Source organism: Podarcis muralis, chromosome 11 (assembly GCF_964188315.1).
Source record: "Podarcis muralis chromosome 11, rPodMur119.hap1.1, whole genome shotgun sequence".
In the NCBI taxonomy this organism is placed as follows: Eukaryota; Metazoa; Chordata; class Lepidosauria; order Squamata; family Lacertidae; genus Podarcis; species Podarcis muralis.
Window position 1 is genome coordinate 37,439,253 of NC_135665.1, and position 61,782 is coordinate 37,501,034.

The 61,782-nt window shown below is 43.3% G+C and overlaps 3 protein-coding genes across 5 annotated transcripts; 2 read left to right on the top strand and 1 right to left on the bottom strand.

Annotated features, from left to right (window-relative positions):
* Positions 1-16,644: 16,644 nt before the first annotated feature.
* On the top strand, positions 16,645-36,618 carry HEXB (hexosaminidase subunit beta). The gene is made up of 14 exons (XM_028749324.2): positions 16,645-16,975; positions 20,910-21,061; positions 24,855-24,920; positions 25,509-25,555; positions 26,494-26,604; positions 27,815-27,916; positions 29,237-29,366; positions 30,570-30,750; positions 32,893-32,979; positions 33,229-33,301; positions 34,278-34,452; positions 35,041-35,131; positions 35,903-36,007; positions 36,133-36,618. Exons 1-14 carry the CDS (start codon positions 16,692-16,694, stop codon positions 36,194-36,196), a joined length of 1,668 nt encoding a protein of 555 aa, XP_028605157.2. The 5' UTR covers positions 16,645-16,691; the 3' UTR covers positions 36,197-36,618.
* GFM2 (GTP dependent ribosome recycling factor mitochondrial 2) lies at positions 27,978-54,918 on the bottom strand. Of its 3 annotated transcripts, XR_013394680.1 has the most exons (21): positions 54,481-54,918; positions 53,386-53,473; positions 52,890-52,935; positions 52,259-52,356; positions 51,317-51,442; positions 48,626-48,714; positions 47,785-47,873; positions 46,331-46,391; positions 46,001-46,186; positions 45,290-45,370; positions 43,912-44,060; positions 43,356-43,496; positions 43,166-43,265; positions 42,512-42,701; positions 41,611-41,687; positions 40,364-40,502; positions 40,079-40,264; positions 39,084-39,199; positions 38,084-38,266; positions 37,465-37,643; positions 27,978-28,264 (listed from the first exon to the last, which is right to left on the bottom strand). XR_013394680.1 is itself a non-coding variant. In XM_028748661.2 (20 exons), the coding sequence occupies exons 1-20, from the start codon at positions 54,541-54,543 to the stop codon at positions 37,518-37,520; spliced, it is 2,316 nt and encodes a 771-aa protein (XP_028604494.2). In that variant the 5' UTR covers positions 54,544-54,918; the 3' UTR covers positions 36,847-37,517. The 3 variants fall into 3 exon arrangements, 2 of the variants coding, with proteins under 2 accessions (XP_028604494.2, XP_028604493.2); XM_028748661.2 differs by lacking the exon at positions 27,978-28,264 and having other exon boundaries at positions 36,847-37,643; positions 54,499-54,918; XM_028748660.2 differs by lacking the exon at positions 27,978-28,264 and having other exon boundaries at positions 36,847-37,643; positions 54,481-54,917.
* A 186-nt stretch (positions 54,919-55,104) lies between these two features.
* On the top strand, positions 55,105-60,176 carry NSA2 (NSA2 ribosome biogenesis factor). The gene is made up of 6 exons (XM_028748859.2): positions 55,105-55,260; positions 56,657-56,844; positions 56,947-57,097; positions 58,193-58,372; positions 58,737-58,929; positions 59,915-60,176. The coding sequence occupies exons 1-6, from the start codon at positions 55,258-55,260 to the stop codon at positions 59,980-59,982; spliced, it is 783 nt and encodes a 260-aa protein (XP_028604692.1). The 5' UTR covers positions 55,105-55,257; the 3' UTR covers positions 59,983-60,176.
* The last annotated feature ends 1,606 nt before the right edge of the window (positions 60,177-61,782 follow it).

Sequence of the window (61,782 nt, forward strand, 5' to 3'; positions counted from 1 at the left end):
ACTGCAAAGAGAGAGAAAATGTGCAAATCTCCACGAGAGCCATAATCCGCAGATAATCTGAGACTGAGTGTCAGTGGCGTAGCGTGGGGGGTGCAGGGGGGGCCGGCCACACCGGACGCAACATCTGGGGTTAGGGCAAATCCACAGGTTAGGGGGCGCAAATCCACGGGTTAGGGGGCGCAAATTACTTGCCTTGCCCCGGGTGCTGACAACCCACGCTACGCCACTGCTGAGTGTTATTTCTACTAACACTGCTAAACTTCTAGTGTGCCTTGAAGGTCCAAGGCAGTAATGTTTCTGAATACCAATTGGTGGAACAGAAAGTGCTCTTCGTAGGTCCTGCTTGAGCTTTTCCCCACAACATCTGCAGGTGCTTCTCAGCTTAAGGATTTACTTTGGCAGTCTTTTTCAAGCGTTCTTGCAGCTCAATCCTTTTTTCGTTTTGCTTCCTTGGGGGAGATCTCCAGAGCAGCGCCAATATTTAGTGGCTCTAACTGGCTCCCAGCCTGCCCTGCCCAGCTGGTCAATCCCAGCTGCTTCCACACCACCTGTCTCCTGGCACTCTCTTCAACTTCTCTGTAGAGGCTGCCTCTGGGTGCAGGAGGAGGAGAGGTGCCCAGGCCCCAGCCAACACCCTTCCTGCTGCCCTTGGTCACTAGCTCAGCCGTGCCAGCCCCCAGGGCCATCCCCACCCAGAGTCTTGACTGATGCCACTGCCGATTCTGCTCCTGCTGCCGCTCAGTGCGGAGAAGGCAAGAGGCAAAGGAGGGGATTGACTTTTCATTATCTATAAATATTTATATCTGTTGTTGTTGTTGTTGTTTAGTCGTTTAGTTGTGTCCGACTCTTCGTGACCCCATGGACCAGAGCACGCCAGGCATTTCTGTCTTCCACTGCCCCCCTCAATTTGGTCAAACTCATTTATATCTACGCACTCTTAAAAAAAAAACCTCCAATTCCTGAGGAGGCATTTTCTGATTCACCTCAGGTGGCAAAATATCTTGGGCCGGCCCTGACTAGTCATGATGGTTTTATGCTACCTCCAGTGCCAAAGGCAATACAGTGGTACCTCAGGTTACATATGCTTCAGGTTACATACGCTTCAGGTTACAGACTCCGCTAACCCAGAAATAGTGCTTCAGGTTAAGAACTTTGCTTCAGGATGAGAACAGAAATTGTGCTCCGGCAGCACGGCAGCAGCAGGAGGCCCCATTAGCTAAAGTGGTGCCTTCAGGTTAAGAACAGACCTCCGGAACGAATTACGGTAAGTACTTAACCCGAGGTACCACTGTATAGCTTGACTACCAGTTTCTGTGGAGCACAAGTTGGGAGAGTGCTGTTACACTCATGATTTGCTTGTTGGCTTCCCATAGGCACCTGCTTGACCACTATGAGAACAGCATTCGATGGGCCTTTTGTCTGGTCCAGCAGAGCTCTTCTTGCGTTCTCATAGGAGCCTGCCCTATACAGCTCTACGTCTATATTGTCTACTCTTGACTGCCAGATGCTTTCAATGGTCTTGGACAAAGGTCTTTCCCAGCACTTCCTAGGTGATATCCTTTTAACCAGAGGTGCTAGGCTTTTGAACCCAATGTGCAATGCAGAATATAGCAGGAAAACTGAATGGGTAAGGAAAGAAGATACCCTACTGACCTTTAAAATGTTCTTGAAAACAGCAGTCAAAAGCTAAGGTAGGCTGAGTGGATTTAAACCAGCTCTTTAAGACCCATATGTTAAATTCACCCTTCAGAACCCCCAGCGGAGGTCTGTAAAAATGGATATTTTGCAGGTGGCTTTTGTGCAAAGTTATTATCTTAATGAGAAAATGGGAAAGGCTGAAGAATAAGCATAAAGAAGTAATTATTTCATAGGGCAGTAAATGTAACAGAACACAGGCCTACGCAGGATATAAACACAACTGTAAGATCAAAAGGATTCATGGATCACCTTCATTGGAATAGTCAGTGGAAATTTATAAGAAGCATTCCCCCTAGTTTGCCAGCTCCCCATAAGTGTACAGTTAAACTTCCATTCAAATTATACCTATTGTTTTCTAGCAGATACACTCACTTTTCAAAGATTTATGCGTGACATATTGACAGCCTCTAATCACTGTGATACAATTCCCATTGTGAGTTATTAAAATATACCTTACATTTTAAATGCAATAAAAGGTATGAGCGAACATGCCTCCTTTCTTCATAACACATAAATGCCACATCTGGACCATAAAATTGTGCATTATGGAGAGTTTGTATGGATGCCAGATACTCCAAACTTTGTGCTGTTTTCTCCATTTAGTCTAATTTTCCAGATGTGTTGTAACTTGCAGACACGAGTGTTGTTGAGCAGTTGATTGAAGTATATTTATTTGAAGAAGTGAGGGGTAGGATTAAGCTAAAGGAAACAGTTAACTGTTGTCTGATGGGGACCCTCATTTAATTCACTTGTAATTTTATTGATTGAAAAGTTGCTTTTAGCCTGCTCTACTGGCAAAATTTCCAGATGGCCTTGCAAGCAAAATGTATAACATAAACAGTGGCACACTTCCCTGCAATATCATCATTGCCTCGTATGGTCCTGCACAGCATTATATGTTGTGGTGCAGTGCTATATACCACACTGTAGCAGTCGCCCTCAAGAATCCTGTGTGCCAACTGAAATTAAGACCGTCACCTAGCATCTTGATATTTAGGTGATTACTAAAGATGTTACTTTGACCCAGCCATTGTAGAGCTTTTAGCTTATTGGCTCTGTCTCTTTTCTCTTTTACCTGATTTTATTTTGCTTTGGTACCACTTTGGTACTGTTTGTTAAGCAGGTTATAGATCTGTAAATAAACAGAAGTAAAATAAATGTAGGAGGGCCAGTCATTTGCCAACCCCATTCTAATCACAGCAAATGTTAGAATGTGTCCACAAGTGAGTGGTGGCTGGTGTCCATTGGTGGCTGGTGTAGGGTGGAAGGTAGGGAGACCATCAACAGGTAAGCCAGAGCCAATGGCAGGTAGAGCAGGTGAATCACGGGAAAAGAAGATTAAACAGTAAGTGTAACTGAGCTCTGGTGATTCTTTTGCTTCTTGAAAGTATTTATTTATTTATTTATTTATTTATTTATTTATTTATTTATTTATACCCTGCCCATATGGCTGGGTTTCCCCAACCACTCTGGGCAGCTCCCAACAGAATATTAAAAACACGATAAAACATCAAACATTAAAAACTTCCCTAAACAAGGCTGTCTTCAGATGTCTTCTAAAAGTCAGATACAGTGGTATCACAGGTTACAAACACCTCGGGTTACAAACACTTCGGGTTACAGACTCCGCTAACCCAGAAGTAGTACCTCGGGTTAAGAACTTTACCTCAGGATGAGAACAGAAATCATACGCTGATGGCACGGCGACAGTGGGAGGCCCCATTAGCTAAAGTGGTACCTCGTATTAGGAACGGTTTCAGGTTAAGAACGGACCTCCGGAACAAATTAAGTTCGTAACCAGAGGTACCACTGTAGTCGTTTATTTCCTTGACATCTGATGGGAGGGCATTCCACAGGGCGGGCACCACTACAGAGAAGGCCCTCTGCCTGGTTCCCTGTAACCTCACTTCTCACAGTGAGGGAACTGCCAGAGGAGGCCCTCAGAGCTGGACCTCAGTGTCCGGGCTTAACGATGGGGGTGGAGACGCTCCTTCAGGTATACTGGGCCAAGGCCATTAAAGGTCAGCACCAACACTTTGAATTGTGCTTGGAAATGTACTGGAAGCCAATGTAGGTCTCACCCAAGGTGTATTTTTGCCATTCTTGCTGTCTAGAGGTGAGCCTCAATGATCTATTTAACCGTTGAAGCAAACTATAAATGTGATACAATGCATATGCGTACTAAGCCACAGATAGGTAATGAGAAATTCAATATTAAATGCAAACTGAAATGAATTTCTCCCTCATCCCTACATATAAGCGTACCTCTGTGAAATATATGTTGGGTTGACGACCAAATTTACACACCCTTCTCTGTCTTTCTGACACACATCTCTCCTCCCACCTCTCTCTCTCTCTCTCTCTCTCTCTCTCTCTCTAAGAACCCCCTCTCTCTGGCACACCCTCTTCCTCTCCCTCCCTCCCTATTTGCTCTCTCCCACACCCCTCTCTCTCTGTTGCCCCCCTTTCTCTCCATTTCCAGCATACTCATTTCTTTCTCTGTCCATGCCCAGAGTATGATGTCTACGCTCTGCCTCCATGGTCAGAAGCAGTAATGCTTCTGAATACCAGTGGGTGGAAACCAGGGGATGGCAGAGAGTGTTGTTGTGCTCAGGTCTGCCTGCAGGTTTCCCACAGGCATTGGGGTGGCCCATGTCAGAACTGGACAAGATGGGCCACTGGCCAGAACCAGCAAGCTTTTCCTATGTTCTTCTCTTCTTCCCTCTCTGGCCAGCACCTTCCCCACTGCTGCACAGCTGCTGTTGCCATCACCAAGAAAGCAACCACCGCCATGGACCTACCCAAGGGGGGGACAGGGGGCAGCTGCCTCCCCCCCCCCAATCAAGTAAAACAATATAAATATTTAACTAACTGACCAGTCATGATGGTCCCTTAACAAAGTCCTGTCTCCCCTAACAAAAATCCTGGCTATGCCCATGACCACCACCCCTTCCATTTCCTGCCTGGGCAGCAAAACTAGTTGCAAGGTCCAGCCACATCCCTGCTGTCAAAGCATTCTGCTCTCCCTGCGATGCCTTTTGAAAGTTCTGCCTGACCTCCACTTCTCCACAGGTATGGTTCAGGATTGAAGAGGTTGGGTTATGAGAGACACCACAAGACACATGAAATCCATTCACCGGTCTTATCCTGTCCACCCTGGCTTTCTTAGAGGTGGAATAGAACAAAACATTCCTACAGCATCTGGAATGGTGATGGAAAGTGGACTGGACCACAAATGATATTTAATGGGGGAGCATGCTGGGCAAGGGCCTGGATCTATATTTAGATAGGTTGCACTGAGCAGCTTTGCAGCAGGCCTCCCAATCCAGCTAGCGTGCAGCGTGGGTCCCAAGCTCCTAACTTTCAAACCTGTGCCATCAGGGCAGCCTGCTAGAAGGGAGAGTTACTCACCTGTCATCTCCAGTGCCTCAAGAACATCATTACAGAGAGTGAAAGCTATACATAGCAGCCTTCCTCAACCAAGTTTTTTTTACTACAACACCCATCAGCCCCAGCCAGTGTGGCCAATAGGCAGGGGTGATGGGACTTGTAGTCCAAAAACTCTGGGAGTGCATCAGACAAAAAGACCTCTAGGATTGCACCTGATCCTTTTAAAGCTGCTAACTTTGGTGTGACTATTAAAACAATTCATCATTCAGGTACAGAACAAGTTCTTAAGAGTGCTAATCTCTATGTATTTACTCAACTGTTTCCTGGCTTATCTCTAAACTGCCAGCCTTGACAGGGACTTCACAGTATTTGATCTGAGCTCTGGATTCCATTGCTGAGTCATCACTTAAGTCCCTTATAGATTTTTACATGTTTCCTTGTGGGAGGTCAGGGCATTTGGTAGGAAGAAGGAAAGCCACCACAATTGTTGCTGGTTAAGCTGCTCCTTATATAACTTTTTACACATTGAATCCATAGTAACACAACCGACAGCCGATTGGACCCAATCCAAAATGTACAAGCAAAGGCTCATTTTCTACTTGTGCTGTGAAATAGAATTGTTATTGTTTTCCTTATCACCATCCTAGATCCCTACTATTTGGTCTGTATGTGTGTGTGTGTAATTCCTTCCTTTGCCCTTTGCAGATGCCTCTTTATTAGATATTTTGCAGCAAGTTAAAACAAATAAACAAAAACCCTACACATTTCCCCGTTTGTTTCCATAAAGTCAAGATTGTTTCCATGGGCGCAGCCATGGGGGGACAGGGAGGAGCAGCTGCCCCCCCCCCCCCGAAAAATCAATAAAAATACATAGCAAACAGGTTCTGCCCTCCCCCCCCAACAAAAGGCCTGCCCCCCTAACAAAAATCCTGGCTATGCCCATTCTTGTTTCCAACACTGTGACTTCCCAATCCCTGTTGTTAGAAATGCATGTCTCTAGCCTATGCATCCCCAAATGGGATGACTGGAAATTAAATTATATCAGGAGAACTGGTGGGTTTTTCTTCCAGATAGATGGAGGCAATCTGTCACCATTTTCAGCTCCTCTAGGATATTGCACGGATTGAGCCATACACTATGGCTACTTTGTTATGTTCTTGAAATTCAATGCAGATGCAAACCTGTTCCGACTGTGTCGCCAGTGTAGATTTTATGGCTGTTTTGCATTACCACAGCATGGCAAAGCAGATGGCTGGCTGCGACCACATAGTTGGGCATGGCCTGTTTGCAGAGAGCATGTGCTTTACATTGCTCCAGGAGATCTCTCTGCATATGGCAGCAAGAAGTCCCACTTGCAAGGAAAAGAAAGCATTGCCGTCGTGTTTGTGCACCTGTTCCTTATTTCAAGGAACGCTTCCTTATTTATGAACCTTATTTACTTGTGAGACGGGCCATAACTGCAAAAAGCCATTTTAATTCAGTACATCAACAGGCCAGTATATTTTAATAAAGTACTATTAATGTTCTGACTTGCACAATACATCAATTTCTTACATTCTCACCACGTGCTCCTTACCTTATTTCTTTCTGGGATTGCTCAGTCAGCAGAGCGTGAGACTCTCTTAATCTTTGCCCCCGCATTGGACAAAAAGTCTCCAGTTTTGAAGGGGTTTGGACTGGGTGACCCTCATAGTCGCTTCCCCCTCTACAGTTCTATTCTTCTTCTTTTCATTGATTTATTAAAAGATTTCCAAACCACATTTCAAGGCAACAACACTAGAAGAAGACAGCTAGACTATGCCACTGTTCATTTTGGTGGCTATCCATAAAAGTTACGTCCGTCCTCCACTGTCGAAGGCAGTGCTGAATACCGTCTGCTAGGATTCACAGGTGAGGAGACTGCTGTTGCACTCAGGTCCTGCTTGCAGACTTCCTATATAAGCATTTGATTGGCCATTGCAAAAACAGGATGCTAGATTAGATGGGCCTTTGGTCTGATCCAGCTGGGCTCTTCGTATGTCCACTGTGCCATGCGTGCTCATTGTCTTGCACTGTCCTATGCAAAATGAAGCTTCTTGGAGTCAATGTGCTGAGTGCTAGGCTGAAATGCTTGGTATCAGAGCCCAAAGTATCTACTCAGAGGAGAAGGTGGCTGACTCTGATTGCTGGGCTGTGGGAACCTGGAGCTGTGGGACAAGCCAGGAACCGAAGAACATATCGGAAGTCAGAACCAAAGACCAAGCAATGATACAGCATATATCATGGGTAGGCAAACTAAGGCCCGGGGCCAGATCCGGCCCAATCGCCTTCTAAATCCGGCCCGTGGACGGTCTGAAAATCAGCATGTTTTTACCTGAGTAGAATGTGTCCTTTTATTTAAAATGCATCTCTGAGTTATTTGTGGGGCATAGGAATTCGTTCATTCCCCCCCCAAAAAAAATATAGTCTGACCCCCCCCCCCCAAGGTCTGAAGAACAGTGGACCAGCCCCCTGCTGAAAAAGTTTGCTGACCCCTGGCATAGATCAAAACTTTGTTGCTCAGGCAAGGCTCAGTATGAACCAGGAAGACCTTTACTGTCCAGGAGCAGGCCTGGTGCAAGGCAGTCAGGCACCTGAGGCAAACCACAAAATGGTGGGTGGGTGGGTGGGTGCGCGCGCGCGCGCACTCACACACACACACACACACACACACAGAGAGAGAGAGAGAGAGCTAGCCTAGAGAAGAAGGGGTAAGTGAAGATCTATATCAGGAAGAAGGGAGAATAAAGATCTGCCTGAGGCAGTCTCCTCACTTTGCCTCATAGGTGGGCCGGCCTTGTCCTGGAGGATCCAATGGCCAACCTGGGTGGGCATGGGCATAGCCAGGATTTTTGTTAGGGGGAGCAGGACTTTTGTTTCACGGGGAGGCCTTTTGTTTGGGGGGGGCAAAACCTCAGTTAGCTTTGTATTTGTATCAAATTTTATTGTTTTAGGGGAGGAAGCTGCCCCTCCCTGCCCCTGCTTGGCTACACCCATGTGGGTGGGAGACATCAGTCCTTCACTATGAAACTGCTACCTGTAGTTCAGTTGTTCACCACATGGGGCAGCTATTCCCTGCTTCTGTCTATCCTGATAGTTATTAATTGCTCTGCCATGAGCACTCTTTTTTAAATATATACTGTACAGTGGTACCTCGGGTTGTTCTGGAGGCCCGTTCTTAACCTGAAACTGTTCTTAACCTGAGGTACCACTTTAGCTAATGGGGCTTCCCGCTGCCACTGTGCCGCCGCCATGCAATTTCTGTTCTCATCCTGAAGCAAAGTTTTTAACCCGAGGTACTACTTCTGGGTTAGCGGAATCTGTAACCTGAAGTGTCTGTAACCCGAGGTACCTCTGTAATACAAATATCAGGAAGTAAACATGGTGGGAGATATGAGTGAGGATGAGTGTGTCAACTCCACCCTTCTCCATTGACATTCTTCTCACACTCCAGCTTGTGTGAAGCACTCATGGAAATTCCCAGCACATTTTGGAACCCTTCCTGGTACCGTATTTGTAATGACTCCTTCCAATCAGTTCCCAGTGAACTTCCAGTGGAAGGATCTCTACACCTGGCATGACTAGACTTTTCCATCACTCATGCAGCAGCATTACCAGTTGTGCCAGAGAATGTATTTCAAAGGTAGACCTTTTGGGATATAAGCATGATGCTCTGTATCTCATTTTAACGCTGTAACACTGGGGTTTCTCAAGAATTATCCACCTCATCTTCTTTATCTTGAAACGGATGCAGCAAATTCAAATAGACAACTAATTGGCCATCATGCCCTTGACTTTCTGTTGTCAGATTGCTCAATTAGATGTGTAATAGTTTCATGTAATAGTGGCCTTAAAGAGTTTGGTCTTCTCAGTTTGAATGGGGCCTCTCCTAGTGGTTCTTGCCAGCTGAGCAAGGCTAACTTGTAGCCAAAGGAGCCGGATGGTCCTTAAGGTTTGGGATCTTTCCTTCAATCCAGTGAATATAAACATGATAAGAATTTGGGAAAGGAGAGGGAGACACTGTTTGCAAAGTGACAGGGACCTAGTTCTCAGGGCAAATGTGGTGTAGTGGTTAGAGTTTCAGGCTAGGACCCTGGAGATCAGGGTTCAAATCCCCACTTGGCCATGATGGTCATTGGGTAACTTTGAACTAGTCTTCAACTCTCAGCCTAACTTTCCTCACAGGTTTGTTGTGCAGGCCGTATGAGATGGGGAGAGCCACATACACCGCCTTGTGTCTGGGCAGGATCATGTCAGATTGCAGGTGAGGGTCTACTTGACTGAATGCTCCTCCTAGGGCAGGGACGGGGAACAGGTGTGACCTTCCGGATGTTAGGCTACAGCTCTCATCATCCCTGACTATTTTGCCACGACAGTCAGAAGGGACTCACCAGGTGACATTGAGCTGCTGTGCTAGCTTTCTAGAAAGTAAATGTCTCTTGCTTACCAAATGCGTGAGGGCTGATGTGACAGGGAGGTCAGCATGGGGACATATCACAATGAGCAGTGGATTGGCTCCACCGGTCTGTTTCCACCATGCTGCTCTCCCCAGCTCTCCCCTCCTGCCCAGTAGCACCAGCTCCACTGTACCCGGAAAGCCGCTTCTGAAGCCAACAACACCTGGAGGCACAATGGTACCTTAAAGTAAAGGTAAAGGGACCCCTGACCAGAGTCGTGACCGACTCTGGGGTTGCGGTGCTCATCTCGCTTTATTGGCCGAGGGAGCCGGCGTACAGCATGTGGCCAGCATGACTAAGCCGCTTCTGGCGAACCAGAGCAGCGCACGGAAACGCCGTTTACCTTCCTGCCGGAGCAGTACCTATTTATCTACTTGCACTTTGACGTGCTTTCGAACTGCTAGGTTGGCAGGAGCAGGGACCGAGCAACGGGAGCTCACCCCATCACAGGGATTCAAGCTGCCGACCTTCTGATCAGCAAGTCCTAGACTCTGTGGTTTAACCCACAGCGTCTGGCTAATTACAAAAGAGGACAGAGTCCTGGGTTTTTAATACTAACGTTGAAGAGGGCATTTCAGCAAGTGAGGGAATTTCACCAACTGAAATTCTTTATTTGTCACAACTTTTAAACCAGACTTTTTTTTGCAACCAGACACCCTATTTTACAAAGGGCTGCTGGTGTATGTGTACAGCAATTCAAGATTCCAGAAACATGTTTCCAAGATAGCCATAAGGCTGAGGGTGGAGAATGAGAGGCAGCTGATGAACAAATTTTTGTGCACCTAACCAACCCCTGATTGTTTCAGGGTTTGGCAGCCCCCCAAAAAGCTCATTCCACAGTTTATCCTACAGTAGTACCTTGGTTCTCAAACTTAACCCGTTCCAGAAGTCCATTCCAAAACCAAAGCATTCCGAAACCAAGGCACACTTTCCCATAGAAAGTAATGCAAAATGGATTTATCTGTTCCAGACTTTTAAAATCAACCCCTAAAACAGCAATTTAATATGAATTTTACTATCTAACGAGTCCTTTGATCCATAAAATGAAAGCAATAATCAATGTACTGTACTATAAAATAAATAAGGCAGTATTGTAGATTATAAAAATAAAAATAAAAAAAAATCTTACCTGCACTGATGATAGTCAGTTTGGATGGGGGGCTTTTATCCATTTCTGCAGTCACACAATCAATCAATCAGTAGCTAAACTGGGTTCCACACAGTCACAAAAACAAATTAACCAAAAAAGGCTCAAAAACAAAAAGGCAAAACAAATAGCAAAAACAAAAGCGCCAAACTCAATCCATTCTGGAAGTCCGTTTGACTTCCGAAATGTTCGAAAACCAAGGTGCAGCTTCTGATTGGTGCAGGTGCCCTAGAAACAATAGCCGACAGCCACATCGGAGGTCCAGCTTCCGAATAACATTTGAAAACTGGAACACTTCTGGGTTTTCGGTGTTTGAGAACAAAGGCATTTGAGTACCAAGGTGTTTGAGAACCAAGGTACCACTGTACCTGAAATGAACTGAAAGCAACCTACAAAACTCATAGGTGTCTATTGCCACCTACTGGTTGAGATTTTACACTGATGACTCTTTGTCTTCTCATTTGGAACCTTCAAAATGATTCACAAAAGTTTTATGTTGGTGTAGTGTGAGCTACAATCAGGCTTCCATGTTTGACAAGCTTCTCATATGCATAGGTGCATTTCTCCAAATAGTGTTCATAATATTAATAAGTCTGTTCCTCATGATATTTCCACTTTAGTCAGGAAGACACAGAAAACTACCTCGTTCAAGTAAGTTCATTATTTGGATTCCTACCTTTGCTTCTGGCATTTCTGTGGCCTTTAGCAGTGTATGAGTGGGACCATTTCCCCCCAGCACTGAGATGCTATGATGTGTACAGTTGCCAAACTGATCTGTGGTGAAGCTGACAGAACTCTCTCTTCCTCTGTGGGTGTGGGCATGTGTCTGTATCCTTGACTGTCAAGATGATTGATGCATTTTTTTTATTTTTATGAAGCCCATAAGCAGAACCTAAATACAACAGCACTCTTTGCACCTGTGATTCTCAACAACTGGTATTCAGAGGCATACTACCGGTACCTCCCACAATGAAAGTAGAACAAAGCTATTGTGAGGAGGAGGAGGAGGAGGAGGATGAGTTTATTCCAAGCCCACATTCCCAGTATGTTCACACTCCTGTCTCAGCAATGTCTACCCTGGCTTGGTCATGTCCACAGAATGGAAGATGGCAGGATCCCCAGGGGCATGCTTTACAGGGTGCTGGCTTCAGGCACCAGGCCCATTGGCAGACCAACTCTGCATTACAAAGATTTCCACAAACGTGACATGAAGGCTGGCAACATCAACCCTGCCATGTGGGAATCCCTTGCAGATGACCGCAGTGCCTGGAGACAGACAGTCAAGTTGTGCATCCATAGCAGTGACCAGAGGGGAAGTGACCGCTGGGAGGAACGCAGAGAAAAGAAACGCCGTGGTGCATCTGCGGCAGCACAACCGGACGCCTTCATCTGCCCCAGCTGCAATGAAACATGTCTCTCTCATATCAGTCTCTACAGCATTGGTCGCCAAACTAAGGCCCGTGGGCCGGATCAGGCCCAATTGCCTTCTGAATCTGACCCGTGGACGGTCCGGGAATCACCACTTGGATCGCCAGCACACGTGTTCTTTCCCTCTCCCTCACACGGCGGCGCCGGTGCCTCCTCCCTCCCTCCTCCTGACTTCTCCCCGCCCTGCCTAGAGGAGGAAGGGGGCTGGGCTTTGTTGGTGCCAGCAGCAGCAGTGCTCAAGCGGCCGCCATTTTAAGCAGCCCCTCTCCAGAGCCCTTTCGTGCACTGCTCATTGTCCCTCCGCCGCCACCAGCCCCTGCTGCTCTCAAGACACAGGTAAGCAGCCACCGGGGCTCGTCCGGTGTTGTGGAGAAGAGAGGGGAGAGTCGTGGGGAGGATGGCTTATAGTCTGGCCCCCCACAATGTCTGAGGGACAGTGGACCGGCCCCCAGCTGAAAAAATTTGCTGACCCCTGCTCTACAGACACAGCCGGTGCTGTAACATTCCAAGAGTTTGGCTTCGCCCACAAAGGCACACTCCACTAGTCTCCTGAGACAGACGGATGCCAACAAACAACAATTATCAGTTTTATTTATTTCTTTATTTACTACCTGGCCTTCACCCTAAGGCCCCAGGGTGGGTTACAACATTAAAAACAAGTAGTAGCCATTGATAGCTTTATCCACCATCTGGAGTGGAGACCAGTAACAGGGAACATGATGGGACATTCATAAACAGCTGTCATTCTCTCTCACTGCTCCCTTCACGTCTGCCCAGTATGATACCATTTGTGTTCTTTTTCTGGGTCTCATCCTAGAGCAGGAACCCTCTGGATGTTGCTGGACTTCAACTCCCATCAGCCCCAGAAAGCATGGTCAATGGCAAGGGATGATGGAAGCTGTAGTTCAGCAGCATCTGCTGGACCAAACGTTCCTCAGTCTTGTTCTAGATGTTCTGCTTGCCAAAAAAATTAATAAGAATTATTGATCAGTTGGCTAATCGCTCCAAATGACCAGCATTTGTGTTACTGTAAGTTCGGTCCATACAATAGTTAGGATGTTAGTTTTTTTAAAAGTTTTATGATGAAACCATGATCTGAAAGACCTGCCTTTTGTGGGTCCCTTTTGTAAGAACACATGGAAACCTGTAACCAGCCCTTATCTATGTGTTCCCATAGATGTTTAAGCAATTATATCTTATGAAGTGAAGGCTTAGGTGGAACTGGGGTGTGTGGTTACATGTGTGGGTGACAGCTGTGACTTACATAATTGCATAGTTAGGGTTGCCTACTGCAAAGATTATAATTAGTTAAAACAGTATTTATTGAAGTCTCTGATTCATCTGATGTCTTCTAAAGAACTATGTATTTACCCATCTGATTCATGCCATGTTTGACTTCGTGTTTATGCATGCAAATTTGTTGCATTAATTGGAGTATTTCCAGGCCTGTATCATTATTCTTGACCTACTTGGTGCATACCTTCTGCCTGAGATGTAGTAGCCATTCAGGGGATTAAGCTTCCGTTTCTCATGCTTCTTTGTATTCAACATCATAGCAAAACCAGCCCACCTTTGCAATGTTTAGCTTCGTTGCATCACTGGCATCCCATCCGAATCCTCACCAGATAGTTTTGTATCCAATTTGCTACCTTCTCATCAACCCTCTTTTGGATACAGGTTGGATACAGATTTAGCTATAGATCAGTTGCCTCTTGAGGTGTAAGAACTTAGGGCTATCATCTCATTTAAGGGAAAATGTTTGGGGTAATAGCAAATGGGAAAACTAGAAGAGCTGTTTTAGTGAATATGGGAACTCTGTTTCTTCAGACAGTTTTGGTAGGTGAATGGTGTGTTTGTTTTAAGTTATTTACTGAGTGGCAAGGTTTGGCCCATCTTTGAGGCAAGGTAAAATGATCGCTTCAGGCAGCAGGATCCACAGGTGCGGCAGATCCTGATATAGATCTTTATATCCGTCTCTGGTGCACGTACTTGTCCCTTCTTCCCTGGCAGGCATAGGGGTGCTATTTTGTGGTTCGCCTCAGGTGACAAAATGTCTTGGGCCAGCTCTGCTGGGTGGGCATTGTACTCTGCACTTCAGTCTCTGCTATATCAGATGATATGGTTCCAGGCTGTGTACAGTGGTACCTCGGGTTAAGAACTTAATTCGTTCTGGAGGTCCGTTCTTAACCTGAAACTGTTCTTAACCTGAGGTACCACTTTAGCTAATGGGGTCTCCCACTGCCGCCACCGCGCAATTTCTGTTCTCATCCTGAAGCAAAGTTCTTAACCTGAGGTATTATTTCTGGGTTAGTGGAGTCTGTAACCTAAAGCATCTGTAACCCGAGGTACCACTGTAATGCCTATGCTACCAAACAGTGAAATCTGGTAATTATCATGCCAGGCAAATGTCTGCTCTCTTGGAGGGTTGGAAATCTGAACAAAGCTTTTAATCCCATGAAAATAACCAGGGAAAACTGCCTTGTGGCCAAAATTAATCAGATAAGCTACCGTAGCTTTTGGGACGCTGATGGCACTGTGGTCTAAACCACAGAGCCTAGGACTTGCTGATCAGAAGGTTGGCGGTTCGAATCCCCACAACGGGGTGAGCTCCCATTGCTCGGTCCCAGCTCCTGCCAACCTAGCAGTTTGAAAGCACATCAAAGTGCAAGTAGATAAATAGGTACCGCTCCGGTGGGAAGGTAAATGGCGTTTCCGTGCACTGCTCTGGTTCGCCAGAAGCAGCTTAGTCATGTTGGCCACATGACCCGGAAGCTGTCTGAGGACAAATGCCGGCTCCCTCGGCCAGTAAAGCGAGATGAGCGCCGCAACTCCAGAGTCGTCCGCGACTGGACCTAACAGTCAGGGGTTCCTTTACCATTACCATTAATCTAGCTGTAGATCAAGTCCCAAGATTCTTATTTCAAGTTGCAGAGGTAAACTTGAAACCTGACTGCAGTGTTGAGGCCCCAAATCCAGAAATGAGCAAAATCAAATCATGCACTTATTGTCTTAATAATGATATTATTCTTAAGCAAACCTTTCTAGATTTGGGGTATGTGTAGCAGAATGGGCAATCTAGGAACACACACAACACCTTTTGCCATTATGTCTTCAAATTTGTGCAATCATAATTGATAGAAATAACTACAATAATGCCCCAGTCCAATTGTCTTGGACATGTCTGTTGGGGGGTTTGACTTTCCCTCTTCAAGTCCTCAAACATGAAGGAGCTCTCTGGATTGAACGTGACCACGAAACAATCTCAGTCAAACAAACAACACACCCTCCTTCTTACATTTAAATACAGTATTGAAAACATATTACAAACATGGTGTGGTCCATAAACCTAGAATGAGTCACAGACAGAATGGGGCCTGGGAGTTTTTCTTCCTAAAACAGGAAGAGCCTCTGGGCAAATATTATCTAGGATGCTTTCTCAAAACAATGTGCTAATAAATGAATTCCAACTTCACAACACAATGGTGAGGGATGCTGACAGAACACTCTTCCCTGACAGCTTTGAGTTCTTGAATTTGACATGCAACCACGGGGGCGGGGGGGGGGCGAGTTTTCCATCTTATTTCTTGATTGTGGCATTATCTCTTAGCAGCTGCATGACAGGCAGTTGTAGCTTTTGCCAGTATGGAAACAGTATGGCTAGGAAAGGGGCAAACGTGAAAAATCTAATCTTTACTGAGACTATGTGTTTACTGCTCCAGCAGAATTGCGACTCAGTGCTTACAAAAACATTTCCTTGCTTTCGTTTGATCTCTACACTTTTCATGTAACCTTCCATATTACTTATGTTCATTGTCATAAATGTTCGCAGTCAATTCAACCCATTTCAGATGATCTGAAAGAGCAGAGAAGCCATATGCAGAAGCAGGGCCAGATTTAGGTTTGATGAGGCCCTAAGCTACTGAAGGTAATGGGGCACTTTATTCTTGGAAACTGTAGTTTGTTTCAAAAAAAAATGTTAACGGCGTACAATAATGCATTTAATCGTCTTTTTAAAAAGACAAGGACTGGCCCTTAAGTCAATCCATTTTAGTGCTGTAACCAGCCCTGGGAGACCTTAGGGTGAAGAGCAGCTAAACAGTAATAGTAATAATAGTAATAGTAATAATGATATTATTTGGAGGGGGGGTTGCCTCCGGGTCCAAAACGCCTTTGGGTTGTCTCCGGGCAAGCCTCGTCTCCATGCCTCAGTGGGGGAGCGGCGCGGGTGGGAGAGAACAGAGCTGCCATTGTTTTGTAATCCGCCCTTCTCGAGCGTTCGCCTTTCCTTGGCCTGGGAAGTAGGGTGGCCGTGAGATGGGCGCGGGGGGGGGGGAGCCCCTCTCCTTTAGCGCTGCCCGGGCTCTGAGTTCAAACTCTTCCTCTCGAGGAGCAACTCTTGGGGGCGGGGACCCTTCCTCCTCGGGGCGTGCAAGTAGGATGAGTAAGGCTTCGGTGCTGGGCGTTGCCGGGGAGAGCCCGGCCCCCTGTCCGTCAGGTGACTGCGGCGGCGGGGAGACTTCGGCGCTCCTCGGCTGCCGGCAGCCAGAGGAGCCATGGAGCTGCTGGCGGTGGTGCTGTGGGTCTCGGCGGCGCTGGCTGCCTCCTCGTCCGCGCACCAGCCGCAGGGGCCGCCCGAAGCCGAGGAGCTGCTTTGGGGCCCGGAGGCGGCGAGGCCGCCGAGCGCGGCTTCCTCCTCCGTCTCCCTCTGGCCGCTGCCCCGCTCGCTCCGCGTCTCCGCAGCCCGGCTGCAGCTGGCGCCCAAGCGGTTCCAGATCGTCCACGGCCCGGGCTCCTCGGCGGGGCCGAGCTGCTCCTTGCTGCAAGATGCATTCCGGAGGTGAGCTGCGAGAGCTTTCGGTTTCAACTCGGGCAGGGCTGCCTCCTCGTAGCCCCAGCCCCAGCCGCCCTGCAGTACCTCAGCTCTTGCAAGGTGCACCCGCTCGAGTTGTTTCCTTGTCTTTCTCCCGCGAAGGGGGGTTGTGTTTTTCTCCCGCGGCATGTAAAATCTGACGGGACGCGTTGACCCGATGTGTAGATGCAGGCCATCCAATTAAGAGCATATACATCTTCCCTCCTCCTACCCCAAACAGAAAAAATAATGGGAATTGTAGCTTGCATAGAGCTGCAGATATCAGCACCCTAAACAACCCCTTGTGTCTCTTTTAGGAGGTGTGATGTGCTTTAAAGGTGTAGCTTTTAAATTATTATTGAATTTATATACCACCCTATACCTGAAGGTCTCAGGGCAGTTCACAGAACAGAATCAAAATATAAAACCACAAAATATATAATCAAAATAAAACAACAACCCAATAACACCCCCAACCCAACATTTTAAAAGGGCATAGGATGTCAATCAAATCAACCAAAGCTTAAAAGGGAACGTTTTTGCCTGGTGCCTAAAGGTGTATAACGAAGGCACCAGGCAAACTTCCCTGGGGAGAACATTTTACAGACCGGGAGCCACTGCAGAGAAGCCCCATTCTCGTGTTACCACCCTCTGGGCCTCTCGAGGACAAGGCACACAAAGAAGGGCCTCAGAGGATGATCTCGGGGTCAGGGTAGGTTCATGTGGAAAGAGGCAGACCAGGATCAGTGTAATATGCTCAAACCATCTTGCTCCAGTGAGCAACGTGGCCGCTGAATTCTGCACTAGCTGAAGTTTCTGGACTTTCTTCAAAGGCAGCCCTACGTATAACGCATTGCAGTAATCTAACCTTGAGGTTACCAGAGCACAGACAACAGTAGTTAGGCTATCCCTGTCCAGATAGGAGTGTAGCTGGGCAACCAGCCGAAGCTGATGGAAGGCTCTCTGGGTCTTACCTTCCGTGGTGAGATGTTACTAACATTCAGGAGCAATTTGAAAATGCTGCTGTTCACCCAGGCAACTATATATACCGTATGTGTTGTTCTGCTGCTTGGTTGTTTGCAGTCCTAAGATCTTTTGGGAGGAAGGCCAGGATAGAAATCTGATAGATAATAAAAGAATGACACAAAAAACCCTGACATAAAAAAATAATAATTGGCTACCCTTAAGTTGAGAGAGAACCGTCCTTTAAGTGAAAACAGATGCAATAGGGAGTGTTTGTGTATGTAGGCAAGGGAAATCTCACTGTAACAGCATCTCTCTCACCTGTAATACTTTGCCATGACAATTTGCACCTGCTCCAAATTCTCTTGCCTGGATAATTTTTAAAGGGACAGGATTCATGCCTCTCTTCCATCTATTCACTGAGTCCTAAGCTCTTTGGGAAGGAAGGGCAGGATAGAAATCTAATAGATAATAAAAGAATGACACAAAAAACCTTGACATAAGGAAAAAATAATCAGCTAACCTTAAGTTGAGAGAGAACCGCCTTCTAAATGAAAACAGATGCAAGAGGGAGTAGAGCTATTCTTACCTAATATGAATAGTTGGAGGATCTGTTCTCAATAGTAGAGTTGCACAGAATATTTTTTTATTTTCTAGCATAAAAAATGAAAAAAGAGCTTATACAAATTTGGTGTCGGAGGTATCCATTGTTCTTCAGTGAGCCACCAACCACCAGGTTCTATTTTGTTAACCTTACTTGCTCTCTTCCCTTTTGAATGGGTAGTTGGAGAGTACCGTAATTGCTGCTTGGATAACCTAAGGGCATCAGCTGAAATGATATGAGTCAGTATCTTTTGACTGGATCAAAGTTTCTTTAGTTGCCACTTTCACCATAGGATACATAATAGTCATGTAAACAAGAACAGGGTTGTCGTGGCACAGAGATAGGTGTGCTTAGATTCATTGGCTACGCACGGCAATGAATCTTGTGTTGAATGATGGCCAGTGTCTTGTGAATTATTCAACAAAATGAGCAAACACTAGTACCCTAAACACTGCTGTTTATACAAACAAGGAAATAATCCTCCTGATGAAGTAAAACAGTGGCTTTCAAACCTTTTCTTTTTTATTATTTAAAAAATTGCACTTTATTGGTTTACAACACATAGTTTAAACTTTAAAGTATCACAAACAAGGAAGTTCTCCTTCCTAATACAGTAGATATAGTCACAAACACAAGGCAGTTAGGGAAACAAAATGGACAATGTTTTGGATTGTGGAGTGACTTTGATCTTGAGTGACTTTGGTAGACCTAATGTGGAAAGTTGTCAAGATCCATTACAACTGGACCAGGTTTGCGTGTGTTCAGACTTGCCATGCTGTGGCAATGTTGGTACATCATGGAATGGTTTGATCTTAGGGAGCACATCCCGTTCAAGCAGCATGCTGTCCAGACCTTATAGCCTGTCCTTGTTTTCCTGTGTAAATGGGAAAGTGCAAGCCCAACACAATTGTGGGACTGCACATTCCCATGGAATATTGTGAAATTTCTGTCTCCCAAGAAAGATGGACCTTTGGGGAAGGGCTGCGGCCCCAGATCCCATCTACAGAATCTCCACGTAGGGCCACGAAAGACTCTTGTTTGAAACCTTGGTGAGCCACTGCTATTCAACCAGGGGCAGCCCAAAACATTCTACCACTGTAGGAAACATCTTGCTGCACACACACACATATCTCCTTCCTGCCTGCCACAGATCAGGGCCTTTTTGCCCACACTGCCAACATCCTTGTACCCTTTGTACCCTCAACTGAAATACAGTGGTACCTCGGGTTAAGTACTTAATTCGTTCCAGAGGTCCGTACTTAACCTGAAACTGTTCTTAACCTGAAGCACCACTTTAGCTAATGGGGCCTGCTGCTGCTGCTGCGTCGCTGGAGCACAATTTCTGTTCTCATCCTGAAGCAAAGTTCTTAACCTGAAGCACTATTTCTGGGTTAGCGGAGTCTGTAACCTGAAGTGTATGTAACCTGAAGCGTATGTAACCCAAGGTACCACTGTAGTTTTAATCATAATTTCCCTGAAGCTGCACCCACGCTGATGTTATGATGCTGCGGCAGCAGTGAGGGCAAGGCACTGTGGCAGCAGTGGCACAGGTGAAGCCTCAGTGGGGCTGGTAGTGGCACAGTGGCAGGGAAGGGCAGGGGTCAGATCTGCTTCCTGAAGCTAATTGCTTCACCCAGCTTCATGCATACGGGGTGACAGCACTGAGCCCAGGCAGAAGAATGATTTGACTCTGTTTAAGAAGGCCACTTCTAGTGTTCCCATAACCTTCTCGGTGAAACTCCTGATAAAATTTTAGGATTGTCCAGAAGGCAGCTTGAAAATCTACTTGTCTAAACCATCCTAGTGAGGAGTTATTCTTCCAAAATATGTGAAACCAGCTTGCATATTTTCATCCACGACATACTGCTATACTGACCGACACATGGGTTTGCAAAACATGCCCATCCCTCAATTCACACTCCGTATCAACTTGAAGTCAAGATGGGGTTTAAAAACTGCACTCATCCTACTTGAGCTTTCTGTAAGCCTGTGTAAGGAAGCATTTCTATAAATCAGGGATTGCTAATCTTGTGCCTTCCAGATGTTGTTGAACTCCCAAACCTCATCAGCACCAGGCAGCATGGCCAGTGATCAGGGATGATGGGAGTTGCTATCCAGCAACATCTGGAGGATCACAGGTTAGCCAAGCCTGATAGGAGCTCAGTCGGTAATAAATGTAGTCAAACTGGAATACATGGGTGTAGCCAGGGAGCGGCAGCTGATCCCATCAATAAAAATACATAGCAAACTTAGGTTCCCCCCCCCCCAAACAAAAGACCTGCCCCCCCTAACAAAGATCTTGTTGGAATAGATAGATTTATGCTGTGCATAACATCTTTCTGGGTTCACTTCCAGGTACTATGAATACATATTTGGGTATTCCAAATGGAAAAATGGTGATGAGACGAAACCTCTTTTGGAAACGGAGCTATCTTCGCTTCAGGTGATTATTACTTCAGAAGATTCTGAATGTGATAAATTTCCCAGCATCGCATCTGATGAATCTTGTAAGTATCTGATGGTGTAAATGTGTGTAGTGCCTTCTTTCTTCCTAGCTGTGAATTAATCACAGCGTTCTATTGATCAGGGTGGGGAAACTGTGGCTTTCCAGATATTATTGGACCCCCTCCTCCAATTCCCATCATCCTTCTTGACCATTGGCCATGCTAACTAGGACCGATGGGCTTGAAGTCCAACAACATCTGAGAGGCTATAGGTTTCCCACACCAGATCATTTCTTATACTGGTTTGTCTTGTAGAAACTTGGTTTTCCCCCCTAGCACACACAGCTGGCTATAATAATGAACTTTTATCCTGTGAGTAATTGAAGAAAATAGAAAATAGATTGACTCAGTTAAAAATAAAAGTCTTGAATATGTCTCACTGGTATTAATATCTGTACTGTATTCATAATTCATTTTGATGCAACCAAGATTGGTTGGGGTGCTAAATTATGGGTGTGGAGACTGGCATTCTGGAAAATCAGGGACAAATGCCTGACACTTGTTGGTGTTTTATGGAGTAATCCAATATATACCCAGCCACATTGCTGATTCTTCCTCATCAATTGAAACTGACTACACCTGTGTAACTGGTAGTTTAGAAGAACACAGGTGGAGCCTCCACAGAATATTTTAGCATGGAATGCTCCTGTTCAGTGTTCCAGCCCTGAGCCATTCCTTCTTTTTAAAATCTTTTTTTTCCCTGAACAGTTTGCATTCCAAAGTTAATGAACACACGCAATCCTAATTAGGCTATTTTGGGGTCCCCTGCTGAGGGTTTGTTCTAAACATCTTTTGTAATTCTGGGAACCTTCAGGTTCATCCAGACCTGATGAGGCTTCCTTCTTTTGAATGGTTTGTGTTGTTTTGATTGCATAAGAATACACAATTGAGTAAGTTTTAGAGATAGAGGCAATTATATGCATTGGGCTGTCTTGGGATGGGTTTGTTTGTTTTGTAAAAAGCATATCCTTTGTTTTTATGTTCATTGCTTTATCGAAACTGTTGCATGTTTTATTTCATAAGCTCCCTGGAGAATGTGATCCAAATGGTGGTCTAATTTTTTTAAAAAAATTAAAATTGCTTTGTGATGGTTGCTATGAGATAATGAGACAGTCTTGACTTCCAGATTTTGGATAAATAGTGATGATTCTACTGATTTAAATATAGGAGGAGTGTCTTGCAAGTTCTGAAGGTGCTTGTTTACATTTTCCTAGTTTTCCTGTGTTCACAGGAATGGGGCATATTTTGAGGACGGCTATACGGGAGCAGGGAGAAACTGTTTGTAAATATTACAGAATATTTGTAGGTGTGCTGTGCTTACTGGATATATATGATGACCCTGAGCCGAAGAAAGTTTGTCACAGAAATGCCATTGAAATCAATAGGGTGTCAGAATTACTGGCTTTCTGTGGACTGGAGCTGCTGAGAGCAGAAATACAGGAAGGCAGGGGCTGCCTCTTTGGAAGGTTCTACTCATTTCAGTTCTCCTTTTCCTTGGCTTAGTCATCTAATGTTGTTTGTGGTTACTGTCAGTCTCAGGGGAGGGCATTGGAAGGGGAATCTCAGGTCCTCACCCAGGGCTTTGAAGCAGACAGAGGTAGCACAAGATAGTTGTGCTGCTTTTCCCTGCCCCAGAGCCCAGCAGGATACAAAACATTCCCCTCCCCAATAGTTTATGGAGACTTGGGCTGCTTCTCCCTGATCCATGTGTGCATTCAGCTTTACATGCTTGGCAGTTAAAAAAAAAAAAGTAGAAAGGGGGTGGGGGAAAGACTTCGATAATCCCACCCACCATTGCACCCAGTGTGTTTGGACTATAAGCGGTTTTGGCTTTAGGCACGATTCCCAGGACATAGGTCCCATGTAATAATAATACTTTTTATTTATACCCAGCCCTCCCCAGCCAAGGCCGGGCTCAGGGCAGCTAACAAGCAATAATAAAAACAAGTTGAATGAATACAACTTAAAAACAAGATTAAAATACCATATTAAAATATGGCCTCAGCACAGGAGGAGAAAGGAAAAAGAAAGAGGGGGAGGGAATCAAATTGGCTCCAAGCCAAAGGCCAGGCAGAACAACTCTGTCTTACAGGCCCTGCGGAAAGAAATCAGATCCTGCAGGGCCCTGGTCTCATGAGACAGAGCATTCCACCAGGCCGGAGTCAGGCCCTGGCTCTGGTTGAAGCCAATCTAACTTCCTTAGGGCTTGGGGCCACTAGGGTATTGCTATTGATGGACCTTAAGGTCCTCCGTGGGGCATACCAGGAGAGGCGGTCCCGTAGGTACGAGGGTCCTAGGCCGTCAAGGGATTACAGTGTGGCATGAAGGACTGGGACAGCAGCAGCAGGGGGTGTCTTCTCCTGATGTGCTGAGCTTTGGAGCAGGAAGTGTGGAATTGAACCAAACAGTTGAACCAAATCTGCTCCAGAGTACTGGGGGAGCCCCCAGAACAGATTTAGGGGGGACGTTGGTGGAGGAGAGGTGGAAAATGTTCCGTTGCGCAAAGAGAAATCTTTGCACCGATGGAACCAGTTACTTAGCGCTAAGGAGCCAGTGTCATGTCGTGGTTAGAGGGTCGGACTAGGACCTGGGAGGCAAGGGTTCAAATCCCCACGCAGGCATGGAGTTCACTGAGCGGCTTTGGGCCAGTCATTGTTGTGTTTTTATATTCTGTCGGAAGCCGCCCAGAGTGGCTGGGGCAACCTAGTCAGATGGGCAGGGTAACAACAACAATTTCTGCACCCATTTTTGCCTCTGGCCCCCAGAAGAGAATGTAGCCCTCAAGCTGAAAAAGGTTCCAAATCTGTTTTAAAAGATCGCTGGCTGTGCAGATGAAATGGTGTTTGGCTTATTTTAATTGAGAGGCATGCATCATCATGACACTTCGGCAGCCAAGAGTGATGGTGCATACTTCTCTCTGACGCAGGAAAGAAGTGATTTCTAAAATAACGGCACACTTCCACTTGCAGTTTTGTTCAGCAGCGTGGCTGTTTTTAAGAAACTGCTCAGAGTAGGCTTGCACAACTTCATAGCCCTATCAGGGCTTTTGCTGTTGTTAGTGCAGAAACTGAGGAGTTGTTAAGCAGCATTCAGGTGGCTGCAGTATGTGGCTTGGGATGCTGTGTTGGGGCCACAAGTGATGCAGGCCTGACTTGGAGAAATCCTTATTCCTACAAGTCTTTTTATAGTTACATGGAAGACCAGAGGTGCACTAGAATTAATTTTCACCTTTCCTTAATTGCCAATGGTCAGCTTTACTTTAAAAGGGCACATAGGACTTAAAATGACTAGCTTATTGTGTTGCAATCCAACCCCATAGGTTTGGATCCTAAGGTTAGCCAACCTAGGGAGTTCCTGCCACACTGGCCACCCAAAAGCTTCTCTAGAAGACTCTTGAACAATGTGGGGTGGGTAGAGGAAAGTTGCCTGAGATTGGGCTTAGATCCTGATACAAATTAACTTGCAGAAGTTAATGAAAGGAAAATTTCCCATGCCCTCTTTTCCCTGCAACCTCCCAAACACCGCCCCATGTTCTCTGGAGGGGAGGGGCCCCTCTTGAACAAGCTTTTCATGGTGCAAGATGGTTGCTGAAAAGGAAGGAGAGGATGGCTGAACTTCCTTCTGTGAATGTATTTTCAGTTCCAAGCCAGAGAGTGCTTAAGACACCCTGACTTCATTTGGATCCAAGCAGCCTTTGTGCAAGACTGCTCCCAAATTCTTATAATTGGTTGTCTTTATAAGTAAACCGATATTTTCACTACTAAAACTCATAATTAATTGTCATTTGCTCTTAAAGATCAGCTCCAGGTATCAGGACCTACAGCTGTGCTGAAGGCAGACAAAGTTTGGGGAGCGTTGAGAGGTGAGTAATGAAAGGTCTTCTCCTTCCATCAGGCCCTCTCAACAGAGGGGGCTCCCTTCGTGTTTCCAGCGGCTCAGGGGTGGGGGTGTTGGCCCAGGAAAGGGCATTCTCCGTGGCACCCCCCTAAGCTGCAGAATTCAGCAACTTACAGTCATGGCTGAAGCCGGATTGACATGGCCTGTTTTGCAGTGGTGTGTGTTGTAATCTGGGGGGAACACAATCTGTCTTGGTTGGAATAGGAGCCCCAAATTTTCTTGTGTAAATCAGCCATAAGTGGTTTGTGTGTTAGAGATATTTAATCAGTGGCGGCCATCATCTTATCTTTATGACTCAAAACGAAAAAGGGTGGAGCTTCTCCAAACATTTAAAAAGTGGTGATAAAAAAGCAAACATTCCCACACAGGGGCCCCATCTTCTCCCACTGGCTAACCCTTGGAAGGCCAGCCTAGAAGCTAAGTTAGAAAAAAGTGCTAGTCATTTGTGCTCTCGGGTTCTTGGCACTTCCGTGGAACATCCAAAGTAGCTGTTGGGTGACATCCATTTTACTTTGCCAATTATGTTTACAGTTCAATCTGTTTTGACTTCCAGGTTTAGAAACATTCAGTCAGTTAGTAAATGAAGACGACTATGGAAGTGTGAGTATTTCTCTTCATGGTACAGTGGGCTAATTTGGAGTTTTCCCCAAGTTTGGACTTCAGCAACTGCTTATTAATTTTTTCAGGCTGCTCTGTGTCCAAGGTTGCCTCAGAGACTGTTTGGAAGCTGCGGTGTACCAGGTGGTGGGTACCAGCAGCAGATTAAATCTGTTCTGCAGCATCTGCCCTGGCTTGCTATATCCTTGCTGAAATAACTCCAGTTGCCTGTTTTGACCAGGAGCTAATAACTGACTGCATGGCTACATCTGCATGTCAGACCATAGAACTGGGATCCCAATGTCATATTCTGCCCATTTTCATTTCAGATTCTAATTGCATCTCTTATTCCTTACCTTTTTCTTAAACGTATTGCACTTTGAATTATATGGAATACAATAAAATACAGTGGTGCCTCGCAAGACGAAAATAATCCGTTCCGCGAGTCTCTTCGTCTAGCGGTTTTTTCGTCTTGCGAAGCAACCCTATTAGCGGCTTAGCGCTATTAGCGGCTTAGCGGCTATTAAAGGCTTAGCGGCTAAAAGGCTATTAGCGGCTTAGTGGCTTAGAAAAAGGGGGGGGGAGCGGAAAAAAATCGCAAGACTCGCAAGACATTTTCGTCTTGCAAAGCAAGCCCATAGGGAAAATTGTCTTGCGAAGCAACTCAAAAACGGAAAACCCTTTCGTCTAGCGGGTTTTTCGTCTTGTGAGGCATTCGTCTTGCGGGGCACCACTGTACAATAAAAAGCAATAAAAATATTATTAAAAACCATACAGCATCTAGCACAGTGAATTACAGTTGCTACCACAGGTAGAAAAATCATTAGTTTTCAAGTGGTCCTTGGTGAAAAAGAGTTTGGGAGCTGTTGCTACAGTATCATATCACAAAAATTAATTTGGGAACCTGTTGAACCTTCTCTTCCTCTCTTATATTTTAATAGCTGTTTGTCAATGAATCCGACATTACTGACTTCCCAAGATTTGCTTATCGAGGGATCTTGATTGATAGCTCAAGGCATTTTCTGCCTTTGAAAACTATCCTAATGACTTTGGTAAGTTGGCAATCGACATGTTCTCCCCCGCCTGTCTTCCGCTACTGTGGCAAGTTTAAATGAAGCCACCTGTTTCCTTAGCAAGAAAAGGATTAAAGTTCAAATCACTTGAAATACGTGATACTAATAGCCTTGTACTTGGTGTTGCTCGGGAATTCTGGGAAGCAAAAACATCAAGCCAGTTTTGTAATTGGTGGCAAAAATCAGCCAGGTGGGAGAATGGCTGTGTTCCTTGTTGCTGACTCTGAAGTAGTACTACTTTCAGTCCATTGTTTGAATCAAATCCCCCCATGGAAGTTCACACACCCCTTCTCTCCTTGACAGCCATTGAGTCTCATCCCTAACACCCCCCCCCCCCAGACTGACTAGGGTGGGAAATGGTGCAGGAGGCTGAGGAAATCACGGAAAATCAAGGCACAGGCACCTTCTGAGTGGGGCTTCCTTTCAGTTCAGCATATTTGTCCTTTCTGGGTCAAGGATAGCTATTTCAAGCACCTGGGTTTTACTCAGTGCTAGGAAACAGGGGAAGTGCTTACTCTAAATGTCTGTGCCCTCCCGCCTCAGCCTACCGCAGTATCTGGGAAAAAGGACCTTGAATGCTTCCTTTAGCAACTAGATTACTGCCAGGCAATTACAATCTTCTTCTTTACTGGCACCATGGATGGTGAGGAACAAAGAGCATTGCAGTGGCACTTCCTTAACAGCAGATTTAATGTACAATTATTTAGGATTGGGGGTTAAGGCTTCACCTTGTTATGGTGTTTCAGAATAATGTAAGTGTTGGAGAAGCAATAGTAAGGTCATTTTACTCTGATTTATGTAGGGTTGCCATATTTCAAAAAGTAAAAAAACCAGGACACCCCAAAAGTTGTTGAGCTTTTCAGGAAAAACCGAAAATTTTTGAGCTTTTTTAAGACACCAAAGCAGTTGAATTTTTATTTTATGAAAATGCAAAACAAAAAACCCCCACCACGCTTTCTCTGTTTACTTCCTGAAGATTCAGGATAAACAGCCTGACAGGACGTCACTTCCGCCTTTGAAATCCCAGTATTGTTTGGAAGTATGGCAGCCCTAATTAATGGCACTGAAGAACACAGTTACGGGGGGGGGGGAGAGACTTTGCTAAGTGCTCTTTAAAAATCCCTCTTTAAAAACTACTTGCCTCTCCATGCAGGATACCTAACTGAAACACCATATTTTTTTCTCTTAGGATGCTATGGCATTTAACAAGTTCAATGTCCTTCATTGGCACATTGTAGACGACCCTTCCTTTCCTTATCAAAGTATCACATTTCCCGAACTGAGTCGCCAGGTAAGTAAATGGTCCTGTAGAACATTCTGAAAATTTAGTGCCCAATAAATTTATTGTTATTTTAATAAATAGCCTTTTCCATACATGAGTCTATTACGTTGTATTAGTTGCTGTTTAAAAGCCATAATACAAGGAAGAGGAACCTGTGGCTCCCTGGATATTTTTGGGCTTCAAACCCAATCAGTCCTATCCAGCATTACCAATGCTCAGGGATGAAAGGAGTTGGACTCTCAACAGCTTCGGGAGGGCCAATGGCTCCCAGTCAGTGGGAAAATGAGAAAGTTCTTGGCACAGACGGTTCACTGGAATAGCATTGTTGCACCTTTCTGAGAGGCGACCATGTTAAGTCTGTTGGAACAGATGCAACAAAGAGTCAGTGAACCATTGAAAGCATGGAAGGCGCACCTGGGGGAGTCAGATCGCTGCCTCTGGCTCCCTAGCAGCTCAGCACTTTACAGCCTGGCTCCAAGAACACCACTGGACTGGGCTGCTGATTTTTAAGATTCATTTCCTTTGGGAAATGTAAAATGGCGGAGAAGGGACAGGACAACACAAGAAAGAACGGAGAAGAAAGGAAATGAAGAAAGTGGGCAAAAATGGCAGCGAAATATATAAGAAACATTATATAATGTACCCGGTATATCTTGGATTAAAGTTTCTTATAAATCTTAGCACCGTTTTGAGACTTTGCCTATTTTTTGCTTTCTGGAGCAAGCTTAAAATTAACAAAATTTTGATTAAAAGTTGCAAGCTCTATGAAATGTGTGTGTGTGTGTGTGTGTGTGTGTGTGTGTTCAAAGGGCTTGCAACTTATATGACATTTCAGATTGCTCAGTCACCTAGCTACTTTCCCCATGGTTGGTACCACCTCCTAAATCTTAAGGACATAAGCGGAGCCCTTTTACATCAGATTGAAGGCCCACCTAATCCAGCATCCTGTTTTCCCCAGGGGACAACAGTTCAGGTTAAATAACCAAATAGTCTTGGTGATTCCCACTTTTGCTTTGTTTTCTCAGTTTGCTTTATATAATATACTGGCATGGGCTACTATTTTGAACCAGTTGTCACCCAGGCCTTTGTACAACATTATCCAGCCTTGGAACAACAACACTGGCCAATACCAGCTTCAGACTGCATCTGCAAAAGTGCAGGCTTATCCCCCAGATGGGGACACTGAAACTACTCCAAAGCTAGACTACACTGCCAGTAGTCCTTGGGTGCTGTAACACGACACTGTCAAGTGTAATCGGCTCTTCAGCCTTACTGGCATATTCTTGGCATCACATTGTAAAAGAACGACATGTGTGGACATTTTCACAGGGGGCCTATTCATACAATCATGTTTACACTCCCGCTGACATCCGTCTGGTGATAGAGTATGCTCGGTTACGGGGGATTCGAATTATCCCGGAATTTGACAGTCCAGGACATACCCAGAGTTGGGGGAAAGGTAAGATGCATATTATTCTGAAATGCTATTGATACTGTAAACATGTAGGAACTGGCTTTAGTTGGGTGCATTTATGTTTTTTCATTTTATTTTATTTGACCCACTTTGTTCTTATTTTCAAGATGCTTCTATTATTGCTATCGTATTCATTTTTATTGTATTTGCATTGTTATTAACTGCCTTCAGCACCATTTAGTAACAAAAGGTGGGGTATTGAACCTACTATAGGAAGTAGTCCAGCCGAAGGATTTCACCCTCCCATTATGAAGAAAGGAAAGGCAATTGAGTGCAAGTACAGATTTATTGCGTAGTATAATTTAATTCCAAAACAGTTCAGTTTTCACCATTCTACATATAGCTTAACTATATGTTTCAGGGTTTTTGAGATTGGCCTTTAAATACCGTATTTTTTGCTCTATAAGACTCACTTTTTCCCTCCTAAAAAGTAAGCGGGAAATGTGTGTGCGTCTTATGGAGCGAATGCAGGCTGCGCAGCTATCCCAGAAGCCAGAACAGCAAGAGGGATTGCTGCTTTCACTGCGCAGCGATCCCTCTTGCTGTTCTGGCTTCTGAGATTCAGAATATTTTTTTTCTTGTTTCCTCCTCCAAATACTAGGTGCGTCTTGTGGTCTGGTGCGTCTTATAGAGCGAAAAATACGGTATATAACCTAGAAATGGGTTGAACCTCTTAACGTTGTTGTGATAAATCTGCCTTTGTACGATATTGCTGATCAGTTTTTATTTCTGTTCTGACATCTAGTAAAATAGTATTGTAAACTGTCATAGCTTAGCATAGCATACTTAGATAAATTGACCAATGGTCTGCCTTGGGATAAGGCAGCTTCCTATGTTGCTAGTATGGACAACATTACTAACAATGCCAATAATAAAAACGTAGGAAATGGGGGGCGGGGGGGGGAGTATTTAGTAGGGAAACAAAATGTTCAGTAGCCCAGAATGTGAAACAGAAAGTGCTAATCTCTGGAATAAAATGACAAATCTGGCAAGTGAATCCAAACCTCTTGTGATTACTGGTCCATACTTTTCAGAATCTGATCTTCTATAGAACGCTGCAATTTTTAAAAGCTTAAAAAAAACTGTGTTCTTGACCACATTGTGGGGGGGGGGGGGCATGTATTTAAGTTCTTGGAACAACAAATGCACCTTTCAAAGCTAATCTTGTTTTGATGTATTTTATTTTAGGACAAAAAGACATCCTCACACCATGCTACAATGGAGCTCATCTGAGTGGGTCTTACGGGCCTGTAAACCCCATTTTGAATACAACATATGATTTCATGGCTAAATTATTCAAAGAAATTGGCAGTGTATTTCCAGATGATTATATCCACTTGGGAGGAGACGAAGTGGACTTCAGTTGTTGGTACGGTATAACATGAAGAGTCTACATTGCTTATTCACCTGAAATATGTTGAGTTGGAAACTGTGACAGGAAAGGTAATAGGATAGGCAAGGGTCCTTCAAGCCCTTCAAGTGTGGCTTTCCCACCCCCACCTCCCACCAGACTGTAGCCCTTTGCACTAGGTTGGGGTCCACGTTCCTCCAAGCTTGTGGCTTGTTAGATAAAGTGGACAGTTGTACAATAAATTGGAGGGGTGCAGCTGATGGTACAGTGGACGCTCGGGTTGCGAACATCTGTGCAGGATGCACGTTCGCAACCCACAGCATCTGCAACCTGCAGTGGCGCATCTGCGCACGAGTGGGTTGTGATTCGGCGCTTCTGCACATGTGCAAAGTGTGACTTAGCGCTTCTGTGCATGCGCGACCGCCAAAACCCGGAAGTAACCCGTTCCAGTACTTCTGGGTTTTGGCGGCCCGTAACCCAAAAAAACGCAACCTGAAGCGTCTGTAACCCGAGGTATGACTATATAGTGGGACTTGCCAGTGGCTCACATTGGATGAACTGAATCCTGGTCTGGGTGTGGCTAGCAGATTGGGGAAAGACTTTGCACAAGGCAGCCCTACATGGCTTCTGGCTACCTTAGAACTTCTGTGCATACTGTTGAAAGCGGAAGAATTGCAATACTGGAGCAGACTACTGGTCCATCTAGCTCAGGGGGGTTGATGCTCATTTTTACCCCAAGAGCAAATTCATCATTGACCAGCCCTCCAGGGGCTGCATGTCATTGGTGGGCGTGGCCAAAATTGCAAACCAGCTGAAGGGGAGGAGGAGGTTATTGCCCCCTCCCCTGCTCATCTAATGGTTGATTTGATTATTGGGGAGAGGATAATCCCTTAAACTGTTGGGCTGGGAGAGGAGAGGTTTAAGCCTCTCCACCCAACCCAAGGCTTTGTCTGCTTTAACCTTTCATTTTGCTGCTACTGTCTTGGGTGGCCAGAAAAATAAATTGTCTAGGCAGCCAGATGAAGCCCCTGGCAGGAGGTGAACTGCTGCTCATCTAGCCCAAGAGCCTTTCCAGAGCCAGTAGTTTGGATCACTTCATTAAGTAGGGCATGGACTTGCTAGCATTTGATAGATGCTGGGAAGAGCAACGTCAAATCTTAATAGAGAGAGCAGCTTCAGTGTTTGGTTAAAGCACAGCAGGCATGTAGAAGCTGTGCCCCATAAAGCAAAACACAGCCAAAGTGATAGACGCTGTCGTCCCCCCCCCCCCTTCCTCTCTCTTCTGGAGCCTACCTGGTACGGCAACCACAAACAGGTTGCCGTACATGTGAGGTAGACAGTGTCCTAGCTTGTTGGGTCACAGATCTGGCCATTACCATGGCTTACAACCACTGATCAGCCTGCCTCCATGTATTTATTATCCTATGCAAATTACAAAATCTCATCATAAGCTGACTTTATCTGAATTACTTGGTTTTTGTTCCTCTTGCTCATCTATTGTGGAGATGCAGGGTCACTGCCAATACCTCAAGGTCCGCCTCTCCCCGTATGAACTGACCCAGACCCTGTGCTCAGCTTCTGAGTCCCTTTCTCGTGTGCCCCCACCATGGGAGGTCCAGAGGGTGGCAACATGAGAACAGGCATTTTCTGCAATGGCTCCCTGTTTGTGGAATGCTCTCCCCAAGGAGGCTTTCCTGGCGCCATTCTTGCATATCTTTAGCTGCCAGGCAAAATCTGTCCTCTATTACCAGGCCTTTGGCCTTTAACTATCTGTGGGTTTTTAGAAGCAGGCAGGATGATTTTTAATGCATTCCTTTTTTAATGTATCCATGTGGGGTTTTTCGTCTGTCTGGTTGGTTGTAAGTTGCTTTGGGTTGCCCTGGGTAAGATAAAGCAACTAACAAATTTAATAAATAGTAATCATTTAGTTATTGTTTATTTTTCCTTCAGTAAAGCCATTGTCTGTGGCCATCCTCTGCCAGATATTTCCTATTCATAAGGGGTGAGAGTTCTGAATGAATGCATATTGGAGGATTCTGGTGGTCAGTGGGTAACATGTTATTTCCTAGCAAGTCTTGGTCCAAAATCCCATTGGTACTTCTGTAGTATGCTGCTGATCTTGGCAAGAAGCATAATTGTGTTTTCTCTCTTCCCTTATAGGAGGTCCAATCCTGAGATACAAGAATTCATGAAGAAGCAAGGGATCTGGTTTACCTATGCTAAACTGGAATCCCACTATGTTGAGAAGTGAGTTTCTCTTTCAGGCAAGAGCCTGCTTATTGGCTGTGTGCACACAATGCCTAAAGCATGGTTTAGTAAGCCATGGTTTAGTAAACCCTGTCCTTGCATGTTAAATTAAAGTAGATCACAGCCACAATTAGTGCTAGTAGTTTGCTGTTCTTAATCATTTGGAGCCAATCATGGCTGAAATAAGGGGTGTAAATGAAACAAGTAAATAGCAAGTACATAACATCTTTAAAATATTATTACTACTAGAATATTGGAGATGGTGTCTTCTCTGAACAAGAAATCCATAGTGTGGCAGGAAGTCTTTGATCATGGAGCAAAGGTAAGGACTGAGAGATGATCTGTGCTGTTCTGCGAAAACTTGATTTTCATGTGCTAGAGTAACCCAGAAGACACCTGTAGCACTATCTGAAATGTTTAAGCCTTTCAGAATTGTGTGATCTGATCTAAGGATCAATTTCATCAAGGCAATATAAGAAGCAAATACATTATAAGACAAATGTAATAGAAATGTGACTGTCCTGTATATTTCAAAAGTACACACAATATGATGCTAGAAAGGTGACATACCATATGTGGCTGTCTCATAGCTTATGCCTTTCTAAAATTGCATCAGTCTTGTAGAACTTAATATGCCAAAGCAGCCCTTAAAAAGGCAGACTGTCTCTAAGCCTGCTGTTTTTTATATTAAGGTTAATTATTTTAGGCAGTACCAGTTAAGTTTCTTTCACCATTTCATCTTAGCATCACTAAATGCTCTTGGCAAACCAGTCACACAAGTGGAACATGCAACACTAAATTGCTGTGGAGTCTCATCTCTTACATGAGTGTTTCTGTTTAGCCTACCAGCTTGCCAGCCTTCTTTTCCACAGTACTTTAAGTTGTTGGTGGGGAGGAGGGATTAAGCAAAGCAGCAGTCCAAGTGGTTTGATCACCTGCTTGTATTCCTGCCTTGACCTCCTCCAGGCTTGACAGCCCTGTCTCAGCCATCTGTATACAGTCATACCTCAGGTTAAAGTAGCTTCAGGTTGAGCGTCCACATATTAGGATTTCTAAGAGGCTTCTGTGAAATCTTGTCACTGGGGTAATTGCAAAGATGCTATAATTAACATGGAACAAGTTGATGTCACACCAATATGTGGACAAATCCCAATGGGACTCGATATGAGTGGCGTTGGTTTTCACATAACCGTGTCACATAACCTGGCATGCTACTATCTGCATATGCTTTGGAGGAGATGCCTGTAGCTGAACAGATTGTTTTCATGCTGTCTGAACGCTGTTTTTGATGTCTTCAGCTGCAGTCAGACACAATAGTTGAAGTGTGGATTGGGACCTTGTATAAAGAAGAGTTAAGAAGAGTAACCAAAGCAGGGCACAGCGCCATCCTGGCAGCACCATGGTACCTAGACCTCATTAGTTACGGCCAGGACTGGAAGAAATACTACAGCGTGGAGCCACTAGACTTCCTTGGTTTGTAGTTTCCTTTTTCTTTGAGCGTTATCCAGGCATTGGTTCCAGTGCGAAAGTTGCATGGCCTTGTTGCTGTGACTCCCAGTTTTAATGAATGATAAAATTATATCCCTGTACACTCCTCCATACTCTTCTTTCACCCAAGTTATCTCCCCAGTTTGTTGGTGGAGATGGCATTCTATACTGTTAATAAGGGGAGACGAATTATTGGTGGTGGTGGTTTTTAAAAAAATGAACTATTTCCTTTTTATTGATTTCAGTTCTGGCTGCAGGGGAATGAACTTTGTCACTGAAGTAGAGTTAAATAAAAGATAGTGAGCTTATAAATACAAAGAATATTACTATGTTTGGTCATATGGGCTTTTAATAATAATGTATAGGCTGTATAGATAATAATGTATAGACTGCAACTCAAATCATCTGGATTTATTTTAATAGTCATGACATTAAGATTTGGTATGACTTAATTAACACCTAATGACTATTTCCACGATACTCAACTTGCAAGTGTAAAATACTGTACCTGTATCAGACTGAGCCAGCTTTTAAAGGAAGACACAAGCCAATACTTCTTTTCCTTAAACACAGGGTGGCAATCCCAGAAAGAGTTGGTGCTTGGTGGAGAAGCCTGTCTTTGGGGAGAATATGTGGATGCAACTAATCTCACACCAAGACTCTGGTATAGTTAATCACTCACCTGATTTCCCCCCCCCCCCCCCAACATAAATGCTAACCATCTTGATCTAACCTTATTGATACTGACATCTGACAAAACTACGCTTGCATCATGATTTTTAAACTTTACTTTCCCAAGTTGTCTTCCTCTTCTTCTTAATTCTATCTATATTAGTGATTGGCATAGTTCCCACTTACCCATGGATACTGCATGGCACTCGGGTGTACAAAGGCCAGCTGAAAAAGATGGCAAGGCTCTTGCTTTTTACGAAATGACCAGCCTCAGCTGGTAACAGAAAAGTGAGGTTTCCTTGGAGTGACACCCCACCCCCTCACCTACCTGCATTGAGTTCCTGATCAACCAGCCGAATTGCAGAATTCAAGGCTGCAGTACGTAATTTAGTGCAGCCTTCTCCAACCTAGTGTTCTCCAGATGTTTTGGACTACAAATCCCATCAGCCCCGGCAAACACAGTCAATAGGCAGGGATGATTAAAGTTGTTGTTTAAGTCCTGGAGGCCACCAGCTTGAGGAAGGCTGAGCTAGTGTGCCACTTTTAATATTACATCTCACTGGTTTGCTCTCATTTTGCACAGAACAATGCTGTAACGTGGTGTGCTTGATAAAACAATCTGCCCCCCCCCCCTTTAAGAAATGGAGTACTGGCATACGTTCATGTTGCGAATACTTTTATTTTGCATGGACAGTAACCAATTTATATTTAAATTAGATTTAATTTTTTTAAAAATTGTCTTCTATTCATATTCATATTGCAGGCCTCGGGCAAGTGCTGTTGGGGAGAGACTCTGGAGCAGTAAAAATGTAACTGATATTGAAGATGCTTATAACAGGCTTAATGAACATCGTTGCCGCATGCTCAGGTAAGCAATACAATCTAGTACAGCAGGTACAATCCCATCAATAATCAGTGTAGGTTTCTTACATCAAAACTTGGAAGTTTATTAATCTCAGAAGGCAAAGCAAGTCACACTTCTCTCCCCCACAGGCGTGGAATAGCAGCGCAGCCTTTGTTTACTGGATACTGCAGGCACGAAGCAAGAGAGCCCTAACAGCTGTAGGAGGACATTGCCAGAAGTGCCTTTTGGGGAGAAAAACCTGCACATTCCTACTGAATACTGCACTGGAGCACTCTCATTGTGAAATGCTGAAATTTAGAGAAGGTAATTTCTTATAGATGTGGAAAAAATAAATGATGTTGAACTTTTTAAGAGAAAGTAGCTCATTCGAAAAAGGAACCTGTGCGTATGTGTTTGTTGCAGATGGCTGGGTTGATCTACATGACTTAAAAGCTTGGGCCAAAGAAATGGGCGGAGAATTATTGAGGCAAGGCCACTATAATTCAAGGGTTAGAATGCATATAATAAGGAACTTGTTCCTCTGAGTAGGGAACATAGCATACACATTTGTCATTGTAAATTACCGTATTTTTCGCTCCATAGGGCGCACCTAGTTTTTAGAGGGGAAAATCAAGGGGGAAATATTATTTCCCCCCCCCCCCACCAGGCTGCTCGCAGCCTCTCCCTGCCGGAGGGGTTGCGCGCGGCTATGGTACAAGCCAAGACAGCGAGCAGGATGGATCCCGCTGTCTTTGCTTGTGCCATAGCCGCGCGCAACCCCTCCGGCAGGGAGAGGTTGTGTGGGGTTTAAGAAGCCATAGCCCCGCGCAGCCTCTCCCTGCTGGGGGGGGCTGCGCGTGGCTATCCCTGAAGCCTTCAGAGCACAGCGCAAGTTCCCGCTGCACTCCTCAGGCTTTGGGTTCCTTTTGCTGAAGCCGGGAGAGCAAGACTCTCCTGGCTTCAGCGAAAGGAACCTGAAGCCTCCGGAACGCAGCAGTAACTTGCGCTGCACTCCAAAGGCTTCAGGCGGCTATCCCTGAAGCCTGGAGAGCAAGAGGGGTCAGTGCGCACCGACACCTCTCGCTCTCCAGGCTTCAACGAAAGCAACGCGAAGCCTCCGGAGCGTGGAGGAAGCGCTCCCTCTGCGCTTCGGAGGCTTCTTGTTGCTATTACTGAAGCCAAGGAGCCTGCATTCGCTCCATAGGACGCATACACATTTCCCCTTAATTTTTGGAGGTGCATCCTATAGAGCGAAAAATACGGTATTCAGAATGAGACACAAATATTGCACAGCGTTCTACGTAATCACTGAAAGCAGACAACTGCAGTAATACAGTAGCCTGGAAGAGGTAGTTGCTTCTGTTTTACTACTTCTGTGAAAATACTCTGCTCAAATTTTGTAACTAGCAAGTATTTTACAAGATACTCCCACTGTGTGCATGCTAAACTGAAGCCACATGCTTTGACAGTAGGAAACTTACAAAAATCCACTGCTGCCTTGTTAGAGGCAATTCCTTGTTCCTCCATGCTGATACTACTGCAAACCACTCCTCTTAAGCAGAGCAGCTTGCTCCGGGAGGCTCATCACTTGGTAGCTTGCCAATTCCAATGTAAATGTTGCAGAGCCAGATGTCAAAGAGCGCAAAGCTGTTGAATAACCCTACAACAAAAACCAATAGGTAATAATTACTTTTATGGAAGTTGATCCATATTTGGTTACACAACTACTACCTTATTTTTTTTTTAAAAAAAATCATTCCACTGGAACCATTTAGTTTAAAAGCAGCCACCACTCTGGTTTAACCCCAGTTAAAGCTCTCTGCTAAACCAAGTCTAGGAACGTCTGCCTCTTAGTACTGCTGCCAATCAAACGGGAAAGATGGATAACCATCGGTCTACCACAGAATAAGACAACTTTATACGAAAATCTCAGCACCATCAAAAATTATAGTTCCTACTTTTCATGAAAAGCAACAGTAGTTAAATTCCACACTTGTAGTGTAGGCATGCCTTGCTTTGTTCAACAGAGCTGCAAAACGCCCTGGTAACACAAAACAAAATAAATATGCAGCATCCGTTTTGAGCACCTTATGCACATACCATCATTTCAGCCAGTGGAACAGATGCAATTACAACTTGGTTGTCTTGGCGACCCTGAATTTCCTGAATGCTGCCTCTTCTCTGTGCAAGGTCACCCAGTACGGCACCAAGGTGATCTTTGCCCACTGTTATTTCCAGGTTCATGAGAGGCTCCAGCATTTGTTTATCAGCTTTCTTCAGAGCCTAACAAGCAGAATAAGAACATTCTTAAAGGCAAATGCTTATTCAGTACAGTCATCAATATATATGACACTAACATATCACAAGATTAATTTGTGATCGCACCTTTGCTTGTTGTGCATGAGAATATCAATAGAAGTAAAGCAAATAAATAATGGAATTTAATATACAATAGGCCTGGAACTTAACACGCAATTTACTCATGCCATTGCAGCCTTGTGTGTGTCATCAATAGAAGGAAGAAACCATTGGAAGGGGCTGTTCAAGATCTTACAAGAGCCTCCAGAAGCAGCTAAGCAAGGCTTTAAAAACTCTTTCTGTGGTAGGCAAAGCCTTGCTCAGCAGGCTCTGGGAAGGATGCAGTAAACAAGGAAGGACAAGATCTGCTCCGGATAGGTAGGGGTGCTTCAGCAGTGGTTTCCAGGGGTCTTCCTGGCTTTACATGATTTTGCCTTTTCACATGGACCCCTGGAATGTAGCCCCTGTATAAAGTGTGGGCCTCCTGTACATTTGAAAATGGGCATATTATGATCCTGAAGATGCCACCAACAGACTATACTAGTGGTTCCCAATTAGCTAAGTACTGCAGACCCCCTGTTTTTCGAAAGCCAAGCCATGGACCCCCTACTTTGGAAAGTTTCAATATGTCTATGGTAGTTTTTGTTATGTGAATGGTGCCACGGACCGCCTGGGGTCCGCAGACCACCATTTGGGAACCACTGGACAATACCATTAAGGGAGACTCTTTAACCCCTCTGTAATTCTGTTACTTTGAATGAAGACTGCTGCAAATGACCTCAGAAAGACAGTGGACTTATACCTTTTGCATGCAACGGGAAACACAAGCAGAAACCATTGTCAGAGATGTATCGGAGTTTACAGTCACTGCATGTACCGTCACTACTACATCTTGAACTGGAAACCCCAGCAGTGGTCCTACAACATGAAAATACAAAGAATGCATTAACACCAAATGAACATTTCTTAGGAAGCTAGGAAAAGGACATTTCTTAATGTCTGCATAACATTTAGTTGACACCGATAGTAGCCAGGAACACAGAAATCTGCATTACTCCGAGTTAAGCCATTGGTCATCAAACTCAATGCTGTCTACACTGAATGGCAGGGAATCTCTTGTTTTGGTTGTCTTACTATCCTTGAAAAAGTAAAAGCACCCCAGTCATCACTAATGATAATCTACCTATCATTAGGGAAGGACAACACTGGCAAACAGCACCAGACACACAAGCTTTGTTCTTTTTCTTAAAAAAAAATAAACTGAGTAATCAAACAAAATAGAGGAATATATTTGCATTAATTTACAGTTTCCAATTTTCTACTAACCCATGGAATGGGAAAATAATAGGTATGAAGAATTGAGAACACCAACTCTGATCAGAAACCAGAACTGACTGTCATGATTCATCCATCAACTGACTGGTTTGAGCTACCTCAGGCAACTTTTATCCATGGTTACTGCTAAACATACTTTAAAATCTCTCTCACAGAATTATCAGGGTTGCAGAGCTCAGATTCCAGGCCACGCTGCCATATGTGTTTAGTTTATTTGGTTTTTTTAAAAAAACTTAAAAGATTTTCACATACAAATTTCAGAACACTTATTTTTTGCAGTATTTTCTTCATAACAACTCAAACCCAGAACAAGGGGGTAGGGACAGGCAAATGGGGTGCAGATGGGGAGGAAGATCCTGATCATTATGTTGGATCCATTTCACGAAATGTCTCGGCTTGGGCTAGGCACTCAGAGAACAACAATTCTAATAAATTCAAAATAAGGATTGAGGTGACTCTTACCTTGAAGGAACGATGTATGGATTCCGTTTGCTATAGCTTCACGAAGGTCTGGCTGGAGTGAGTCACAGATGTTCTCTGCATACTCAATGATGGGTGCTGTTGCTGACGTTTCTCCCGCCCACGGTCTCACTCCCAATTCTACAGTCACCTGGTGGCGTTTCTCTCCTACAGTTCTGTCCAGCGTATCTGTGACAAAATAATGAAAATCCCACAGATCACACTGAACTTCTTGCCAACAAAATTTTAAGTCGTTCACTTGCAGGTCCAAGATGACAGTTACTTTACCTATAGCCTTAGCAGAGTTTTGGATTGTTTCTCGGTAAGCTATCTGAAGAGGTCCCAGATAGGTCTCAAGTTTATGTTCACGTCTGATTCGGTCCTGAATGATCTCAATGTGCAGCTCTCCCATTCCACAGAGGATAGTCTGGCAAAAAATGTGAAAGTATTCTTAACAGTTACATCAAAGTCATGGGGTACAGAGGTGAGCTACTTTTATCTTCTTTCAAAAAGGATAATTCAGATGAGATTTTAAAAAAAAACCTAGATCAAGGGGAACAGCAACACAGCAGGAAGCAGATTGCATTTTTCAGTGACTTTGGCCTACATTGGTTCATTTAACTCAACTGAGAATAGTGGGAGAACTCTGCAAAACAGATTAGCTGAAACTATGTTGTTGTTAACAGATCTCAAAAGTATATGGCAAATCCAAAATTTCAATTTGCAAGCCAGAAATGAACTATGGGTTGGAGAATGAAAGGCATGGAGAATTAGAGGCATGTGAAAAAGTGACATAATATAAAGGGAATATAGGAGTTTATAAAATTTTCTGGATTTAAAAACAATAAATAAGGACAGCTTCATAATCTAAAACAGAATGCAGGTCGGTATTAAAGTTACCAGTTTGGGATACATATTTTTTATGTCACAAAACATGACAAAAGAACCCTCAGAATACCCTTAACACTGGTAGCATTCATGTGGCTTCATTTATATTTTTCTCTATATTTAAAGAAATATTATCACATGTTATAAACTTATGGCATCTTAACATATCTAAACAACTTTCCAATGAAGTAAACAGGTGCCAAGTCAAGCTGTGCACAGTTTACAAGTAAAAGGTCACAGCTTTTAAAACAGCTATAAAAAATAAAGTTGTAAAATTTGTAACACTAATACTTGCTTGTTAAACCTCCGTTTTTGTTTCTATTTTTAAATCACATCTTAGTAATAGATGTTTCTAAGGTTATGTTACAAACCCAAATTGGTTTTAAACCAGTTTAATCATAATGGCTTCCACAGAAGCATCAGTACTGCATATTTATGAGAAGGGAAAATAATACTGTTACAGAAAACAAATTCCCACCGTTTCTCATTGCAAAGCCATGGCACTTAGGATATATCTGCATTACAGACTTGAATTAGCCTAAGACAGCGCAATAGTTGTTGCATCCATAGACATTAAAAACACAGTCAAGGAAGCATCAACATTATAATATTGGGAGAAGTTTAGTAATTGGCACTAAAGGCCTTACCTGCCCGGTGTCTGAATCTATCTTGACTTTCAAACTTGGATCCTCACGTTGCAGGCAAGCCAAGGCATTATCTAAATCTAAAATAAAAGTACTGACTATATATTAAGTATGAAGAGCACAATTGGGGTTTAAGTAGACTCTGCTGAGGATTTAAATAATCTGTGGAAATGAAAAGTAGGAGAGGAAAGAGGCAGCAGTGTTGCTGTGTTCCTTCTCCCCTTCCATCAAAGAAAGGTTGGAGTAAATGGCAATATCTAGGAATAGCAAAGCCTTCCAAATACAGCTAAAGTATCTTTAGCTGTAATCAACCTATTAATGTTTCTGTACTGCTATACTAAAAGTTTCTAGCTTCCAACAAAAGATAGATCAAAACTCCACCAATGTGGTGGAAGGAAAATAATTCAAATGTTTATGGTCCCAATGATAATTTCTCTCTCCCTCACTTCCCCTTTGAACACTATGTTGCATCGTAAGCTGGTTTTGAAACCCCTGAATCCATTTCAAGAAATCTTTGGTCACACAGGGAGCTTAGGAGTACAGAACTTGTTCCTAGACCAGAGCTTTCCAAACTGTGTGTCACGACACATGAGTGTACCAGTTGCAGTGTGTGTTGCGTGAACACTCCCAGGACTTGAAAGGGGTTCATTTAACCTCCAGTTTGCTAGTAAAACTAAATTACTGTGTCACGAAATGATGCATGTCTAAAATGTGTGACACCGGCATAAAAAGTTAGGAAAGCTCTGTCCTAGACTCTGAATTAGGCATTTTAGTCAATACTGCCATCCCTTGGAAGTAGAACAGAATCTGTTCCAGAAGTCTGTTCAACTTCCAAAATGTTCGGAAACCAACGCGCCTTGTGATTGGCTGCAGGAAGAGCACACTTTCAGTAATTGCATCATACCTGGTTGCCTGGCCATGGAAGGCGGCTCTATGGTACAAAAGAAGACTGGCTCTGGAATCTCAATGCCGGCCAAGATAAGATTCTCTACTTCGCTGCTTTGACCGTGCTTTGACCCCACATTTCTTCCAGCTTGTTGAGCTGCAGCCATTGCTGAAGCCTTTGACGAAACAATGGTGTCGCCAGTGGCACTCTGGGGGATGCCAAAAAGCACATGGCATGTTGTTTGTCAACATGTAATTGGTTTTCATTATTAAAAAGCACAGAAAATTAGCCAATTGCCAAAGGCAGTCTTTTCCCAGGCAATCCCAATTTGGGATGACAGCAATTAGAGCAACTTTTTCGTTTTGCTTCAACTCACATTCTCTAATTGTTTTTCTTTGCCAGTAGAGAGAACCATATTGAAAAAACTGGGAGAAAAGCTTCTTTAATGTTTAACACATTGTTAAACAAAGTGAACCCTTTGCTAGTCAGCTTATAGCTGCAGAGAGATTCCCTAACAGAACCAACAAAAAACTTACATTATTAAAAAATAAAGAAGTCACTAGAGAATTGGGTTCACTTTTTCCCAGTAATATTGGGAATCAGCAAAATATAATTCTCCACATTAATGTTGATGGACTTTTTCAAAAATGTTTGGGATTCATATTTCTTCACCTGTTTCAATCCAACTGTGAGGGCAATATTGCCAGCCGTTAGCGAAGAGATTTCTATTTGCTGATCAGCGAAAGGAAGAAGCAGGCGACTCATTCTCTCCCTGCAAGGAATGGCTCAGATTAAATGCTGCTCCTATTGAGGAATCCGAACAGTTACACTCACAATCCTTTCCTCACCCTTTTTTACTCACGTGCAGTTTTTGCTAATATTATAGACAGCTGACTGGGGCTTCATTGTGCCAGAGTAAATACGGAAGAAAACCAATGGCCCACGTTGTTTGTCATGAATAACTTTAAATGCTAGAGCACACAGGTCATCTTTATACCACTGCCTGCAAAAAGTAGTGAAGGAAAAATATAACATTAACGGATATTTTGGATGATAAAAAATAGGGCATTTTCTCTGGCTATACGAATAATCTGTTTATTGGTACTAGTTTAGCAGAGCTAAAATAAAACTGCTTAATAGAAAAATGAGGGGCATGCATCATGTACCCTGTATCCTTTTAGGAATCTGCCTAGGAGTTACCGAGTCCTGGGCTATGAGTTCACATTGCAGCACACCAGCTGCTACTTACAGTGTGTGGTCTGTGCATGCTTCCTAGATCTATGCCTCGCTAGAGCCTCTCTCTCCTTCCCAAGAACCCAGCCTATTTTTAATCTCCCATAAGAAGTTAACAAACAGTTTCTTTTTCATGCCTTTCTAACAAGCTTAAACTTATTAAAACGCGTCATCTTCTTACTCACACGAAGTCGTAGCTGCGTTCATCTGGTGCAGGCAAATACCTGGTGACACCATCCAATAATGGCTGAACACCTTTGTTTTTCAGTGCACTTCCACAGAACACAGGTACAGCTTTCTGTGCTAGGGTTACTCTTCGTACAGCAGAATGCAGCTGCAGAGGCACAAAGATTCATAATTTTAACAATGATCTACTTAAGAGTCAAAGGAAGAGTATACAGCTCAAGCATTAACTGAGTTGCACCTTTGGATGGCATTTTGTTTTGGTCATAAGGTGTTTATCATATACATTATTCAAGGTTCTAATGAAAAAATACTTAAGTTATGGGTTTCTGCTTGATATGCATTATGTGAGATTTATCAAAGACCTCAGAAAATTTCTTTTAGGGCTTATTCTTTTCTCAAGCCACCCTAAAAAACAAAGCAACCGATGAGTGCTATGGAACAGGCTTTCTGGCCATATTCCTCAGTCTTCACCTTGCAGGCATTGCAAGCACCTTCCTGAATATACCCTTGACCCTCAGGGTTTATAATATTGCTGCCCACAAAAAACCCCTATCCTTTCTATGGCTTTGTAGCTGCCATTTGGTTTTATGGCTTGTGGCTCTTGTTTCAACCTAAGGATTGTTTCCCATTATAAACAGAACATATTAGTAGGATATCATTTTAAAACATTTTATGATCAAGTCTTCCCATAAAACCATGCAGTTTCTAGAAAGAATTACCTTCCTTATTAAAAAGAAAAAATGTTTTAATACCAGTAAGACATGCAGCTTAACATTATGCACCCCAGTGCTGCCAAGGTATGCCCAAAGACTTAAGGGCACCCAATAGCTTTTTAAAAACTATTTTTACTTTCACAGTAGGCCCTACCCACATCCACTGTGTCCCAGGCTGCTTGTGAAACTTTTCTCACTTTCAAAAGTCATGGGACTGTATGGATGGGGTGCAGGCAACTGTTTGCAGCCTGCCAGTTCAAAGTTCCCCTGGACTCAATGAGCTAGTTGTGTGCATGTTGACTTGTATCAATATTTTGTCTGGACTAAAATGCTGACATGGAGCAAAAGATAACTATCCAGTCAACTGCAGGGGGCAGTACCCTTTTATTAACTATTTCTAAATACTGTCAATACGTGTCATGCACCTACTGATTCACAACAGCTTTACTCTCGTCTTCCTTCCTTCCCTGCCTGCTGCCATCTCTCCACTCCCTTTACCAAATCACATTCCTGCAGGTTTGCCACAGTATCCTAGCATTCTCTACCAAGCGTTAATAATTTGGTTGCATCACACATGCAGGAAAAAGGCAGTCTACCCTGTTATGTACAATAAAACTGTAATAATATGCAGTTCATATAATAAACAACCCCCAGAGCCATGTACCTTATCAGCTGGCAAGGCATCAAAATTCTCACTGAAATCCCCAAGGACCAGCTCAGCAAATTCATCATCCAGGTCTGCAACCTTATGAAGAGAAAAATAATAATCTACACTACTGTCATTACACACTATTCAAGTTAGTCCACCAAATGTCTGTTTGACTATCTGCAAATCACCAATTGGCATGTAAAAGAATATATAAAATCTAAAAATATAGTATTTTAGAGTATTCAGCAAAGTGAAAATATAAACTTCCCTAATTCTGCTTTTACATTTTTAGCCTCTTTATCTCCAACCCAGAGAGAACAAGGGTTGGGCAAAGGGGGGGGGGGACTCCCACGGGCAGTTCAGGTTTTCCTTGGAGAATGACAAGCCTGCAGATACCACAACATCACTTATACTAACTAAACAGGAAACATTGTTTATATTGAACCAAAATTCAAAATTGGGTAGGAGTGTACAAACCTGCAAATTAAAATGCCGTATGTACAAATGGAAATATAGGACTTTTCTCTCTCCCGGTAGCCAAATGTACAAAATATGATAATTAAAGTATCTAGTGTATCATTCTTTAAAACATCCCAATATACAATTTTATCAGAATCTCAACTTGTATGGCCAACAGTATCAGTCACTTGAGTTTTGGTTTTCAGACATATTTGCATTAATCAAAGGTCTCAACTGTTTCATATCATATTTACTTTAGAACTTTACTTGTTCTATTAAGGCATTTCTGGCATCCCTGGCATCCCTTAGCAAGTCAGGATCATCAGTTTCTTCCAAGGGTTTCTGTTCAAAATTCTTTCCATCATCCAACTCAGTTGCAGCTTTCCAAATAATTTGGTTCATGGTCACCACGTCAACTATTCCCCTAAAGTTCTTTCCTTCTCCAATTGGCAACTGGATGCAGTGGGAAGGAGAGAACAAAAAAATAAATAAACCCAATTAGATAGTAAGATATAGCAGTATGATGGAAACACCAAAGTTAAAATGCATCATGATTTGTAACTAATGCTAATTGCTTAAAAGTTTGTTTTACATTACCTGTAAAAGAAGAGGCTTAGCCTTCAACTTCTGCCTGATACTCTCAACTGAATAGGTGAAACTAAAGACAAATTATTACTCTTAGAGAGAAAAGCACGTCCTTATCTTTATCCAACATGTCACTCCTCCCAACCAAAAAACCCCACCTGAGACAGAGATAGGGAACTAAATAAAAAGATAGTGTTTTAGCTAAAAACACGCCAAAAAACTAAACATCTGAGAAAGGATCCAAATGTGGAAATCTCAAGTTCAATAACAACCCTCCCAACTCATTGAACAGTCTGATTTTTTTAGCCACACACAAAAATAATTCATCTTTAAATATGCACTTGTGAGCCTAATGGTTCATTAAGTTAGAGTGCAAGAAACCACATGCTAATAACCAAACCCCTGGCTCATACCAGCAGCAAGGCCCATCAAACCAGCACATCCACCACAACATGTAGCTGTACTAACAAAGAAGTAGAACCTAGGCCTGAGCATCAGCAGCCACAGCTACTGGGTGGGCAGCAGCTTGCTATACTGGCTAATAGTAACAAGCTGCTGCCCAACCCCCGTTAGTAATAGAGGGGATAGCCTGGCGTCAGCAAGTAAAGTCACGGTGCAGAAATTGTGCCCATGTACACAGTCACATGTACCACTCCGGCTCGTGAGAAGCTGCTAGACACACAGGAAAACCAGGGCAATAAATGAACATCACCATCAGGGAGTCCTGTTTGCAAGGCAGGCTGCGATAAACATTTGAGACACTGCATCTCAAACAGTTCAATCTTTTAAAGAAATTTGTAGGTTGCCTGTTAAGGTCAGACTTTCACAAACCAGCTTCTAATGTATAAAACACAATACCAAAATTGAATCTGACAACAATAAAACCAAATGCAGTTAACAACCAGCATAAGCACCTTAAAAAAATTTCCAGCCGACACAAAGCCTATTTAAAAACAGCTAAGCCCATCTCAGTCCAAGAGAAAGCAACTCAAAACAACCTGAATTGATGGGACCATATGTACATTAGTTGGGATTTTCCACAAACATGATAGGACCAGGGTGTCAGTTATGCAGATTAAGTACATATTTTGCAAGCATTTAACTTCCTTATCTGAATATTTTAAAACTGTCTTGCAAATATCCAGGTTTTTCTAATTCACACCGTTCTTTTTTCAAGCCCGCCTTTTCATACATACTTATATCTAAGTTATTTGTAGAATCAAAGGATGAATCAAACAAATATTGTAAAGTTACCCTGTCTGGTGGCCAGGAAGCATCCCAAGCAACCAGGCAAGCGAGCATTTTTGTAAATTTCACATAAAAGGAATTAAAGCAACCACTGCACAGTTAACATTCGTGTTAAGTCACACGAATCTTGGATAATCAGAAACCACCCTAAAATATAATACAATCGATCAGCCTTTCCTTGCTTCACCGACCCTGGAAAGAAATAGACATCTTAGTACCTTGCTCCATTTTTGTCCATCTTGTTTAAGAAGCAAATCCGTGGAATGTGGTGCTTGTCTGCTTGTCTCCACACTGTCAAAGACTGAGCCTAAGGCAAAGATGGAAAGTGTCAATCCTTTCGGCAAAACGGGTGCCTGCTGTCACCTACAATTGTGTAAACGCTTATTTCACACTTGCAATGTCTGAGGCATCAAAATGGGCATGGTTCCTACTCAGAAGGTTTGCAGTAAGACAGATGAGACAAGATGTAGAGAAGTCAAGAGACTGAGTGACAAATGAGATGGATGAGGAATCGCGCGGGGGAGTTGGATGGCAGCTGGCAGGCACCTTCAAAGAACTGGAGCTCTTTTAAAAAAACAACAACTGTAGTCAATCTGCAATACATGTCACTGAAATCAGTATGTCATTAAAACCTCTGGGTACGGTACTTATTGGGCAAACGGGAACATGCTCTTCTTGCATACTTCAAGAGGCATCTCACCAGCTTCTACTGGAGAAAGAATGCTAGTCCAACACAGCATTTCTTATGCTATCATGCAGATGCTGCCATTTTGGATCCTCAGATTAGATCCTCAGGATAAACATTCATAGCTGTGGGGCTTGCATTTTGCAGGAATGGGGGCAGCTTTGACACATGGGCAGCAGATCACTAACCACCCCCAAAAGGCTCTTGTCCTGCCTTTACCTCCATCTGATGACATACGCTCTCCTTATAATGTGAGGCAAGCATTTGCTGGTGGAAGTGAGCATCTAGGCCTTAAATTCTCATCAGGTAAAATCATGGCTATAGAAACAGGACTAAAGTGAGGTAAAGTCACAGCACACAGTGGTCATTCTTACTTCCACACCAGCCGAGGCATCAAATACAGCCACTGCTCCATCCAGCACTCTCAGGGAACGTTCCACCTCCACTGTAAAGTCCACATGACCTAACATACAATTTACACAGAGAAGTAACAGAGGTCATAAGAATAGTAACGCTTTAACAATATTAGAAAGGCAGCATGTCTTCACCTAATAACTTTTTACTGGTTTGTGATGAACAGGCACTTAAGTCTAAAACCACAACAGACCCTCTTGGATGAAACTGATGATCTACACCCATTCCAGTCTGCACCCAGGCCTGGTTTGGGGACACCCTGGTGGATGAACCTCAATAGAGAGCAACAGCGGGCGCGTGATCCTATTGATTCTCCAGGATCTCTCAGCAGCTTTTGACCCAGCTTATCACGGTCTCCTCCTGGATCATCTTTGTGAAATGGGAGGACACCGTTTTACAGTGGCTTTGCTCCTATTTACAGGGTCAGTTCCAGAGACACCTGAGCCCTCTGTTAGCTGATCTGCAGAGTGCCAAAGGGGAGGATTTTTTCCCAATTTAATATTTATATGAAGTTGTTGTGGGCTGCCATTAGGCAATCTGAGGGAAAGTGTCACCACATGCTGACAATATCAGATCTATTTCTCTGTAACATCTGAATCAGGAAAGGCCATGCATGTCCTAAACCAGTCTTTGAGTGCAGTCACGGGACGGAAAGTAACTAATAAGACTGAGATCCTATGGTGGGTAGTTCCAAGTTCCTAGAATTGAGTTGTGTAACAGTTCTGGGTGGGTTTGCACTGCATCTGAAAGAGCAAAAGTGTAGCTTAGGGGTGATCCTAAATACAGTGGTACCTCAGGTTACATACACTTCAGGTTACATACGCTTCAGGTTACACACTCCGCTAACCCAGAAATAGTGCTTCAGGTTAAGAACTTTGCTTCAGGATAAGAACATAAATCGGGCTCCGGCGGCGCAGCAGCAGGAGGGCCCATTAGCTAAAGCCGTGCTTCAGGTTAAGAACAGTTTCAGGTTAAGAACGGACCTCCGGAACGAATTAAGTACTTAACCTGAGGTACCACTGTAAATCACTGTCACTAGCCTGGTGAATTCAATGGCTTACACATTACCTGCACAGAGATAGCATAGCCAGTATGGTCCATGCACTGGTTGTTGTGACTCAAGATTTTTTGAGGGCACAAACTGGGAAATACTGGTTCATTCTGGAAAGTTCTGTTCTTTTCTGCTGAGGCAGCTGGAGATATTCTGATTTATGTTCAGTTATCTCAAGGTTACGCTGAACCAGACAGATAAATCTGTGAGCTCAGTGGGCTGGTTTCTCATTCTTAATTTTGTTTTCTAATATCATATGAGGTGGCCAAATTTTGCACTTTAGTAATCAGGAAGCATAAATCTCCTCTGTTGAACGGCACTCTGCGAAGTTCCCCTGTGTAATCCTTTTTTTCCCCTTTTTTTCTGATGTTGCTGTTGATCTCTTTTTGTTTGATCTTGTGGTGTCTAGTGTCACTGGCTTTTGCCGCAATTTAAAAAAATAAAATAAATAACAACCTTTTGTGCTCTTCCACACCCGTCCAATGTTCCTGACCCTTATTTTGGATTCTTTTAGCTTCTTTTAAATTCTTATAGATTTTTATATTCACCTTGTGTTTTAATACCTTTTTAGATTTTAAATGCTGGTCTATGACCGTAATAAAGATTTGTTGTTGTTGTTTTCTAACCCTTCTGAAGGTTTTTTTCTTTTTGTAACGAAGTTGGAAAACCTTTAGTAAAATTTCTTCTTTTGCTAATGAACTTTGCCTCTGCGTGATTTATCAAGAACCAGACACATCCACTCCAAACAAGCTTCTGCAGCACTGATATCCACCAGGACATGAAGTACCTTGGAATTTAAGGCCAAATTGTGTCACTGGTAACCTCACAATTACACTACCGTAACACACTGTATGTGGAACTACCCTTGTGTCTGGTTCAGAAGCTGCAGCTGATGCAAAATGCAGCTCCTAGAGTGCTTCGTGGGTTGAAAGATCTGCACTGGCTGCCTATTAGCTGCCAAGCTAAGTTCAAAGTTTTGTTGCTGACATTTAAAATCCTAAACAACTTGGCACAATGGTACTTAGCAGACTACCTCCCATGGTACAGACCAAACTGATAGTTAAGATCTTCTAAGAAAACCCTACATGTCATTCCATGTCCAGTGGATTGTCACTTGGTGATAGCACCCACTCTCTGAAAAGAGCCACAGACAGTAATGCTTTTAAATGTCTGTTAAAAACTTATGTCTACCCAAGTTTTCCTGGACTCTGATCCTGAAATAGACAAAATTATAAACACAACATGCATCAAACAGATGATCCAAGAACAAGCATATGGCCTTTGTGGATTTAGCCAGTTACATTATGAAACCAACTTGCTTAATGATGTGAGGGTTTTTATAGTAACAGACCATAGTCAGCAGGAATTTCTCCAGCAGATAGAGAACTTTTACATTCTTGCACAGCTCCTATTCTTTTTAATTGACATGATACAGGGGAAATTCCCAGGAGAATTACACTCACTATATAAGTACATTAATTGAAAAGTGGAAGTTTCCAAGACTTCATCAAAATTTTCAAAGCTACACATTTTCAATGCCATCTGAGGTTATTTGGTCACGATTGCCTTGACTTTATCTCGCTCACTCAAAATAACATACCTGGTGTGTCTATCAGATTTATTCTGTAGCCCTTCCAATCAAAAGTTACAGCAGCAGATTGAATGGTAATGCCACGTTCTCGCTCCTGTGCCATGAAATCTGTGACTGTGTCACCATCATCAACATCTGATTAAGAAAAAGAATGTAGCTTTTTTCAGTTTGGCCACTGTAAAATGATCTTAGCTCTTGATTCATTTTATCAGAATGCAATGTATCACAGGGGAAATGCTATAAAACAAAATGCCTAAGGCCCAGTTCTCCTATCTAATGTCAAAGACCGGGAAAGCTGTTTAGGATGCCAAGTACGTGGCCTTGTATAAGGGCAGCAGTATTCCTCCACCAATGGAAATAGAGGTCCTATCCATTGAATGGACAGGTGAACCATGCAAGGTGCTGGACAAACATCAGGTGGGAGAGGTAGAATGCATTGCAAGAAAATCATGGCAGGGTTTTGCCACGGTCAAAACCTCACTTTGTATGTGTGCAACGCTGCATTTTAAAAATGCAAATGATAACTTAAGCCAAACCTTAGTATCAGTGCAGAGCCCCGTACAACAAGCAGAACAGATCCTCCTACACACACAGGACAGAAATACAAAGACCCAAAAAAACTACCTGCAAACAGAGCCCCATAACCTCCATGGACATGCCCAGAAACTCTTCCTGTCCCAACATGGGACAGGGCAGCGAGCAGACCTCATAGGGAAAGCACCAGGATTATTACTCAGGAACCCTAGAAAGGGACCCCAGAAGGGGAAAAATAAAATGACAACTAGGCAAGTGGAAGGATAGGAGACTGCCCAGTCTGCACCAGCACAAGAAAGGTGACAGCCAACTTAACCTGGGGCAGAGGCTTGAGTGGTGCAATACTTTATATGTGTGTTCTCCCTCTATAAGAATGATAACACCAATTTTAAACCGTAGCAGATTTTGTTAACTAACCTCCTAGGTTTCTTATGTACCCAGAATAGTACAGCATCCTTTCGGTGGTAGTTGTTTTTCCTGCATCTATGTGAGCCATGATGCCAATGTTGCGGATTCTGTTTAAGAAAAGCAAAGAATTCCCATTTAGCACCCAAGTATTTAAGGCAATTATAACTTTACAAATAATACATAAAAAATAACTTTGCTCATCTGTACATGAGCAGTCTTTAACCCCTAGGGGCTGCATTCCAGTGATGAGTAGGATCAGAGGCACAAACAGGCAGAGCAATAGATTTGACCTTTACTTTTGTACCACAGCCATGCAGAAGTCAAGACACCCATTTCTTCATCTGGGCAAGAGGCCTTATAGTTCAATGACATTCCAGCCAGATAAAACACAAAGAGAGTATGGAAAATGGCTGGACAGGGGCTTGGCCTACAGAGAGTTGCAAGCGCCAAACAGAGAGACCTGGAGGGCCACATCTAGCTGCTTGGCCTGGTTCCCAGCCCTATTTTAGTACAATATTTCTTGTGGTTTTACTGAATGAATTATTTTCTGTTGAATTTTAATGTAGCCTACCCTAATACCAATGTGTGAAGGGCAAAAAATAAATAGGAAAAATAGAATATATGAAAATTAATTACTTACTTAGAGGCAGGTGGAGAGATAATAGAGCGCAAAGATTTTACGTCACCTGTTAAAAGAGAAGCGGCCAGAGCATTTATGTTTCCAATGAGCAGAAGTTATGTTTCACAGCACAAGCATCGGTACCAATCAGAGATCCTCCTGCACTTGCGTCTACCACTGAACATGAGGATCACACACACACACACTTTTTTATCTGGCTGATGTGATTATCAGCACTGTCAACTCTGAAGGGTGTCTCCTCACCCCCATGAGAAAACCTGGATAACTTTGTAGACAATACCGAGTTAGACAGATTGTCTGACTTGGTATAAAGCAGTCCCCTATGTTCCTATTATCAGCTACAAAAATAATTCCACATACTGAACCTTTACATACAGCAACAATAATACTGGCATGTAACAGTTATGCACAGAAGTATATTTTCATAAGTACCTTTTTATCATATTACAGTAGATCTGTATAGAAAATGTAAGCTAGGAGTGGGAGAAGGAATTACCTGCTGAATAACTGTAACTTCTCTGAAGAGTCAAAGAACCTTTGAAGCATTTTACAGCTATAATTCTTGATTTTCTGCAATACATACACTTCAAAAAGGAAAATCACAATTAGAGAAAGCCAACACACCTCACCAAAATAATTTTATCTACACAATACATGTCACTGTCAGAAGTCCAATGCTGATTTTTCCAGCTAGAATTAGCTAGCTAGTTTTAGATATCTTAAAACACAGATATAGCCTAGGTCAACCAAACACAGAATGTTAACATCCAGCAAAAAAACTTGTAAGCTTGGTTAATTACATACTCTTCCTGAAAAAGCAGGTTCACCTGGCACTAGAGGCCCAGGTGTCCTCAGTAGATATAATTGAGTTTTAACAGCTTCAGCTGATAACACAGTTACAGCTGTTTGTGGGTCAGGACAGCCATCATCCATGCACTGGTAACCTCCAGTTTGGATTATTGAATTGTGCTGCATGTGAAGCTGCCCTTGAGGTTGGACCAGAAGCCACACCATATTATAAGTCTACTATGGAAGGAATTGCACTGGCTGCCAATTAGCAACCAAACTAAGATCAATGTGTTAATGTGTTGTTTTTGGTATACAAAGCCCTATGCACTTTCGGGCCAGGATATCTTATGGTGACCTCAGCCCTTATATATGCAATTAATCATTGCTCTCCGCAGTATAGGATCTCCTGTGGATACCATCTCATCAGAAGGTCTGTTCAATAAAGAAACTGGCCCTTTTGTGTGGTGGCACGCTTTGTAACTTCCTTCCATTACACATCAGACAGCCACTATTTATGTATTCTCTTTCTGGCACCTACTGAAGACCTCCATTTTCCAATAAGCCTTTTAAGTGAAATATCTTTATTCAATCTGAAATTGAAAAATTGCATATGCTGTTTACAAATGGAATTTTAATTGCTTTTATTGTTCATGTCACCTTGAGATATTTTCTGGGAGGTGCTTAATAAATAGAAATAAATAAATGCAAAAATAGTCTATATAATATTATCTGTGTAACACTGGCTATTAACATACTTTCTAGGTTAAAAAAAAAATCGATTTTGGAGGGGGGGGGGACTTACCACACCGTGTAAACATACCACTTTGAGGGGACCCAGTAACAATTTCCTTGTATCTCGCAGCATATCTATCTAGTATCCTGGTCACACAAGCAACTGCTACGGGTAACGGCGCAGAGTTGAGGCAAGCGCTTTAAAAAGCCTACTGAAATCGATGGCCAAGTTCTCCACAACACAAACAGGCACCGAATTAAAACCGGCTTTTGTTTGTTTCTTTTTGGTAAGTAAACAGTCCAAACATTCCTTTTAAGAAGCGGCTATTCGGCAGCCAAAACACCGCCTCCGTCAGGTTACTATTGCGTGAAATTCTGCCTCACCGCCGTCCATCGCTTCGCTCTTGAGAATAAAGCAAAATCTACGAGAGGAGCAGAAAAGGTCTCATTGCGCATTCCTAGAAACCTCCGGTTTAGTCTCAGCGTGCCACACGCGCTACTTCCGCCGGATGCTCACCCTTCTAGTCCGCCCTCCTTACTATTTCGTTCCGGAAGGCGTTTTTGTTTTTTTTAAGTCCTTGGATTTCGCAAATCAGGCTCTGTCCATTTTCCCGGACTCCAAACTGAGCAGAGCAGCGGGTGGGGAGGAGAAGCGCGCGACCGGCACCAGAGGACGCCCGACACCTGGGTCTCCTTCGTTGGAAGCGGAACGTCAGGAAGCGGAACGGGTTGCGAGCCGGGGCTGCTTCGCGGTGGAACCCTCCTTTTCCTTTCGGGTCCGGCGGCCGGGAAGGAGAATCGCCGAGTCCCGCGCCGAGTCTAGTCCATTCCGAGGCACCGCGACGCCATGGTGAGTAGCAGGAGTGCGCGGGCTCGGCTCCGAAGGGCTTCTTCAAGGGAGGGCGGGGGCCAGAGACCTCTTCCTTTAGATTTATCAGTCTCCGCCTTACATTAAGACGTGCGACACCGGTATAAGGAGCTCTGAAGGAGCGTCTCCACCCCCATCGCTCTACCCGGACACTGAGATCCAGCACCGAGGGCCTTCTTGTGGTTCCCTCATTGCGAGAAGTGAGGTTACAGGGAACCAGGCAGAGGGCCTTCTTGGTAGTGGCCCCTGCCCTGTGGCATGCCCTCCCACCAGATGTCAAAGAGAACAACAACTACCAGACTTTTAGAAGGACATCTGAAGGCAGCCCTGTTTCGGGAAGCTTTTAATGTTTGATATATTATAGTATTTTAATATTCTTTTGGAAGCCGCCCAGAGTGGCTGGGGAAGCCCAGCCAGATGGGCGGGGTATAAATAATAAATTATTATTATTATTATTATAAAGCTGTTTATTTGCTTATCAGTAAACGAAAGCCAGGCCCATTCACTAGCAGTGCTGGCCTATGTTCCGCTCTAGGCTGTTTGAGGGCAGCCTGCCTCTGAATACCCGCTTGTGGGCTTCCTTATAGGCATCTTGTTGGCCTTGCTGGACTAGGTGGGCCTTTGGTTTGATACAATTGGGCCCTTACGTCCTTATTTAACTTTAAAACGCATCAAAAAACAAACAGCTTATGCTCATTATTATAACGTAGACAAGGCACATCTCTCATTACGCTATAACTAAGGCTGCTTCCCTGGAGAAAAAACCAAGAGCAGAGGGGTGACTTACATTAGTACATTGCTATTTTTTAGGATTTTTGTATGGTAACTACTTTTGTAGTAGTCATTTGTTTTGGTTTTCTGTACACTGCTTGAGAGATATTTTTTAATATACTAAGCAGCATAGAAGTAGTATACATAAATAGATAATCCTATCAAGCTCAATGGGATGGACAGCCAAGTAAAAATAAGCAGGATTTCTTACACCATCATCAACTGACAAAGTAGTTAAACCGGTTTGATTTTTATCTATTATTGTCTACTGCATCAATTTCTATGGGCAGTCTTTGACCCTTGAACCCTGGGTAATTTCAGGTCTCAATAAAAACATAATAAGCTAAAATAACAGTGCATAGTGATACAATTATATTGAAATAATTGGAACTTATTAGGATGAATAAGGGATTTTTCTTACTGAAACGTTTCTGAAGTGAAAGTGGTAATAGTAAATACAACTTTCACAAAGTATTTCATAGTTATATGGTTGTTATATTATATATATATGTGGTTATATATAGATAGAAAACAAAGCTCTTACAAATGTTTACTGTTGACATTTTTAAAAAAACTTCTGAACATTTAATTTCCTTGCACTTTGCAGCCACAAAACGAGTACATAGAGTTACATCGGAAGCGATATGGTTATCGTTTGGATTACCATGAGAGAAAGAGGAAGAAGGAGGGCCGTGAGGCTCATGAACGCTCAAAAAAAGCTAAGAAAATGATTGGACTAAAAGCTAAGCTTTATCATAAACAGCGCCATGCAGAGAAGATACAGATGAAAAAGACGTGAGTGGGCTTTTTTTGTTCAACTAAACTTCTTTGATTCCCTTTGAAATTTTGCTTTTCCATTTTAAAAAATAATAATTTGTGCACATTTTATTTATCTAGTATTAAGATGCATGAAAAGAGAAATACCAAGCAGAAAAATGATGACAAGACCCCAGAAGGAGCTGTGCCAGCATATCTGCTGGACAGAGAGGGTCAGTCTCGAGCTAAAGTTCTCTCCAACATGATTAAACAGAAGCGAAAAGAGAAAGCTGTAAGTATTGCAGAAGTTCAGGTTATCATTATTTGTCAAGCTGTAAAAATACTGATTTTCAAGGTGGTGGCTCTGGTATCTGTTCAGGGTATGAAGTACACACATACTGTTCTCCATTTTCAGTTTTAACCTGGCAAGCTCTCCTGTGTATCCAGTGAGGAATTATTGGACTTGCCAAGACAAATCTATGACCTGCGCTAATACACTGCGTGCAGTATACTTGCAGTTTAGCAACTCTCTGCTGCATATCATACTCCAAAAGCTGATTTAACTTATACTCATGAACGTGTGGGGTTTTTTTTTTAAAAAAAAGGTTGCATGTGGTTGTATCAAGAGCTAGTTGGTCTAGGTTTCTGGGTAAAATCCAGTATTGTGCAAACTCGTTCAGTGGGACTTCTCCTCCCCATGGTAGGGTCATGCACACTGCCTAGTGCTCCAGAGCAGATGAGGGGTGAGGGGCAGTGCATTACATTACAGAAGGGGAAACGTCCCTAGTTATAGACTTGCACCTTGTCAGAGATGACCCCCCCCCCAAATAAGTTTCAACACGCAGTTGCAGTATAATTCCTTTCTCTGCAAGGTAGACATTTCACGGAGATCTGGAGTAGGTAGAAGCTAAAGCATTGTACAACATTGAAAAAAAATCACCTGTGCAGGTGAGGGTGAAGAGGGTAGCAGCACTCTATTGCACTGAACTTTGGAGAAGGCAAAAGAACTGTAATACATGCTGTGCTTCTCCCGGCTCCAAAACCCAGGTCACTATGAGCAGAGCCTCATGCCATAGTCAGCTTTGAAGTGCATAAAAGCAATAGATCTCTTCCGTCCGTTTCAGAGCCTATGAGACCTTCTGTCCCCCTAGTCCTCTGGAATGAGCAGAGGACTAAAGGCAAAGTGTTGTTGGTAATAACAAACGATGATTGGCTAGTAAATCAAGCAAAAATGTGCATACACCTGCACAACTAGTAATTTTGTTCACGTTATCAGATGGTAGTCAATTTTTAACAAGTAGTTAGTCCTGACTAGTTAAGACAGCATGTTCATTCTAGTTGTTCTCTGACTTTAGCACTCTAACCATTTCTTGCTGTTTCTTTGCAGGGGAAATGGGAGGTTCCTGTACCCAAGGTTCGTGCTCAGGGAGAAACAGAAGTGCTCAAGGTGATCCGTACAGGAAAGAGAAAGAAGAAGGCTTGGAAGAGAATGGTTACTAAAGTGTGTTTTGTTGGGGATGGCTTTACCCGAAAGCCACCTAAATATGAACGTTTCATTCGGCCAATGGTAAATGATTTGATTGTTTGATTATTCTTTACATAAGTTGTTGCTCACTTCACGATTAACATCCTTGAGTGGAGAAAACATTAGCAGTTTCAACAATGTTGTAATAGAACATTTTTCTTTGAACTGATAGTCTTATCTACACTTCAGAACTAGGTAGCCAGTAAAACCTTTTGTTATTTGCAGGTATTGGATAGCACAGTAATTTACAGTAACATACACACTAAAAAGTTAGCATTTAATACCAAACATCTAACAGAGATGCCTCTAATTTTCTGCACTGTTAATTTGATTCTTGAAGCACCATCATGGCTAGTTATGTTTTCATCTCTATTTAGTGTTACAGCAATCTTTTCTTACATAACAGGGTTTACGATTCAAGAAGGCCCATGTAACACATCCTGAACTTAAAGCCACCTTTTGCCTACCTATTCTTGGTGTAAAAAAGAATCCCTCTTCTCCTCTGTATACATCTTTGGGGGTAATTACAAAAGGTACCGTCATCGAGGTGAATGTGAGTGAGCTTGGTCTCGTGACACAAGGAGGCAAGGTCGTCTGGGGTAAGTATTGAAATATCAGTTACCAATCTTAATGTTAAACTTATGTGTAGGGTTTTTTATTGCATCAATAGGGAGGGGGGATTTCCTCTCAATGCAAACAGTACCTTCAGATGAGTGATTTTCCTCAGGCCTGCAATAGGAGAACAAAATTAAATTCTGCCTTCTTGCCTAACTGCCCAACACCAGCATGAAGGATACAAAATATTTTACCCCCCACTCCCATGTACAGTTCTCTCAATCAAAGTCAGAATATATTTTTACATGTCTTGTGGTATCGTTAATTTGACCTGAAACTACACTGTGAATGAACCAGTCTTATTTCTAGTCAAAATAGGACTAGCATCATATTACATGTTACATTAAACTGCATTGTCCATAGCTAATTGTAGGCTCCAACTCCTACATCAAGACCTGACTTAATTGGCCATTCAGTATGAAGGCTTATTATCTTTGAGCTTGGTGGAAAGGTGCACTCACAGGTGGCTATGTCTGCTGGATAACAGCCACAGAATCAGGCTTAGTTCAGTGATAACAGAGCTCTCCTCCTTTAGGATGTGAAATTTGAAGTTCCCTTTTCTTCCAACTTATTCCTCTCAAAACAGCTTATTTCCTTGGGTCCTCTGTTTAAATTTCTTATATTTTCTTTGTTTCATTTTTAAGTGCTGCCTCCTTGCCTTTAAAGCCTTTTAAGGTTTCGATTTGTGTATTTAATAAACATATCCACATATGTGGAGATGGGATTCCTTTTCATTATTTTGTGAGAGGGTGGTTTAGTGTTGAGGCATATTCCCATGAGAGGGAGTGAACAGTGGAAACTTCTCATTTCCACTGTAGACCAAGGACCAAGGTTGACTAGCCAATAGGCTATGCCTACATTACAATTGCTGTTTAGAAAATAAATGCATGAGCATGTGCCATTTCTATGAACATAAGTGCAGCTTATTCTCACTTTAGTAACTGCTAATATAGTTCTTTCCCATTTCAGGAAAATATGCACAAGTGACCAACAATCCAGAAAATGATGGGTGCATTAACGCAGTTCTGCTTGTCTAACTGGCATCTTACAGTCTTGGATACACACAGTTACTTTTCCAAGGAGAACCATGACTTCCTCAAAACATTTGCAGAAGAAGAACTTGTTGTGTCAAAGCATCAGTATGCGAAGTCAGGAAATGGATTCTAAGAACTGTTTTTCACTGAACCTTACAATCAATAAAAGGAAACCATTGTGGGCCCAAACTAACTAACCCCAATCATTACAAGTGTTTGACTTCTTGGTAAACACATGAGCAGAGGTCAGTTAGAATAGAACAGAAGGGACAGTAATATCAGATACTTAAGACTTCAAAGACAAGTGAAGTTGATATGGGAAACACAAAGGGAGGGGATTCACATTACTGTCAGTGTTTGTGAATGCATGTAGATGGATTGCAGGCAGACATGTGCCTGTTGTCCTGGCTATATATGTTTGGCATCAGAAACATGCAGGGCTCCTTCAGCCCAAGAAAATCTTTTTTTTGTCCTAAGATTTGCCCTCAATAGAGGAACCATACAAACGTCTCCCCTTGATGCTGGTAATGTGTATAGTCCTTTCCCACATAAATGAAGTAGGAAAGAAACACATCTGCCACCTATTCCTAATTTTAAGAAAATTAGAAATGTGCCAAAGATAGAATTCTTTGAAAATGCTACTCAAAGGCTAATAGGTACGGAAATGCCAAATGTCAAAGCAAAGATCAAGCAATAGTTTGTGTGGAACAGTGATGTGAAAAGTGTTACAGCACATTTAACAAGGCCTAAAGTTTAAATACATTTCAAAGTTCCACTTGTCTACTCACTTGTCTTAACTTTAGCAAAATTGTCTAGCATAATAGCCCTATATCTTGTACAGTAGGATACAGAATAAAAATTCGTACTGAAACAAAGAAGCTCATAATAAAAGAAACAGTAAAAAATACAAATGCAGTTAAATAACAACATTAATGGTTTCAAAAGCAGCAAGACAGATCTAAATGGCAGAGCAGAGAACGCACCCAACAGGCTTTCAGGACAGCCTTTGAGCTCAATTAAAAACAGCCAAGTTGCAATGGACCACTACAGTCCTCCCTATAAACCATCCCATAAAACTGGCACCAGAACCAAGAAACCTCTTGCAGCTAGTCAGTACCCAAACTTCAGTAGGTGGAGGCATACACAGCATGGCTTCAGGCGTTAAAGAAAAAGAACAGAAGTGGGTACATACAGTGTGTTTTGTAGTTAGCTAAATAGTTTGAGGTGGACTACAGGTAAGTGTTTACCTACCTTTGCCATATGCGCTAGCATATCTCCAAGTGCTTGTGTGAAGCATGAATATTGCACATATGGAAGTGCAGGTGGAACACTGATACCTGTGACTTGTGTAATAAATAATCCACTAGCTGCACATTAAACAGAAAGATTAAGCTTAAAAGCTTTCAGAAGGCATTTTAAGATTTTTAGTCTGGCTAAGAATAAGCAGTCTCCATCTTGGAACTGAGTCCATAGTACATGCTAACCTCATGGCTATAACATAAGAGCCTAGGTTCCCCCCTCCCCAGCCATTTGCTTTTGTGTAACAACTTGCCTCATCAAGAGTCCTGGAGACCTCACTTGCCAACAATGTTGTGGACATTTTGATCGGTCCTTAAAAAAGGTATTTCCCAACTGGATTTTGAAGTTGCACTGGCTGCCTGGGGACAAGAAACAGCCAACATTTTATACAAGGAAATATTTGGGGAGATTGTGTTTTGTCTGTTAGTGGGGTAGTGGAAGATGACCAGTATCATAACTCCTAGTAGTAGTAACTGGAGTACAATTTCTACCCTAGCACATTGG

Excerpts from the sequence above, each read along its gene's own strand:
- HEXB (XM_028749324.2), top strand. The coding sequence starts at position 16,692 with ATGGAGCTGCTGGCGGTGGTGCTGTGGGTCTCGGCGGCGCTGGCTGCC. Across the intron at positions 29,367-30,569 it reads TACCCAGAGTTGGGGGAAAG|GACAAAAAGACATCCTCACA; the intron begins GTAAGATGCATA and ends ATTTTATTTTAG. Across the intron at positions 32,980-33,228 it reads GAATCCCACTATGTTGAGAA|AATATTGGAGATGGTGTCTT; the intron begins GTGAGTTTCTCT and ends TATTACTACTAG.
- GFM2 (XM_028748660.2), bottom strand. The coding sequence starts at position 54,543 with ATGCTGCGAGATACAAGGAAATTGTTACTGGGTCCCCTCAAAGTGGTA. Across the intron at positions 45,371-46,000 it reads GAAATGCCTTAATAGAACAA|GTTGCAGACCTGGATGATGA; the intron begins GTAAAGTTCTAA and ends TCTCTTCATAAG. Across the intron at positions 37,644-38,083 it reads TTCCACTGGCTGAAATGATG|GGTTATTCAACAGCTTTGCG; the intron begins GTATGTGCATAA and ends TTTTTGTTGTAG.
- NSA2 (XM_028748859.2), top strand. Across the intron at positions 57,098-58,192 it reads AGAAGCGAAAAGAGAAAGCT|GGGAAATGGGAGGTTCCTGT; the intron begins GTAAGTATTGCA and ends GTTTCTTTGCAG. Across the intron at positions 58,373-58,736 it reads AACGTTTCATTCGGCCAATG|GGTTTACGATTCAAGAAGGC; the intron begins GTAAATGATTTG and ends CTTACATAACAG.